General features: G+C 49.5%; 2 protein-coding genes across 2 annotated transcripts; both read right to left on the bottom strand.

The window, feature by feature from the left end:
- Positions 1–14,004: 14,004 nt before the first annotated feature.
- On the bottom strand, positions 14,005–18,380 carry SMIM12 (small integral membrane protein 12). Its single transcript, XM_065916722.1, has 2 exons — positions 18,275–18,380; positions 14,005–14,920 (listed from the first exon to the last, which is right to left on the bottom strand). The coding sequence occupies exon 2, from the start codon at positions 14,913–14,915 to the stop codon at positions 14,637–14,639; it is 279 nt and encodes a 92-aa protein (XP_065772794.1). The 5' UTR covers positions 14,916–14,920; positions 18,275–18,380; the 3' UTR covers positions 14,005–14,636.
- A 5,780-nt stretch (positions 18,381–24,160) lies between these two features.
- On the bottom strand, positions 24,161–65,268 carry DLGAP3 (DLG associated protein 3). Its single transcript, XM_065916787.1, has 11 exons — positions 65,188–65,268; positions 62,625–63,779; positions 58,111–58,316; positions 57,708–57,780; positions 45,280–45,493; positions 44,682–44,995; positions 44,179–44,264; positions 27,107–27,591; positions 26,100–26,191; positions 25,697–25,840; positions 24,161–25,006 (listed from the first exon to the last, which is right to left on the bottom strand). The coding sequence occupies exons 2-11, from the start codon at positions 63,726–63,728 to the stop codon at positions 24,788–24,790; spliced, it is 2,937 nt and encodes a 978-aa protein (XP_065772859.1). The 5' UTR covers positions 63,729–63,779; positions 65,188–65,268; the 3' UTR covers positions 24,161–24,787.
- Between the last annotated feature and the right edge of the window lie 6,002 nt (positions 65,269–71,270).

Genomic DNA, 71,270 nt, shown 5'->3' with positions numbered 1-71,270 from the left:
AGAAAAGCTGGAAGGGGGAGCGCCAGTGGGGCCGTCCCTTGGGACTTCTCCCAACAATGGCACGGGCAGCACACTGTTCTGGGTCGAGACGCGTCCCCAGATACCTCCAGCCCCTCGCTGGCAGTGAGTCAGGCAGAGGCAGAGACGGATGGTAGGGGCATCTGCCAGTATTTTTGGAAGCCTTCTGATGCCAGGGGATTACATCCCTGACCTAACTTTGCATGAGCAGGGAGACAAAGAGGAGAGGTCAGATGGGAGATAAGAGAACTTGTTCTATGCTGGGGAGGAAGGGGCTGACCCTAGGCTTGGGTGGAGAAGGGGCTGGGAGGTGTCTGGCCAATAGAAGCAAATTAGATGCTTGTTGTTGCTGTTCAGTTGCTAGGTTGTGTCTGACTCTTTGCCACCCCATGGACTGCGGCCTGCCAGGCTCCTCTGTCCATGGAATTTTCCAGGCAAGAATACTGGAGTGGGTTACCATTTCCTTCTCCAAGGGATCTTCCCGGCCCAGAGATCAAACCTGCATCTCTCAAGTCTCCTGCACTGGCGGGCAGGTTCTTTACCACTGAGCCACCGGAAGAGCCTTACTCAGAGCGGCTTGAGTCAGCCCTTTCTCTCTTCTTTCCTGCAGGGTCCCCAACTGTGAAACATGCAATGGGAACAGAACATACTCTGAGTTAGAGAACCCTGATATCTCCCGAGTCTGAGGACAACTTGGCCCCCTGTGCGATCCCAGGCCCACTCCTAACCTTAGCACCTGCCAAGCTCCTCTGAACTCTGACTGCCGTGAGTGGCACCTGCCCAAGGTTGGCAAGCACAGGGGCCCACACCACTGGCCTCCGCTGGAGGCAGGCTGGACCTCACTGTTGGTGCAAGCTACCGGGAAAGGACAGGAAGCTGGGACATGGGCAGGAAGGGTGAGCTCGTCCACAGGCAAGATCCAGCCCAACACTAATGATTTCAGCCAGTCTGATGTTCAAGGCAGACAGATTTCAGAACTGGAGTTTCAGAAGATGAGTATATTCAGAGCAGGACCCCAGTCCCGCAGCTCAGGAGTACGGAAACCCAGCCCAGCCCCTCGAGGGGTGAGGAGAGGGACACTAACAAGGCTACTTGCAGTGTCAGGAAGCAACGTGAACATGAAAGTCATTCAGTCGTGTCTGACTCTTTGCAACACCATGGACTACACAGTCCATGAAATTCTCCAGGCCAGAATACTGGAGTGGGTAGCTTTTCCCTTCTCCAGGGGATCTTCCCAACCCAGGGATGGAATCCTGGGTCTCCCATATTGCAGGTGGATTCTTTACCAACTGAGCCACAAGAAAAGCCCAAAGCAAGTCAGGAAGCAAAGCAGGTCTTAAAATGACATCAGCTGGGAAGGTAGGTGCAGCTGGGGTGAGACAACTAAGATCCTGAGGCCCCAGAGCTGATACTGGAGGCCAGCAAGGCCACGTGACCGGTTCCAGTGTCTCCATCAAGGACAGGAGAGAAAGGGGGAAGAGAGTCTAGAGCTGCAGCCTTTGGGGTAAAGAGTCTATGGCGGTAGTCGCTCCCCTGGGTCGAGGCAGTCAGGATTCGTACATGCATGGGGGCCGTGGAACACTGTCAGCCTGGAGATGACCCAACGCTCAGAAGGGCTCTCTGTTCAAGGTAGGGCTGGAGTGACAGGGACAAGAGGGGGAAGAAGAGAAAGGAAAGCATATCTACCTTATTTCATCCTCACAGAAACCCTGCAAAGTCAATACAATTATCTCCACTTTACCAATGAAGAGACTGAGACTCAACAAGTCTAGGAACCCGCCTGGAGCCACACAGTTAGTTAGGGCCGGAGTCAAGGTCGGAACCCAAGTGTCTGACTCCAATGTCCACGGTGTTCCACCTCACCAGGCGGCTGAGGAACGAGTGCCCTTCCCTGGCCCTGACGGGTCAGGGTTGGGAGGGCAAAGCCGTGGGCAGCCAGACGGTGCTCTAACGAGCCTCTTCCTGTGCGAGGTCTGTCCTGTTACAACCTCATTACTTGGTCTGAAGTGCATTTCTAGAACTCAGACACACCCAGACCCACACATAAGGCCAAAGGCACATGGCCAAAGAAAAATTATCTGCTTCTGCGCCTTCCATTAGTGCAGATAATTAACAGCTGATTTGATATTCTTGGCATAAAGGAAGGCAGAGCTCCGCTTTGTTTGGGCTGATATTAAAATACCTCTTCACCCACTCTGCACAGTGATTCGCTCACTCACCGGAGAACCAGACAGCGGGGTCAGAAGTGAACTGGAAGGGAAGGAGATGAGGGTGGAGAGGGGACTAACATTGCCCAGACATCTAAGCCTTGCCAGGTGCCAAGCTAAGAACTTCAACAAGTTACGCAATATGACTATTCGTGCTTTACAGGAGTCAAGACTGAAGCTCAGAGAGGTGAAGCAACTTGCCCAAAGTCACACCTTCAAGGGGGGCAGAGTAGGACCTCAAAACTCAGGTCTGCCTGATTCCCAGGCCATTTTTTCTCACACTGGCTCTCGGTGGAGATCTAGAAAACCCTCCTGCTAACAAAGTGCCTGATCTCCTTTCCAGCTCTCTTGGGCACCACACCTGAAGCCAGGTTCCCGCTACAGTCATCCTTTCTCCCAGAAGTTCAAGTTCCCAGGAGCGGGAGCGGACCCCAGCCCCCAAGCCCATTGTGCAAGGGATGACAATGAGAGGCAGGCAGGCGCCCACCCCCACCCCCCCGCTCTCCTCCCCGACTCGTGGGGTGCTGCCAGTCCAGCACAATGGCGCATTCTGCGTCCAGGAGCCTCTGCTGGCGGCCCCCTGGCTCCTGCAGCCCCTCCAGACAATGGCAGGGCCCAACAGGCCTGATAACCAGTGACAAATGTATGTGAATGACCAGCTCACAGGAAGTGGCCTTCAATAGTCCGATAGCTTCCTGTATCCTGACATTGTGAAGGCCCACTTCCTGTGCTGTCTCTGAAAATACAGCTAGGCAGAGCTGGGGGAAGGGGCAGAGTCCACCCCCCAGGCCCAGGCACTATTCAACCCTCTCCCCACCCCACCCCCCATGCCACCAGTCTCACCTGACTCCGGCCAAACCCCACCCCAGCCCAGGCACAAAAGGACCTATTCTCAAAGAGTCTGCAGCCTTCCTCAGTGACCAACCCCCCCCAACCCCGCCCGCCTGCGCCCAATTCCAGGATCCCAGGCTGCTGCTGGGAAAGGCTTTCCCATGCTACTCGCATACCTCGGGTACACTGTAAGCACACTTCCCCTGTCCGCAGGTCACCCGACCCGAACGATGACCTTCAATAGGCTATGAATGCTTATTAAGTCTACCCTTCCACCTTATCTCCCCAGAGGAGATGATCACAATTCCTTCAGCTTCCTCCTTGTCCAAAAAAAAAGCACAGCACAGCAATAGCCAGGGAGGCGGAGACGCCTCTGCCCCGCTGAGCTCTGGTGGGACTCAGGAAAAGGCTTTCCCAGGCTTTGCCTCCCCAAGCACCGTGCACCCTAGAAGGAGCTGGCCGAAGAGATCAAGACCGCCTGCCAACTAGCAGGGCAAGCGTCCGGAGGGTCTTCCATGGAGTCAGGTACAATGCTTAGCACTCTCCCCCTCGACCATCTGGTGACAGAGGGAGTAAATCCTCATATTAAAGACAAGCACTGAAATAAGCCAGATGGAGGAAGACAAATACTATATGTTATCGCCTATATACGGAATCTAAAAAATAAACTGGTGAAAAACAACAAAACAGACACTCCCAAACTAGTGGTTACCAGTGGGGAGAGGGAAGTGGGGAGGGGCAAGAGAGGGGTAGGAGATTAAGAGGTACCAACTACTGTGTATAAATTAATAAGCTACAAAGATATGTTGTACAGCACAGAGAACATAGCTAATATTTTATCAGTTCAGTCATGTCCGACTCTTTGCGACCCCATAGACTGCAGCACGCCAGGCTTCCCTGTCCATCGCCAACTCCCACAGTTTACTCAGAATTATGTCCATCCAGTTAGTGATGCCATCCAACCATCTCATCCTGTTGTCCCCTTCTCTTCCCGTCTTCAATCTTTCCCAGCAGCAGGGTCTTTTCCAAGGAGTCAGCTCTTCGCATCAGGCGGCCAAAGTATTGGAGTTTCAGCTTCGGCATCAGCCTTTCCAGTGAATATTCAGGACTGATTTCCTTTAGGATTGACTGGTTGGATCTCCTTGCAGTAATATTTTATAGTAACTATACATGGATATAATCTTTAAAAAGTGTGAATCAAAAAAAAAAAAATAGTGTGAATCACTCTGTTGTACACCTGCAACATAATATTGTGCATTAACTACACTCAATAAAAACAATCTTTTTAAGAAAATAAGGACAAGCCCGCAGAGAAGCTAAGTCACCGGCCCAGGGTCACTCCGAGGCAGAGCCAGACCCCCCCAGCCTTGCTTGGCACTGGGAGACAGGTTCAGATACAGGAAAGGGGAGGATACCTTTCACCCCACTCCTCTCATACCCGCTCTAGGACACCCACCCACCTTCCAGACGCTGAAATTCCCCCAACCATGGAGAGGGATGGGGGCTGCACCTCCACCCCCAGCAGCCTGCCACTGTGAGCATTGTTCTATGGCTTCAATACCAGGGCACTGAATCAGCCTCGGGCCATTGTGGTCACTGGTGGGAGGGGGGGCTGCTGTGGGGAGCAGGGAGGTCAAAAAGTGACAACCTATTCATCGCCCGCAGCCACGGGAGACCTAAGAGCCAGCAGCTCGGCCAGAAGCCCCGGGTTCCGTGAGTCCAGGAATCGGGCAGAACAAAGAGGTCTCTGGAGATGGAAGGAAGGAGGGGAGGAAGCCCTCACCAACTTTCCCACCCTCCACCCTCCACCGTCACAGGGTGAAGGGGGCGACAGCCAGCTTTCCTGGGGGTACGAAGAACCCAAAGCCACCAGCCCAGGGCATACCTCCCACCGCCTCCTCCACCTGTGACTTAGCCTCTGAGTCTGTGTCCTTACCACGAAGGAAGTAAATGAGATAACCATGAAGCACCTAGCCCCACGCTCATTCGAGCTCAGGGAGCAAGCAGCTTTTCCTTCTCAACTCTTCTGGGCTTTATCTGCTTCAGGTTCCCAAGACCAACAAGGTCGACGACATCCAGTCCTTTGCCAAGAAGCAGGGAACCTCTGCTATCCCGGGACTCGAGGAGCGGGCAGGGCAGGAGGCCGCTGGCAGCCTGGCTGAAGGCACCATCATGCCTGCCTCCAACGTTGGCTCCTGGACCCTCCGGGAACCCGCGGCCACGTGAGACCCAGGGCTGCTGACCCCAGAGGGAGGCAGCGAGGGAGGCCCTTGCAGTGGTCTCTAGTGCACCGAGTGGGGCGGCCTAACTGACAAGGATGTGGGCTCCTGGATCTGTCATCTGTGACCGACTCAGAATCCCGGCAAACCTCTGAGCCACTTTCCCCCCATGCTCAGCTTTTTATCAAAGAACACACAGCTCAAGGAGAAAGTCTTCACTAGAATATCAGCCTGAACCAAACCAATCGGGCAGGGAAATCTTCCGGGAGAAAAAGAACAGGAGTGATGCTTGGATTCTCAGTGCTGTGTCTACCCTCCCGACATGGAAGGTCCAGAGTTGCAGAGTTCAGCTAAAACCAAGACGGCTGTAGCTGTTCCCTTCAAAGCGCCCCTACGGGGAGATTCGGGGGTTACGGCTGGCCTCTAACAGCTGCCAAGAGGCAGAAGGGTGTCCCGGCTCCAATAAGAAGGGGAAGGCTAGGACCTGTGCTGTGGTCCAGCCCACTGACTGCTCCTTCACCCCAGAGATCACAGGGATCGTCGGCTCCGAGGCTTCCGTGAGGGAGCGGAGGAGCCAGCCCCAGCCTCACCCGAGGACCAGGCTGGGGGCCGGTGCACTCCCGCCTCAGGAGGTGGGGCACCTGCGTCCAAGGCTCTGGCCGCAGCCCCTCTCCCCAGCAGAGATCCCCCACTCTGCGTCGCTACTCTGTCTGTCCTTCCAGTATGGGTTGAACTGTGTCCCCCCAAATCCACACGTGGAAGGTCTGACCGCTTCCCCTGAGCACCCGAGCATGTGACTGCATCTAGAGACAAGACCTTTCACAAGTGACTAAGTAAGAGTGAGGCCATTTGTGGGCCCTAATCCGACCAATCAGGGCCTTTAGGAGAAGGGGAGATCTAGACGCAGATGCCAGCAGCTCAGGAGCCAAGAGGGACAAGCTTGTGAAGAGGCATCAAGAGCACGGCCTCTGAAGCCAAGGAGAGAAGCCACTGAAAGAAGCCCAGTGGCTAAGACCCCATGCTCTCAACGCAGGGGGCCCGGGTTCGATCCCTGGCCGGGGAACCAGATCCCACGTACTACAACTAAAGATCCCAAGTGCTACAACCAAGACCCAGCACAGCCAAATAAATACACACTTTTTTTTTTAACTACCACTAATCAAAATAACCAACTTTTCCTAAGTGCTAACTACACGTAAGTCTCTTGTGCTAAATGCCTCACGGGTGTTTTCTCTCCATCCTCACAGTAACACTGAGGTGAGTGATATGCTGGTCCCGCAGGACACTTGAGATGAACCAGAGAAGCGGCTTGGGAAAGGCAGCTGTCAGTGGCGGTGCTGGGCTGTGAACCCAAGCAGTCTAACTGCAGAGCTGAATTTCTCAGAGGGGAAAGGGACGGGCTGGGATCTGAGCCCATCAAGGTCCCGGCACAGGACGGTGAGGCAGGGGCCAGCCAAGGACAGGGGTTTAGGGAAAACAGCGGCGGAACAATCCACCTTGTCATCAACTGACCAAACAAGGAACACAGAGGCCTCCATCTGTGGGAAAGACGGTGACCTCCTACCCTCCCACACGTGGGGAAAACAGCCTGGAGAGCATCAAAGGGGCAGAGCTGCCCCAGAGGTTTATCTTTGGTCTGTGGGCCGGGAAAACCAAACAGGGAAAAGCAGGAGAAGCAGGCCGCAGAGATAAGGCACGCCAGCCGCCAGCAGAGGGGCCATGGCGGTGCCAGCACACTCTCAAGGGTGTTCCCCTTGCTCAGGTCAACCAGTGGGCAGACCAGTGGACCCTGGTTTGCTGTGATGACAAGCAGCAAATTGGGAAGGGGAGGGGCGGTGGGGTGGCAGCAAGCCCAGCACTGCCAAGAATTCCCCGAGTTATCTCGGGTGAGCCGCTTCCCGTTCTGGGCCTCGATCCCCTGAGTGAACAGAAGTGGAACCGGACCCCTCTCCTCTCTGTCTGTGCTCCTTGGGGAGGAGGCGCAAACAAAGAGGGCTTCAGATAAACATCAGACGTTCTAGGCCAGCTTCTTGATAAAATGAGGATACCCCGGGAGTTCCCTGGAGGTCCAGTGGTTAGGACTTGGCTCTTTCACTCCCGTGGTGCGGGTTCGATCCCTGGTCAGGAAACTAAGATCCTGCAAGCCGTGCCACATAGTAAAAGAATAAGAAAAAAAGAAACCTAAGATTCCTCATGGTACGCAGTGTGGCCAAAAATAAAATGATTAAGAAAGAAAAAAAATTGAGGACATTGAAGCCTGCTCCATCTCTCGTTTCCAAGGCTTCCACCTCACCTACCAGCCCACACTCCCCTTCCAGGCCACAGCCAGAGGGGAGGCACAAAGGGAAAACGGAGAGAGGGAAAGCAGAGACACTCCAGCAGCAGTGGTACCCTCAGGCTCCCGCGCGTCACCATGCCTTCCCAGCGTCTGTGTTCCTCGGAGTCAGCCCAGGGGTCCACAGAGGCCGAGAGCGAGCCCCAGCTGGTAAAGGCGTTACAGCTCCCCAGGCTCTGACACAGGGCCCCGCGGGCGCCTTGGAGGGCTCCCGTCCACCCTGCCGAGCTGCTGCATGACTTTGATCACCACGACACGAAGGGTTTCCTGAATGCTTTCCTGAGGACATTGTTCCCCTCTGCAGTGTCATCAAGGTCAAATTCATCATGGGCCAGGCTGGTCCAGGTCCTACCCAGTGGGGAAAGCCCGCCCTCTGTCCAAGCCCCACTTCCCCCGGGAAAATTCAGCCAGTGCTTTCTCTCGTTTTAGCTCATTACCAGCCTTGGAGACGGCAAAGCCGCAGGAAACACGGCTGCCGTGAGCTCAAGGCTGCCAGGCAGCGCAGAGCACACACCTGGGGGGCCTGGTGGGGGGGAATTCACAACTAGAGACAGACATCTGGGAGCCCCGCTCCGTCTTCCTAAGAGGCTCGTCTCCACACCCAGCTCCAGGACGTGCTCCATCCCAGAATCACACTCAGGGGCCTCTGAAGTCATTCAACGTTTATTGGAAATGCCTCTGTGCAAGGTTTGGTCCCTGCCCTCAAGGAACTCACAGTCTAGGGGAACACACACACAACCAGCACAACGCCTTGTGTAAATGCTGCGGGAGGAGAGCGGACCCCGGGCCAGAGAGGCAGTCTCTGCTCAACCTCCTGGGCCGTCCTGGAGTGGAACAGCGTTCACCAGGCAGCCCAGGAGGCCGGCTGCGCAGTGCACACGAGGCCTCAGGACCCGGACGGGCACCGCACAGTCAGGAGGTGGCACAAGCCGGGCTCTGTCCTGCAGACGATTCGAGGGAGGCGGGGGCAAGACGGCGAAAGGACGTGCGTGGCGCACACGGGGCTCAGGAGAGAGAAGCCATGGAGGTCTTTAAGGAGGGACCTCATCAGGGATGTGTTTGAGAGAGAAAATGCTGGGAGGAGTGGAAGGAATGTTCAGGAAGACAACAAAAGTTTAGGCCAGAGGTGATGAGGGCAGCGAAGCGAGATGGAGAAAACAGACAAAAAAAGAAACCGCCACAGGTGGGTGGGGGTGGGGACGGGGCGGGAGGGTCAGAACCCAGCTGAGCAACAGCAGAAAGGAGACGGAATCTATGCTAAACACTGCACTGGTGTTTCACAAACACTTTCCATCTTCATCCCCACTGTACAGATGCTGCTTAGGAAAGCTGAACTGACTCCCTTGGTCACGAAACTAAATCACACAGTTAAGCTTCAAACCCACGTCAACACCGTTAACCATCATCATACAAATCAAGACACAGAGATACATAGTGAGCTGTTTCAGAGAATGATCTGGAGCCTGGGGGGCAGTGGGGAATTCACAACTAGAGACAGACATCTGGGAGTCTTCAAGGTAGATCAGTAGGTGGCTGAAGGCACAGGTGACGCTGAAACTATCTGACAAGAAAACAAACATGGAAGCTGGAAGAACACTCGTAGTTAGGAGAACAGGAGGAGGCGATGGCAGAAGAGATAGCTGGAAAAGGAAACGGTGGTGCGGTGATATCAAGACAGAATTCCATGAAGCGTGCTGGATATTACGACTAAGAATGGACACCAGATTTGCAATCATAAAGGCTTTTAGCCAAACGGGCTTCACCACTGCAGCGCTGGAGGCAGAGAGCAAGAAGCAAGGGCCAAGAGGGATGCAGGGATGGGGCTGAGGAGGCTGAGGAGGCTGGCTTATTTAAAAAAAAAAAAGTGACCTTGAAGGTTGCATCTGAAACCATACGTGGAGACTGCCAGGCCACATGGTTACATACAATTCTCCGGCTGCGCTAAGCAGCTCAGGCACGGAACCGAACAGAAATGGACAGGGGAACTGGGGTTGGGAGTGCGACAGGGGCAGTGGAGAGGGGCGTAAGGACGCGAAGGCCTTGGGCTCTTCTAGGGAGAAGAACTGCCCTTCCTGGGACTCCAGGAAACATGTTTAAAAATACCAGAAATATGCGGAGGACCCATTCGGAATTTTTAAACAGAAACAAAGCCAAGGTTTGTCCCTGCACTGAGAAGGATTTGATAAACAGATAACTAATGTTAACAAACTTAATTCAAAAGGAATAAACAGTTTTTAAGTACATGCAGAGGATGAGATGGTTGGATGGCATCGCCAACTCAATAGATATGAGCTCGAGTGAACTTCGGGAGTTGGTGATGGACAGGGAGGCCTGGAGTGCTGCAGTCCATGGGGTCGCAGAGTCGGACACGACTGAGCGACTGAACTGACTTAAGTACATCAAGGTACCCATGGAACAGGAAGCAAAATGATACATACTAATTATTAATAATGCCTCTTTACTCTTAAAGCTGATTCCCCCAGTGACTTCTCCTTAGCAGTTCGAGGGACTGTTCAGGAAAAGCACAGAGGAGCATTTATGTCTATTCCATTATCAGACTGGCTGCCATCCCAATTCGATAAAAGGGGGATTTTACCGGGATACAACAGCACTCGCATGTTTCTGAAGCTCTAAGCTGGCTTCTCACTCCTTTTACACTACAACAGGGAGGACAGCGGTATCCCCAACCTTCAGAGGCCAGCAGAGGTGGAGGTCACACCGTTCTCGTGCCTCCAAGGCTCCCTGTTCCAGCCACCCTGAGGGGCGACACTCTCGGGTGCTCCCCCACACCTTGCTCCCCACTTCTCGTCTCTGATCTTGAGACAGCGCCGATGTGACTGCTACTTAGCAACACAGGTCGAAGCCTGCACTTCCCTAGCCAGCCTGGCTCTGGGACATGGCAGTCCCTCCTGTGAAACACTCCCCAGGAAGCCCCGAACCACCAGACCTATGAGGGCGGGTCCCGGGATCACTCTCCCAGCCACAGCGGCTTGCTCTCTCCTCCTGATCCCAGCTCACCAGGATCACAAGGATACACGGAACTCTTTTTCTTGCAAAGAAACTAAAGCAGCCAACACTTACTGAGCACCTACCTACTGCCATGGGCTCTGCTAAGAACTTTACATGTGATATCTTAGCTTTGCAACAACCCAGCAAAAACAGGTCTTCTTATTCCTGCTTACCAGGTAACTGACACCTGAAGCTCAGAAAGGCTACATCATTCAGCTAGCAGTTGAGGCAGCATCATACATCTGTCGACCTCTAGGATCCTCCTCATTTTCACTGTACCACATGGCCCTGGCTCACCATTCTACAAGTGCCCAGAGACCCGTGCCAGAGGGGAAAAGGAAAAGTGAGATAAGACGAGCAAGCCTCTTGGTTTTCACCGCCTGGTTCCCGAGTGACTCTGGGGAGTCTAGTCTCACGGTGTTTCACTCAGCTGACAGCCTCGCCAGCCTGGGCCCTGGCGAGCTGACAGGGGTCAGAGGGCCCCCGGCCGGCTTGTCCTGGCCACTGCCCAGCTGACTCGCGCCAACACGGCAACAGGCACAGGAAAGGCAAGAGAGGGAGTGGAAAAGCACCAGACACCAGGCCCGAGGGCAGAGACGTGAGCCCTGACGCGCTCAGACAGGGCGACGCTGCTCTAACGCCTCACCGGGCTCCCCGGCGGCTCGGCAGCGAAGAATCCGCCTGCCAGTGCAAGAGATGCAGGTTCAGTCCCTGGGTCGGGAAGATCACCTGGAGACGGAAACGGCTACCCACTCCAGGATTCTTGCCTGAAAAATCCCATGGACAAAGGAGCCTGGCGGGATACAGTCCACGGAGCCGCAGAGAGTCAGATACGACTAGTGACTAAACAACAACAAAGCCACCATTACCGGGGGTGGGGAGGCAAACCCCAAGTACATCTGCTTACGAGTGTGTTTCAGGGGATCAGAAAGTGTGGGAGAAAACCAGTCCGTGCCGTGGTTGGTCCCAACAAGTCTGGCCCACGTTTGCCAAATCCACGGAAAGCCTGCTGCTTGGGACTTCCCTAGGAGTCTAGCGGTTAAGACTTCCCCTTCCAGTGTAGGAGATGTGAGTTCAATCCCTGGTCAGGGAGCTAAGATTCCACATGCCTCATGGCCAAAAAAAACACAAAAAGCAGAAGCAATATTGTAACACATTCCCAAAAAGACTTTAAAAATGGTCCACATCAAAACAAAAAACAACACCCTGCTGCCTAACACTACCTGAGCAGAGGCAAGAAAGCAGGCGCTATCTCAGAGCCCCACGGCAGCAGTAGAGCTCAGCCTGTGGGAAAGCAAGAGCCAGCTGGGAATATTAATAGACTTGCTACAGGCAGAAATTCAGTGAGGGCAAGCCCTCCGAAATAAAATTACTTAAAGGGGACACAAAGTGAGACTAGGAAAAGGGAGCAACTTGCATTCCCAAGGACAGGGCTTCCTCCGCCAGGCACTGGAAGGAGGTACAGCAGGGCCGGCATGGTTTTTCTAAAACATCTGAAAACCCAAGAATGTCCTCATCCGTGGGAAAATGTTTTTGGTGTTATTTCTGTTATGTTTTCTAAAGTCCTCCAATGTTTTCCTTAGGCTGATATTAAACTACATATGTGCAGGATGCCCTAAAGTGTTTCAAGGGAAACCACTCCTGGGATCTCATATTTGCCACAATTGTTAGATGATCACTTGAAAATAAAGCACATCTCTCAGGTTTCATTAGAACGCGAGGGGCAGCTTGACAGGTGGCAAACCGGCAGTCACCAGGTCAAATTAACCCTATGGGTATGTGAGTATACTTAGAATTTAAAAAAAAATAAATTGTCAACATTTAAAAACAGAAGTTTCATGCCAAAAAAAAAATCCACAAAAATCTGAATTTCTAATATCTTTTAGAAAAAAAATACAGATAAAAACCTGGTATCTCTGGTCAAGCAAGCAGCACAAACTGGAAGAAGCTGCCCAGCCACTGCCCCCTTCAGGCGGGCTTGCGCTTTCTAGCCTGCCCTAGCCTCTCATTTGACATCTCACTGACCCCTACAGGCCTGAGTGCTGGTCCAGGGAAGGGATCCGAGGCTTGGTAGTACTCAGGACTGCCACAGGGGGGCAGCACTGGCCTGCTGAGGGGCCTGCGTCAGCCCCAGCCCGTAACCAAACTGACCTTTCAGAACCAGACACCTCATTTCAGTAGCAGATCCTACCACCCCACGTTCCCCACCAGATTTACTCCCTGAGAAGCAACAGCAGTTCATTTCAACATTCCCACCAGGCTCCGGGGACTGAGGGGGAAGCCACCGACTTGATTTGCCCCCTCCTCTGGCTACCATCTTCGGCCTCCCCTGCTCCCCCCACGCCACAGCCAGAACCTCTACCTGTTCAGGAGTCCTACCTTCCCCCACCTGGTAACACCATCAGGCCCCAAATCCTGAGGTGAGAAGCAGGGCAAACACCCTCCCCCTTTAGGGCAGTTCATTCTTCATCACACACCACCTGCCTTTGCTCACTCGGGGTGAAGGTCAATTGACTTCATGAGGCAACAGGTCTGCTCTCCGCTGTCACCCTTTCCAACCTCACCGACAACAGCGTTAGTGGCAGCATTCAGTATAAGCTCCAACCGCCCTTCAGGGCAGATGTTCACTTGTTACCCCTTAAGACCCTTAAATTAATCATCCCACTTCATCCAGAAGGCCACTTACTGTTCCTACCCCTCTCCTGTATTCCAAAATGCAGGAAAAGCCTCACATAAGATACTCTTGGCAGTATTTCTGAGTGAACAATCAAAAACAACCCACATGTCCAGCGATAGGGAAACAGTTAAAAAACAAACTATGCTTGTTTATGCCATCCCACTTGATGGGCAACTGGAAACAATCAGGGTTATGAAGACCGTGTGACAAGATGGGAAAGTGATTCCGATATGAAATACTATGTAAAAAGAGAATATAAAATTACATGTACAGTAATGATAAGTATCTAAAAACAACTAGGCCAAGAATTAGTGAAAAATACCAAAATGTTACCTTTTTATCTGTACTAGAGCCCACGGAGTGTGGGTAACCATTTTTCAAACCCCCTGCCAATTATTATGTATATATACTACTTTTGATGTGTGCGTATGAATATGAAGTTGGAAAATTTGATGTTAATTGTCAAGCTCCCTGGTCTACTCTAATTTAGACTTTGAAAGTCTATAAGCCTCTTGTTATCACGATAAAAATGCCCATGGGAACCTGCGCCTCCAGGACTCTTGTCTCCAGGATCCAACACAACCACACTAGTCAAACAAAGCTCCGGGGCCCTGAAGTCTTCAGTTAAAGGCCAATGTTATCCTACCTGGAGATGTCTGCCCTTACAGAACTCCTAAGGAGACCCCAAGCACCACCTGGAAGATAGGATTAGATCAAAATGGTTCTCAGACGCCACTTTAATCAAGTTTTGCACTATACATTAATGGGGGGGGGGTGTGAAAGATGGTGATTGTTTTCAAGCTAATTCACCTGCCCCAAGGCAAACAGTCTGGGCTCCCAAGAACAGAAAACAGCATTCCTTCCCAGGGGAATCCCCTCCCTGAGCTGCCAGGACAGGATTTCAGGGAGAATGAGCACAAAGGACAGGGCAAGCTAGTTAAGAGAGCCAGGTAGATCTGTGAACTCTCCCACCACCCCAATCCCAGCCACTCCCACTGGAGGCCAAACCGCCTTCCCACCGGGACTGACAGCCAGCGTTCGTTTCTAACTCTCCCCACAGTGGTGCGCCCAGCAGCGCAGAAGCCCGGGCACTTGTGGCCACCATCCAGCTGAGGCAACCTTCAGGCCAGAACCCTCCCAGGCCTTCCTCTTCACTGGCCCCTCCACTTCCAACGTGTCTGCCTCGCCACAGCAGAGGCAGTGTGTGCGCGGCTGTGGGGGGGTGGGAGGGGCCAGAAGCAGCAATAAAGCAAATCAGAGGTGGGTTCTGGGGCTGGGTCGACGTGGTGGCAGGACCAGCCATGGCCCATGGAAGGCCCCATCGGTCCCTGAGTCCTCCATTAGTTCTTCTCTGGACGGTTTCTGTTCAGGACGGCTTTAGGAGCAAATTCCAGCTTGTCCTTGAGGCTCACGACCTGGGTGTGGTCCTTGCCTAGCAGCTCATCCAGCTTGCGCTCCTCCCGGCGCTCTGAGATGCTCTTCTCCTCCTCCACAGGCTGTGGCTCCTTCCCCCGGATGAACCATTCCAGGTGGTACCCCACAGCCCCGACCACGAAGGCCACGGGAAAGGTGACGTAGGGAGCATAGGTGCGCACCGCGGTCCAAAGCACAGGCCACATGGCATCTGCAGGAGAGCACAGGGCCGTTAGGCAGAAGCCGCGCCCGCCCCACCGAGCACGGGCAGCCCGCCGGGGCGCTCCGCTGACCAGGCGGCCTGGCACGGCGGCCTGAGCATCCACCCCGTGCAGAGCAACACAAGAGGGCACCCCGCTTTATGCAATAGTGGGGTCCCTGAAACCATCCAGGCAATGTCAGAAGATTCCGTGTTAGGGAAGAGGACGAGAGTCTACTTTATGGACTACACTCTGACAGTTACACAACCACATATGGCAGTGTTCCCCACAAGAGACCCTCTGAGCCTTACCTGATAAAGCCTCAAGCCTGCTGGTGACCCCAGGCCCTCCCTGCACAGGTTGCCGACGTCTCAAGAGTCGGTAAGAGCCTTCCTCTGTTCTATACAATTCCTCCATCAGCAGAGCTAGCCACCCCTTCCCCACCACACACAATCCCACCGTGAGTCTCCTATCCTTTGCCCCGTGTAAAGAAGAAGGAACATATTTAGGCAGCCAAAACCATTACCCAACCAATCTGGATTTTAGGTAAAGAGATAATGGTTTTTTCCTATTCTGAACCCGACTTTCCTGACTAGACGAACCTCTTCAAATCAGCTGACCAAACCCCTTTCAAAATACACTCTCTTCAACCAAAGCCATATCCTCATATTTACATAATAAGCTCTTAAGAAATATCACCAACCCATTATACATTCTCTGGACACACTAGAACTTAAAAATGAAAATTCCATGTTTTTGGGAAAAAAAAAAAAAACACTGTACAGAACTTCCCTGGTGATCCAGTGGTTAAGACTCCACACTTCCAATGTAGGGGGCCTGGGTACGCTTCCTGGTCAGGGAACTAGATCCCACATGCGGCTACTAAGAGTTCAAATGCCACCAACTAGAGATTCTGCTTGCCACAATTGAGGCAGCGCACAGCCAAATAAATAGCAGCTAATAAAAAATCTGCCTGCCAATGCAGGAGATGTGGGTTCGATCCCTGGGCCAGGAAGATCCCCTGGAGAAGGAAATGGCAACCCACTCCAGTATTCTTGCCTGGAGAAGTCCATGGACAGCGGAGCCTAGCAGGCTACAGTCCATGGAGTTGCAAAGAGTCAGACACTACTGAGTGACTAATAGTTTCACTTTTTTTTTTTCCATAAAACAAAACACAACACTGTACAAGCCATGGCAGAAAAACAAAGAAGTGGAATGGCCCTAGAGCTTCCAGAAATGACGACAGCACCAAAATAATGTAAACACACACAAAGTGGGTCACTCTGATGGCCGTTCAGGCTCAAATGACTATTATTAACAATTATCAAGGACTACTCACAATCATCATGATAGTGAGAGCTCCATTTATTGTGCACTAAGTGCCAGACCTTGGGGTAAGCACTTTATATATACAATGTCCTCTAATACACGTCCACTCTGTGATAGATGGCATAACCAGAGGGTTAAGTAATGTGCCCAAAAGTCTCAACTGAAACATCATTCCCTTTGTACCCCTGTAGGTGTTTCCCCAGCTCAGCTGTCTCTGGTCTACCTCACCAAAAATCAGATGACTGTCTCCCTCTCTCTTTGGTTCCAATTCTCTTTGGAGGAATCCCAGCATTTTGTGGACCCAAGATTATAATGAACCATCACAAGGGAAAAAACTGCAGGAGCAGCTCTGAGGTTGCGCTCTGAGTCCCTGTCTTAGCACCAGGCACTATGCTGGACAATTCACACACTAGTCATCACCTGATCTTCACAGGTGAAGATCACCTCTATATGGAAGGAATTACTAGTCCAGATTTTGGTTGAAGGCCACAAAGGCTCAGGAACATAACCTTAACTGGCCCAAGATCACCAGAAATAACAAAGCCACTAACGGAACCCAGGCCTCTCCATCTTCAACACCTATGTTCCTTCAACTGGAAAGAACACAGTGCAAATAAGTGTGTGTGTGTGTGTGTGTGTGTGTGTGTGTGTGTGTGTACTGGAAAGAACACAGTGCAAATAAGTGTGTGTGTGTGTGAGCGCACAGTTCGTTTCACTCAGCCCTGTCCGCCTCTTTGTGACCCTACGGACTGGCTTCTGTCCAAATCCTGGTCTTGAAGACAGCTTCCTGCAATTCTTCCCCATCAACTTGGCACTTCACTACTTAGAAGAGCTTCTCTTTTTGAAAACGCTAAGATTTGTGATACACTCAGATTTGTGAAATGATAAGAACCCTTGAAGAATCTCAAACCTAATACTTCATTTTCCTTCCTGTTTTGTAAGCAAGTCTGTGAGTAAACACGTTCCCTGAACAGCAACTCTCCACGCAGATCACCCATTTGTCTTAACATATATGAAGAATGACTCCACCATGCTTTTCTCTCTCCTATGCAGCCCAAGTCTCCCTCTGTGGTTCACATTCTAATCATCCCCAAACAACTTAATCCATTCATTGTTCAACATTTAGAGCATTAGACACTTTGTCTGTGTCACATATTGGGTTGGCCTAACCCATTTGTGTGCATTCCTCAAAACACTCTGCGGTCCAAAAGGGCAAGGCCCATGTTTGCGCGTTCCCACTGTGGCCTATCCATCCCCCATTCTTCCGACCCCGTCTGACATTAAATGCTCAAAAAGTTTCTTGAATGAATGAGCAACTGGCTTGTGTAAAACAACCAGTCATTCAACCACCCGCCCTCAAAAGGCGGCAGGCACACAGCAGGTGCCTTTGCTGATCACAGGAAGCTAGATACTCTAACAAGTCATCCCTAAGGGGTCAAAAGGAGAGGCAAAAGTGTCTGGCAAATACCGTGAGGCCTATTTCCAGCCCCGCACGGAGGGAGTCTGAGCGGGAAAAGGTCAAACGGGTTGCAGGGAAACCTGCCTTTGTGCCGGAGGCTCTGGAGGCCCAGTGAGATGAGAAACTGCAGTCAGGAGATTTGAGAACCGCTAACAAGGGCAAAGGAGACCAGACTGGGTGGAAAAATCAATCCTGACCGTCGCTGAGACCGGTCCAGGGATGAGAGCGTTAAGGAGGTCAGGGTCCAAGGGTCTGCCCTTCGCCCTTCTCTGGGTGCCCCGGCCCCGGCCCCGGCCCCTGTCCCACCACGCTCACGACCTCGTCGGGTCCGTTCTCACCCACGTGTCTAAGGCCGAGAAGCCCTGACCGCTAAGTGTTCGCAGGGCGCTCAGACGCTCACGCCGAACCCGGGGAAGAAAAGGGGGCCATCTCTTCTCAGGCCTGGTCAGGGCCAGAGCCGACGCTAAGCATTACCCCTCCCCTAACTCAGAGGTCAAGGCCACGAGGCGTCACCACAGCTACCGGCGGCCCGGCAGCAGCTCCGGAATAGGGACCGCCTGCCGGGACGCCTGCTCACCTGCGCGAAAGTCCGCACACCACCGTCCGGACCCCGCCCTCCCGCCGAGCGCCCAGACACCGCCTCTCCCAGCGGCCCGCGGGGCCTAGCCCCGGGACCCGCCCACTGGCGCCGGCTCCCTCGGAGCGCAGGGATTGGCTGAAAGGACTGGGGAAGCTAGGCGCCCGCAACCGGCCGCGCCGAGCTGAGATGCCTACAGCGTCCCCTTCCGGCCAGGAGGTTTCTCAGTGACGTCACCACGGGCTTTCGTTTGGAGAAAGGCTTCAACTAATACTGACTAGGAGGCTCCTAAGCCTTTGGTCTGGGCACAGAAAAATAAAAAACATGACCCTTGACCTCAAGAAGGGCTCAGCAGAGTAAAATCTAGAACTCTCAAAAACTATTCCGATCTGGGCTAGCTTTCTAGCCGTGTGACGTTGGGAAATGGATGACATTCAGCCGTGTGACTGAGCCTCCTTTCTTGCTTATGCATAGACATAATAACACCTTTTTCACAGGATGTTGTGAGAGTTGATGAGGTAATGCATGCAAAGTGCTCTGCTGGCAAATCGCAAGCAGGGAAATAAATGACACTACTGTTAGCATCAATTCAGTTCAGTCGTTCAGTCGTGTCCAACGCTTCGTGAACCCATGGACCACAGAATGCCAGGCCTCCCTGTCCATCACCAACTCCCGGAGCATACTCAAACTCATGTCCATCGAGTCAGTGATGCCATCCAACCATCTCATCCTCTGTCGTTCCCTTCTCCTCCTGCACCCAATCCCTCCCAGCATCAGGGTCTTTTCAAATGAGTCAGCTCTTCGCATCAGGTAGCCAAAATATTAGAGTTTCAGCTTCAACATCAATCCTTCCAATGAACACTCAGGACTGATCTCCTTTAGGATGGACTGGTTGGATCTCCTTGCAGTCCAAGGGACTCTCAAGAGTCTTCTCCAACACCACAGTTCAAAAGCATCAATTCTTCGCTCAGCTTTTTTTATAGTCCAATTCTCACATTCATACATGACTAATGGAAAAACCATAGCCTTGACGAGAGGGACCTTTGTTGGCAAAGTAATGTCTCTGCTTTTTAACATGCTGTCTAGGTTGGTCATAACTTTCCTTCCAAGGAGTAAGCATCTTTTAATTTCATGGCTGCAGACATCATCGGCAGTGATTTTGGAGCCCCCCAAAAAATAAAGTCAGCCACTGTTTCCACTGTTTCCCCATCTATTTGCCATGAAGTGATGGGACCAGATGCCATGATCTTAGTTTTCTGAATGTTGAGCTTTAAGCCAACTTCTTCAGCCTCCTCTCATACAAATAATTAAAATACAGTAACATCTGTGTCTTACTTGGCCCCCAGGTGCAAGTATTCACTCCCTCCTCTGTGTCCCCACTGCGCCCTGTACAGATGTCTATTTTATAGCGTATAGAAAAAGAAAAAAAAAGAAACACCAGAGTGCAGGCTTCATAACACCCCAACTAGCTCTGCATCACCACCCATGTAATGCAGCAGAAACACATACTAAACCACTCCTCATCCCCCCATAGAGACCACTGTTTCACACCTCCATGCCTTTATTTACACTTTTTCATCTACCTGGAATGCCCTTCCCACTTTTCTCTACCGAAGGAGCTCTGGCTTGTTTTTCAAGCTTAAAGGACACCTTGGTGGAAGCCTCGTAGATTGCATTATCAGGTTAAATCCGCTTCCTGTATGATCTCAAAGATCTCAATGCTAAGTTCTGACAATGGAGGAGGAGAAAAAGGAACTGATAAAGAATAAAGAAAGGTGCAGGAAACCGGGGACTTCCCTGGTGGTGCTGTGGCTAAGACTCTGCGCTCCCAATGCAGGGGACCCAGATTTGATCCCCGGTCAGGGAACTAGCTCTCACATGCTGCAACTGAAAGATCCCTGAAGCCACAATGATGATCAAAGATCCCGTGCTGCAACTAAGACCCAAAACAGCCAAGTAAATAAGTTTTTGAAAAAGAAATGTATAGGAAGCCACTATTAGCAGAGTGTTCACTAATTGAATATGTAGAGAGAAGAAAGCTATGACAAACCTAGACAGCATATTAAAAAGCAGAGATATCACTTTGCCAACAAAGGTTCATCTACTCAAAGCTAAGGTTTTTTCCAGTAGTCATGTATGGATGTGAGAGTTGGACCATAAAGAAAGCTGAGTGCCAAAGAAATGATGCTTTTGATCTGTGGTGGTGGAGACGACTCCTGAGAGTCCCTTGGACAGCAAGGAGATCAAACCAGTCCATCCTAAAGGAAATCAGTCCTGATATTCATTGGAAGGACTGATGCTGAAGCTGAAACTCCCAATACTTCAGCCACCTGATGCGAAGAACTTACTCATTGGAAAAGACCTTGATGCTGGGAAAGATTGAGGGCAGAAGGAGAAGGGGACAACAGAGGATGAGATGGTTGGATGGCACTGTTGACTCAATGGACATGACTCTGAGCAAACTTTGGGAGGTAGTGGAGGACAGAGGAACCCGGCGTGCTCAGTTCAGGGGTTGCAAAGAGCCAGACTTGACTTTGCGCTGAACAACAACAGCAACAGAGAAGAGAACAGAATTGCCTACAACAGGCAATTGACATGTGCTAGGCATTGGGGATGCAAAAATAACTGGGAACTTTTCTCTCAGAGTTGTCTGACTCATGTGGAAACAGAAAGGTCTAGAAAACGAGAGTGTGCAAGATGTGATGACAGGAGTGTGCACAAGCAGCAGAAAGAAGGATCCCCAGGAAGAATCAGGGAAGACTCCCCAGAGGAACCTTGAGTCTCAAATGCTGGCGAGCAGTTCTGTTGCCTGAGAACTGAGTGGGGCTCCAGGACACAGACTTAGGAATCAGAGAGTTGTAGATTCCCATGCTGGCCCTGCTGCCTGCTAATCTCAGAAAATTTGTTCACCCATTGTTTAAAAAAAAAAAAAAAAAATGACAAAGAGAGACTTTCCTGGTAGTCTAGTGGTTAAGATTTCACCTTCAGGGGGCGGGGGCATATGCAGTTTCGATTCCTGATTGGGAGCTAAGATCCCACCTGCTGTCCGTCAAAAAACTGAAAGGAAAAAAAAAAAGAAAGAAACAACATTGTAACAAAGTCAATAAAGACTTTAAAATTGGTCCACATCAAAAAAAAAAATCTTAATAAAAAAAAAATCCCTGGGTTGGGAGGATGCCCTGGAGAAGGGAAAGGCTACCCACTCCAGTTTTCTGGCCTGGAAAATTCCATGCACTGTGTAGTCCATGGGGTCGCAAAGAGCTGGATACGACTGAGCGACTTTTTCACACACTTCACTTTCATCTCCTCCTAAGTGCTTGGTAATTGGGTTTTGCTTTCACTTTATGTTTAGTATTCCTCAAATTCAGGCCTCCTTCTGCAATGTCCTGTGTCCATTTATGGCATTATTTAGTAAGCCAAAAACTTGACTGACATTTTCAAGGCCTCTTCATCTTTGCATTAGTCCCCAGATCCAGTTTACAGCACCTAGGCCTCCTCAATGTCTCCCAACTTCAACATCATCCCTTCCCTGGACCACCCTGGCAACTCCTTCAGTGGTCTCCCTGCCTCCCATTGTCTCCTTCAGTCCACTTCTTTCAAACACTTAAGTAAAACCATGAAATCTCCAGCTTACACTCACGGGTCCCTTCCAGCCACATCTCCTTTATTTCCTCTCTACCCCTGTCCTGCCTGTCACCTCTCTCAGTGTCTGCTCTTCCCATCATCTACTACTGTACTGTACATCTAGTACTGTTCCATGACTTTCCCTAAGTGGGTCCATTTGCCTGAAATGAATGTCTTCCCTTTTCATCCCTGACTGCAAAACTCTAATTCATCCTGCAAGACCCAGTTCAAAAGCCCTCTCTTGCAGAAAGCTTTCCCAGACTTGCTGGCTCCCTCCTCTGGTCACTTCAGCCCCCTGGGTGAATAGGCCTACCTTTGTGCCATAGCTTTGTGTTTATGTGACTCGCTAAACCAGATGGGAGCAACTCAGGGACTGGATCTAATCCTTCACATGTCCATGGAGCCCAGCACAACTACCTGGGCCACTACACCCTAAGGAGACTCCCCCTATCAGCTCCTCCATCGGCCCCACACGGGGAGACTTTAGACATCACATCTGCAGCGGGATGCCTGCACCGTCTCAGATGCTGCCTGCCCTCTGCAATTCACTCCCATATACCTCTTGGTCCCAGCAAGCCTGGCCTAGTTTCTGGGAAAACATGTAGACTCATAAAAAGCTGTATAATGTAGAGGGTTAAACTTAGACTCAGCCATTTTCTGGCTTCGTGATTTGGGGTAAGTTGTTGAACCTCTCCAAGCCTCAGTTTTTTCATCTGTAAAATGGAGTTGTTAACAACACCTGCCTCATAGGATTGCTCTGAGTATTGTCTAGTTCAAAATTCACCCAGGTCCCCACTTTCAAACCTCAGGATGATTAAGTCACTCAGCCAATGTCTCTCTTGGCAAGTCTGGGGATAACAGACTTATGAGCAGTTCTAGGTGAAACTTGAGAGAGCCAAACAATTTTAGTGTTCCCAAACCTGGCCAGCATCAGAATCACCTCATTTGGTAAAAACTTATCCAAGGGCAAGGATTCTATTCACTTTGTCTTGTACCAGAGCCCTCTTCACCTCCCAGTGGATAGAGGACCTCTTGCTTTTCAGGCGGTCTTCCAAACCAGCCTGTAAAATATCTGCTCCTGTCACTCTCGTGTTCAAAACCCCTCCGGAGCTCCCCATGGCCCTCAGGACCCAGGCCCACTTTCCTCAAACTGACCCAAAAGCCCAGCATGATCAAGCCTCTGCATTCCCAATGCCCCTCTCTCCTCCAGGCTTCTTCACAGCTCTTCTCTGATCTCGTACATTCTTCACAACCCTCTTTCACGGGCTAATACCTAGTCATCTCTCCAGCATTCACCCTTATAATGTAACTGCTTGCTTACTTATCTATTTTTCCCATACAGCTGCTAGCACCATAAGAGCAGAAACTTGTTCAGGGCTATCTTCACGGTGATGGACAGGGCCAACCGTGGTTCTTGATAAATACTTGCTGAATAAATGAATGAGGAGAACTGGCTAGTCCAGAGTGACCCAGAAGAGCAGGCAACCCCGTGGGAAGGTTCTTCCTCCTGCCTCAAGGTGACATGTCAGCCTGAGGACTGGAAAGATGACATTGTGGGTAGGAGCTGCCACCTTTTTCTGGGCTCATAAGGCTGTAGAGCTAAAAGCTCAGGATTAACATTGGACAGACTTGGGTCAACGCTCTTAGCTCTGCCTGTGACTTTGGCCTGAACACTTGACCTCTCCTGAGCTTCCGCTGTCTCATCTGTTAGAAGATTGAGCTACATTCATGTAAAGCACTCACATCTTGCCTGACCCACAGCAAGCATTCAATAAACATTAGGTTTAGGATGCCACTTAGCTTCCCAGGAAAGTGCTGCTCCCTCTCTTGTTCCCCATCAATGTGCCCATGCAGTAGAGGCATCAGAAAATGTGATGGCACAGAACGGAACAGTTCCCAGAGCAGAGAGAACACTGGCTTTTTAGGGGAAAGAACACCAATATTTGTTCATATCGAAGAATAGCAGCCCTCCCCGTTTATGAAGCACACGCTTCCCTCTCGGGGGGTGGGGGGTGGGGTGGGGGGAGGGAAGCCCAGAGAACTGGAAGGCATAAAGGAAACCAGGCTGAACAATATTTTCTCCCCAAGGAAGCCCCTTTCCCCCATCTGGCCCATGAAACCCCGCTCTCCCCAGATCAAGAATGTGGGCTCAGGCCTTCCCACCCCCCCCACGCAGGCACGCGCAGAAGTGGCTTCTTCTGGAGAGAGCAGCTGGCTCAAGTGCAGTTCTGCCGTTTTATTTTTCCTGGGATACTCAAGGGGATGTGGGAACAGCCACAGGTGTGGTGAGGGGAAGCCCCCATCTCCCCTCCCCAGCAGCTGGGGAAAGGGGAGAGGCCCAGGCGCCCCGGTCCTGGGTTGGTCCAGCCACTGTGGTCCCTGGGCCCGGTGGGCTGAGGGCTCAGGGGAGCGCCCCTGGGAGGGTGGGGCGGGCTCCTAGGCGGGGTTCGGGATTCTTCATAAAAAGCCACGAAGCTTGATTTCCCCACGAAGCCCAGCCCCGCGGGGTGGGGGGTGAGGAGAGGGGGGACGCAGAGCCCAGATGGGGGACCCGGCCCGGCCTGGCCCGTGGGGGTTGGGGGGGGGGAGTAATGGCAGAGATGGTGCCCGTGGGGGGGAGGTGGGGACGAAGCGTCGGACCTCGAGGAAGAGGGGTCCCGGTGGGGGCACAGGGCGGAGAGGCACGGCCCCCAGCCCAGCCCGGGCGCCTTCGCGTGGGGTCAGGAAGGTAAAAAACCCACGAGCGCGTGACGGGCCGGAGGGGCCGGGGCGTGCGGTGCCGGCGGGGCGGGCGCACGGGGCGGCCCGCGTTCACAGTGACCTCGACGCTGGGTGTACAGTACGGGTAGAAAACCGCGGGCCCGGGCCCGGGCTGGGGGGCCGGGCCGGTCACAGCCTGGTCTGGGCCTCGGGGATGTAGATCTCGATGCTGTCGGCGCTCTCGGTGGCCGAGCTGTGGCGGAAGGAGGCGGCGCGCTTGGCCGCCAGGAGCCGCTTGCGCGCTTCCTGCCGCTGCCGGTCCACCGAGTCCAGGGAGCGCTCCTTCACCGGCACACCCCGGCCCCGCGAGGGCTTCTTTGGTATCGGCGGAGGGACCTTCTTCTCCTCCTGCCGGCAGAGGGGCGGCACTTAGCTTGGAGGCGGGGTCCCGGCCGACTCCCCACCTCGCTCCCCCGCGGCCCCGAGGGGGTTCACAGCGCACACCTCTGACTCGTGAGCCAGGCTCTCGAGAGCGCGTGCGGGCCCCCCGAAGCCCCAGGGGTGCCTGTTCTGCCAAGGTCAAACCCACATTTTTCATCTTTAAAAAAGGTGGAGTCGTGCGCCCCCTGGTGGAGCCGTTTTCCACCTCTCGCATCAGAGAGAGGGTTCGCTTCCTCGCGGGGAGTGGATGCTCTCCCTCCAGACCCAGGGGGTCTGGGCAAGACAATGGGGGTTCACATTCCAAGCTGCTGGGCCCCATCTCTATGACGGTCTAGTGAGATGAGGGCTGAAGGTCCCCTCCGTGCCTAGAGAAGCTGAGGGCAGTCTGCCAATCTGACTTCCTCAAACTACAGCTGTAGCTTTCTTTGGTAAAGAAAGGGGCTCTTGCAGCTCAGGCAGTGATGAGGTGGTTCTTGCCTTGGAACCAACCAAAGGGCAATGACCCAGAGGGTGGTCGTAGAGGGTCCCCATCGCCTGCCCAGGGCTGCCTTGGCTGGCCAGGGTCTCTTCTCCTGCTTTCCTCTCCCCCGCCCACACTCTCTGGGGAAGGGCATTTCCCAGGGTTTGGACTCTTGGCTTGAAGGGACCTCCCCCCACCTTAGGCTCCAGGAGTTTCCAGCTGTTGGCCTTGAGTTGCTGTAGCTCCAGGAACTTGAGGGTCACATCCTCGATAGAGAGCTGCAGGAGGTCCCAGAAACCCGCCAGGTCCTGGAAGGTGGGCACAGGGAACGCAGTGGGGTCCTGCAGTGGAAGGAGTCGGAGAGGAGGCAGCCAGTCAGAGGGGCCTGAGCCCCAGCCAGGAGCTGAGAAAGCCCACCCCACCCTCACTGTCCAGAAGTTCAATCTGGGTGAGCGCAGTGGGGACTGGGAGGAAGGAGACAGAGCGAGCCCAGACCTCTCCGTCATGGGCACAAATGCCTGGTCTCCCCCCCAGATACCCATGCGCTCTGGTCGTCTACCAGGTACACACGCCTGGGGCTCCATGCCCACGATCACTCACCATGCTCTGCTGACACAGCCGGAAGAACTGCTGAACCTTTTGGGACAGGAGAAGTTGTGTGCTGCCCACGGCACTGCGGATTTTCTCCAGGACTGGAGAGCAAAAGGAGATGGGGGAGGGGAATGATGTCTCTCCTTCCTCTGCCTCCAGGATGTCTGCCTGGGATGACTCTGACCCCTCTTGGTATCTGGCACCATCTATCCGTCTGTCTCCTCCGGTCCCTCCCCATCCCATACACTCAAGATCCTAACAAGCAACTCCTGCGCCACGTCACCAAGAAGACTGACTCCCCAGACACTGATGTTTCTTCCATCATACGATCTACATTTCTTGACTGGCTATCCTCCTGTGTCCTCTTCCCTCCCATGTCAGAGGAGAGATGGAAATCAGCACCAGTCCAGCTCTACAGCCTTAACCAGCCAGGCACTAGCTCAGTGACGCCTCTGACAGAACTCTGTCACCCATCAGAGTCCTTGGCTCACTGAGAATTACCAAATAATGTCATGTCCCTGACTCATCTTCTAGTCACGATCCTATCAGCTCGAGGGTTCGGCGGTAAACCGTTGTCGGCCCTCACACTGTACTTGCAGACCCCTCTGGCAGGACCATGTCTTCCTGCCTGAGTCTCCTCCCCCAGGCCGCAGACAAGAGCTGACCCGCACACTGCCTCCCCCTCTGCCTGAAGGCCTGCTCTCACACCTGGATCAGACCTGGATTCCCAGCCAGCCCAGATGGAAATAGGGGCTCCTGGAATCTCCAAGGCCTTGGGCTGGTAGCCGTCTCCTAGAAAGCCCAGCCCTTTCACTCGCTCACTCTCCCCCGTCCCAGCTCTGGCCTCTGAAGCTGCATGCGCTTCCTTCCCGGCACACTGCCCGTGGGGGTCACCAAGGCCTGGGGTCTCGCCGCCAAGTGTGAGACAGGCACGGTCACGCCCAGGGTCCTCCCGTATCCCGCCGCGGTCCGGCCACCGCCAGCCCCCAGGCCGCCGGCGCACCGAGCGCACTCACTCTCCTCCGGCAGTTCATAGTCCTCCGCCTCGCGCTCCATCTGCTGGCACCAGTGCTCCAGCTTCTCCACCTCCGCCCTCAGCATCTTGATGAACCACTCGCCATCCCGTGGACAGGGGGATGTGCGGCCTGAGTCCGGGAGGCTACGTGAGCCGCGCTCCATCCAGGAGTCGCGGCGCCCGGACCCGGGGCCGGGGGTAGGGGCAGGGGCAGGGCCGGGCGACCCATCGGTGGCCGGCGGCTCGTACGGCAGTGGGTAGCCCTCGCGGTAGGCCCACTGGCCCTGCGTGTGGACCGTGCGGAAGACTGAGTAGGTGGGGGCCCGGGGCCCGGGCTGGGGCTCAGAGGCGTGCCTCTGGAAGGAGCGTCCGAATTGCAGGGCCTTGTCTTCTGTGGCCACGGTGGCCAGGCCGGCCAGGCCCTCCAGCTCCAGGTCAGCCTGCACGCCGGCTGTCACACTGTTGGAGCGCTTGAACCTCGCCCGCCTGGTGAGAGAGGTGGCAGTCATCTCTGCCCCTGCCCAGTCTCACCCCAGCCCTCACCTGCACCCCAGGCCGAAAGGACAAGGAATGAGACAGGAAACCTACAAAGTGATGGACAGTCATCCACCACCTTTAAATGTATCGGTCCTCGCCACAGGTGAGCACATAATCTACCTACCTGTTGCACCGGTTCTGGACAGGGGTGATATTCAACACATTAAACCACTTATACTCGATGGGCAGAACAGAGGCTGGCAAATACCAATCGGACAGACATAGCCAAAGTGCTATGGCATCGCCCTGCAGAAGCTGGGCTGAGGCCCGCAGTCACCCAGCTGCGAAACAGCAGAGCCAGAATGTGGACCCAGGGCTGCCACACTCCACAGCCCAAGAACTCCTCACCACACCAGCTGCTAGAACATCAGGAAGAACTGTCTTAGAGCAGCTGGGGGAAGGGGGGTGGGCTGCAGCTGGGAGGACTTCTCCTCTAGGGACCCCAGGGCTCAGCACAGAGCCTGGCCAGACAGTCGGCTGGTGCCAAGAGAGCTGAATTAAGTTGTTGACAGGAATGATACAGGGCCTGGAAATTTCTTGTCTTTGAGTTAATAATATGCAGATGTTATGCAAAACAGAGTCAATTAGCCTTGTTATCCCCCCTGACCCCCCCACCCGACTGAGTTCAGTCAGAGTGAGGGCTCTTTTCTATGAAGAAGTCACTTCTCCCGAGGGGCATGAGGTTGGGGTCAGACAACACTTAAAGAAGGGAGAGTCAGGAGATGCGGGGGTGGCAGGGAGATGAATAGAAGTTTGCGGTCTGGAAATTCAAGGAGCAGGCATGAAAAGCCCATGTGTCCGAAGCTACCTTTATTCTCATGGTCAGAAGAAAAAGGGGGTTGGGAGCTAGGTTTAGGGGCTCCTCCAGCTTCCTGGGAGACTCCCACAACCCCCACAACTTCAGTCTTCCTCTTGCTGCCCAGGCCTTCTTTCCCTGCCTGCTTTGCCTGCCTGCTTCCCTCCAGCTGGCGGGCTGCCTGCTGGGAGCCTGTTGCCATAGAAACCAGGCCCGGAAGGATGCGGCAGGACCCAGGAAAGAGAGATGCACTCATGTGCAGTCTCCAACCAGCCCTATGTCCCAACCCCCACCCAGAGAGAGAGAAAGCAAGAACATATCCACATGGCCTCCCACATGGTCTTCACCTTGCTGCCTGCCCTGTCTTGTCCTGGTCAGGACTTGCATCATTCTTACCTTGACTACTGGATCAGCCTCCTTTTAGACACCACTGCCTCCACTCAGTATAGCAGAGACGAGCACCGGACTAGAAGGCAGACCTGAGTTCCAATGCTGGCCTTGATGCTACGTGCCTTTGGGAAGTCACTCACCCTCCACCCAGACCACCTAGTATATAATATATGTATATGTGTATATGAAATACATTATATGCCATATATGAATATATATTACATATAAACACACACACATATATGATATAAAATGATAGGAATGGACCAGTACTATTACCAAGGTACCTCCTTTCTCTAAAATTATACTTTGCAGGTGGGGGATAAGTGTAATAGGCAAGGGAGATTAAGAGGGACAAACTTCCAGCTACAAAATAGTATAAATAACTCACAGGGGTGAAATGTACAGCATGAGTAATATAGTCAATACTATTGTAGTAACTTTATATGGTGACAGATGGTAACTAGACTTATCATGGTGACCACTGAAATATATATATATAGTGTATGGATGGAAATACTGAATTTTTGCACCTGGCACTGCACAGCACTGTAGGTCAATTATACCGCAATAAAAATAATAAAATAATTTTTAGATAAAATAAAATTATACATTTTTAAAATTATATCTTATACAATTATACCAACGCATATTTTAGGATCTGGGGCCCAACTCTCCCTCACCAATCCACCCAGGACTAGAATACTCTTTCTTTCTTTCTTTAATACTTATTTACTTATTTGGTTGTGCTGGGTCTTAGTCAAGGCACAAGGGATCTTTATTCTGAAGTGCAGGATCTTTAGTTGTGGCAAGAGAACTCAGTTGCAGCATGTGGGATCTATTAATAGTTCCCTGACCAAGGATCGAACCTGGGCCCCCGGCATGGGGAGTGCAGAGTTTTAGCCACTGGACCACCAGGGAAGTCCCTGGAGTAGTCTTTCTGAAGCTGACCTCTGCCCAACTCATTCCCCTGCTCAAAACCCTTTCATTGCTCCCCACTGCCAACAAGATAGAGTCTAGGCTTCCTGTGCTGACATTTACTCTGGATGCAGTTCTCTCTGATCTCATCCCGCTTGCACCCTCTTTGCTCCCCAAGTAGATTCTCGTGGCCCTGACTTTAGCCTCTGCATTTGCTATTCCCCCACTTAAAAAGGCCTTCTTCCTCCTCACTCCCTGTTGGTTCCCTGCTCAAGTTCCCTCTTCTTCTGTGAGCCTTCCCTAGACCATCCTCAAAACCATTCCTCTCTCAGCTGTCTTCTTGCACATGGAGGCAGTCCCACACTTTAGGGCTTCCCAGGTGGCTCAGTGGGTAAAGAATCTGCCTGCAGTGCAGGAGACACAGGTTCCATCCCTGGGTCAGGAAGATCCCCTGGAGAAGGGCACAGTAACTCACTTCAGTATTCTTGCCTGGGGAATCCCATGGACAGAGCAGCCTGCCAGGCTACAATCCGTAGGGTGGCAAAGAGTCAGACATGACTGAGCACTCATGCATGCCACTGTTTGGTTACATTGTTCTGTTTCTGGTGAGAATTCTGTGTGTCTAACTGAACTGTTAGGATGCCCGTTGGCTTCCTTTGGATATTTTTGTGCTTTGAGCTCCAGTTATTCTCTGGCTCTTCAGTGCTCCAGCAATGGCAAATCCCACTGGGAAAGGTGGGGCTTGCCCCAGTAAAGACACTGGTGAAGATGCGCCTTCCTTATCTGCTTTCCTGCTGCCCCCACAAAACACGGGCGTGTCCTTTGGTAACTGTGCCTTTCACTCTCCTCTGAGAGGTCCTGAGAAGATCACTCTGTGTCTTGATGGAAATAGGCCACACAGTCTGGAACTTCAGAAGCCTGAATGCCCCAGGCTACATCGTTCTCAAGTCAGTACCTCAAGGAGCTCTCTCATCGTGTCTACTTGAAGGAAGACCAAAGAAATTGAGGAGCTTATAGGATTACTGGAAACACAATCTTTACCAACACTTCCAGCCAGGAGCCAGAGATTTGCACAGCGCAAGCAGGAATTGGTCATCCTTGAGCAAGTGGCACTTAAAACTAGCAGTGTAGGACTTCCCTGGTGGTCCAACAGTTAAGAATTTGCCTGCCAGTGCAGGTGTTTGATCCCTGGTCTGGAAAGATTCCACATGCCGTGGGGCAACTAAACCCATGCCCCATAACTGCTGAGCCCGGGTGCCTAGAACCCGTGCTCTGAAACAAGAGAAGTCACCGCGATGAGAACCACGGGCACATCAGCCAGAGAGTAGTCCCCGCTTGCTGCAACTACAGAAAACCTGCTCACAGCAGCGAAGACTCAGCGCAGCCAAAAATAAATCAACAATTTTTAAAATAAATAAAACCAGCAATGTGGGATAAGATTACCCAAGGAAAGAGCAATGGAACAAAGATGCCCTGGAAACACAGACATTTCAGGGGTTGGTGGAGACAGTGTAGCCCCAGATGTGTCTAAGCCAGAGAGGAAAAGGAAGAAAATCAAGAGAAAGTCACCTAAAAGCAGACAGGAGACCAAAAAAGTGGGGAGCCCCCCAAAAAAGGGTCTCAATAGGGAATGAGCAGCCAACTGGAAAATGCAACCAATTGAAAACGAAAGGTGTTTACTGACTTGGCAACATGGAAGCTACTTGTGATCAGTCAGTTTGGTGGAGTTTGAGCGCAAATGCAGAGGTAAGAGGCTATGAGAAAACTGGGAGTGTGTGCTTGAGCGCTCAGTCATATCTGACTCTTTGCGACCCTATGGACTGTATGCAGCCCGCCAGGCTCCTCTGTTCATGGGATTCTCCAGGCAGGGCGTAGAGAAAACTAGGCAAGGCAATGGGCTTCCCTGGTGGCTCAGTGGTAAAGAATCCGCCTGCAATTCAGGAGACACAGGTTCCATTCCCAGGTCGGGAAGATCCCCTGGAGAAGGACATGGTAACCCACTCCAGTATTCTGGCCTGGGAAATCCCATGGACAGAGGAGCCTGGCTGGCTACAATCCATGGGATCACGAAGAGTCAGACACGACTTAGCGACTAAACCACCCCTACCACCAGGCAACTCCCAGAGAGCCTGGTGGAGAAGGGAGGAAGAGAGAAGGCAATGTGCTTTTAAAGAAGGGATAATATGATTATCTGGCAATATATCTCAATAGGACTGGGAGGAGGGACATTTTGTTGAGGATGGTTCTCACATGCTATATCCCTAAGGGGCAGGCAGAATAATGGCCCCCCAAAGAAGTCCAGGTCCCAATTCCCACAACCTGTGAATATGTTACCTTTCACAGCAAAAAAGACTTTGCAGAAATGATCACATCAAGGATCTTGAGATCCTGCACTATCCAGTTGTGTACATTTTAGTCAAAAGAGTTCTTGTAAGTAAAAGAGGGGAGCAGGAAAGTCAGGATCAGAGAAGGCAATGGGGCAACAGGATCAAGGCTGGAGTGACATCATGTGAGGACTCTACCCGCCACTGCTGGCTCTGAAACCAGAAGTGGGCTACAAGCCAAGGAATGCAGACAGCCTCTCTAAACTGGAAAAGGTGATAAAATGGATGCTTTCCAGAGACTCCAGAAGGGATCAGTCCTGCCAACACCTTGATTTCAGCCCAGTGAAACCCAGTTCAGACTTCCAACCTCTAGAAATGTAAAATCATAAATACAGATTATTAGATGCTGCTAAATTTGTGACTATATATCCTATCAGCAATAGGTAACTAATGCAATTTGTAAAGAGAAGTCAACTGAAGCTAGAGAAGAGAGAGGCAGTAATCCAAGGACAAGATATGAGGGGAATAAATAAAAACGAACATCCTCTGAACAGTTCAGTTCAGTTCAGTAGCTCAGTCGTGTCCGACTCTTTGCGACCCTATGAATCGCAGCACACCAGGCCTCCCTGTCCATCTGAACAGTTAGCAAGTGCTAAAGCACTTTACATGCTTTAATCAATATGCTCAATCATCACATTAGTATCACCCCTACTTACAGGTGAGAAAACTAAGACTTAGAGAAGCTAGGTGACTTCCGAATACCTGACAGTATCAATTTAGGGCAGTCTGTCCACAGTGGCCAACTCTTAAACCATGACATTCCACTGACTCCCTAGGATTGAGGGAGGGGGCAGCCTTAACCAGAAAGGCAGATACCTCAACCCCTGAGGCCAGACTGTTGGAGGAGGCAAGGGAAGAGATGCAAGCTAGAGGCTGGTCCAGAAATGGAAAGAGATCCCACCAGATGACCTCAATTGTTACAATAAAATACACAGGGAGGGGACTTCACTGGTGGTCCAGTGATTAAAACGACACGCTTTCACTACAGGTGGCACAGGTTTGACCCCAGGTCAGGTAACTAAGATCCCACTTGCCGCAGGGCATGTATGGCCAAAAAATAAAATATAAATTTAAAAAATAATAAAGTAAGCAGGGCAGTTGTCTGCTGGAGATTAGGGGGAAAGGAGGCTGGGGGAGGAAATGAGAATGAACAGCTTTTGGGGAAGCAGGCTAGCAGAGTGGTTAAGCATGTATACTCTGGAGCCAGACTGCCTGGGTCCAAAGCCTAGCTCTATGGTTTGTGCCTCAGTTTCCTTATCTGTAAATGAGAATGTTAACAGTATCTATTCATAGGACTGTTATGATAAATCTAAAAAACTTAACAGCACCTGGTCTGCCCATTGCAAATGTTAGCTATTATATGGTAAGGCAGGAAGGCTTGTAGCTTGCATTGAAAAGAAAGGGAGGTGGACAAATAAAATAATGGGAGTGTAGCACTGAGAACCCAGCAAGACCATTGTAGTTACTGATTATCATGATTGCTTTTGATCATTTCCATCTGTTCTCCCACAGCACTCTGAATAAAACCTCTTTTATACTCCATACCACACTGCATTATAGTTATGTAGTTGTATATCTGTCTCCCTTATTAAATTGGGCAGTTCCTCAAATAAACGTTGCTTGAGTGGTAGGTTGGTTGGTTTGTTGGTTGGAAGGAAGGATGGCAGAGACTACGAATCATCTCTCGACATCCATTTCCCTCCTCCCTTAATAATAGAATCCCACAGTTTTAAGTTAGACACGTGGCCACTTCAAATAAAGATTCTTTTACCAATTCCCCTTGCAGTCAGGTGCAGCATGTGGTTAAGTTCTAGCTCATGGGATATAAGCAGAAGTAGAATGTGCAACTTTTAGAAAATGTTCCTAAAGGGAGAAGGTATGCCCTTCTTTGTTCCTTTCTCCTCCCTGCTGTCCAGAATGCAGACATGATGGCTGGACCTCAAGCAGCCATTTTGGAACATGAGATGGAAGCCAAGTACTGAGGATGGAGGAGCAATAACGTAGAAGAAGACTGGGTCCTGACACTGTGTAGCACCTACCAGCCCTCAACTGACTCTCGGGACTTCTAGGCAAGACAGAAATAAACTGTCATATTCGAGTCACTGTCATTTAGAAATTTTCTATAACTCACAGCCAAACCTAATCCTAACTCTAACAGATCCATTTTCAGGGTACTAAAGTCCAGGGCTTATGCCCCTATTTAGTTTTGGATCTGGCAGTATTTGCTGCAGTCTTCACCAATTGTTGTAAACAAAGGATAGAAATTGGCTTCAGTTATGAATCACCACTAACTCATAACAATGCCTTTCACAATATTTTCTCCCCAAGCCTTTTAACAAGGCTGAGGAGGGCTTCTCCCCTCAAGTCCTTTAGAATGACAGTGCTCACATTCCTGATGCTTCTGGAAGTTGTTATCATGGTTACTTCTGGGAGATGTTTCTACGGTGATTCTCCAAGGGATAACAAAAGGCTCTGGGAAGAAACTGGCTTATCCCAAGAGATGCATTGTCCAAGGAATGCTCAGCATTCTAGGAGTTGTCAAGAGGTTTTGCTAGGAGTATTTGGCAGCAGACTGGCAAGGGTGGGAGGGATAATGGGATTGGAGATTTCAGCAAGGCTCGGCCATTGTACCAGCTCCCTCTCTGAGAAAGCATCCAAGAGCTTAAACATATAATCAATCAGGGATCCCCGAGTCCACCATCCCTAGCCTGGGGGCTGTCTCCCTACCCCCACCCAAGCGGGGCTAGGATGGGAGACTGAGGAAGAATCATGACCATCTTGGAGTTGACAGCAGAGGAGTAGAGGTGGTGTCCACCCCCCAGTCTTGTAGCCAGTCAGCAACTCACTGCCTTTGCAGGACTGCTCTTGGAATATAACGTCATGAGGATGGATGCATACTGTTCTTTCAGCGCATTCCCTTCACAAGTCCCAGTGCCAGAAATGACCACGATACTAAGGAAGGGGTGGACTTCCTGCACAGAGTTCTCCAGGTATCCCTGACTGGGCATGTGCATCTAAGTAGAGTTGTCAGATAAAATACTACAGGACTCTCAGTTAAATTTTAATTTCAAATAAATAACAACTAATTTTTTAGTATATGTCTCAACTACTATTTGGGAAATACTTTTACTAAACATAATTCATTGCTTATCTGATAATCAGATTTAATTGGCTAGTATAGTGTTTTCTACTCATGTTTTTTGTTTTGTTTTGTTTTTGCTAAATCTGGGATTTCAGATAAGATCTTAGTGGGAGAGATCCAGAAGTGGAAGCTACAAGGGGATCCCATGATTAGGGAGAGTCAGAAGTAAAAATCACATGGTTTCAATGTTCTCAGAAGGCCCTGGGAACAGACTTCTGATATTCAGCAAGGACATTTGATGCATTCTTTCGTCAAAGCCCAGAGTGTGCTGGATCTGGAAAGACAGGTGCTGTGGGATGCTCTGAGACAGGGCTGGTAACTGTTTCTTAACTATGCTCCCTCCCACCACAGAGTCTTAGCACCTGCTGGTCCTTCTGCCGGGAACGCTCAGCTCCCACTTTCACCTTGCTGATTTTTGCCCATCCTTCAGGTCTCCACTCAAATGTCACCTTCTCCACAAGGGGGAATCCATGCCTGACCTCTCTGATGGGTCCAAGCCCCGTATTACACACTCTCGAAGTCTGTATACCTCTCCTCTGAGGCTCCTGAAGTTACACTGCTACATCACTTAAGAGGTTCTTAGATTAACACAGAGCAAGCTTCACAGCACAGGGCTGTGTCCAGCCGGGCCCACCTCTGTATCCTTGGCGCCCAGCACGAAACGTGACACAAATGCCAGGGGTACAGTTAACGCCTGTGGACAGATGAACCTAGATGGGGGCATGGTGGAGATGGAACTGAAGGGCACCAACCCCAACTCCTGTCTGTCTCTAGGCCAGGCCACCACTGCTGAACAACAGCAAAGACCCACAGGCAACTCTCAGGAGTTACAGGCAATACATCTGAATTCTTCACCCAACAGGTTAGCAGAGAACCCCTGCATGGCAGAAAAGGAGAAACTTTTCCTCCCCTGCCGTTTTTTAAACTAAGGTAGAGAGAGAGAAAGAGAGAAATACTTGGATCAGTGAGACAGGAGCAAGGACAAGAGAGTCCAAGAAAATTTGGTGGCAGCGGGTGGGGGGTGGGGCTAAGCCTGGATGCATGCCTAGAAAGGCTGCTGGTACTCATGGCTCACTTTTACGTACCAGTTGGGACATGGTGTGTGGTAAGTCAGACTTAGAGTGCCAGGGACATAAGGGACAGAAAGGACGGTGCAGGTGCATAACTAAGGATGCCTTCAGCAGACAAGCAAGGGAACCTGGCCAGAAAGATGCGCCAGATTTCTTCTCTCCCCACCTGTCACCCCCTCCAGATTCCCAGTGTGATCACCTGTCCCAAACAATTCAGTTCCTCAGACATTGATCCAACACCATCTCCCCTCCCCAACCCACCCCTCCAGACCTCCCTGAGTACCTACATGAGGACAAGGAAGACCTCAGTCTCTACCTGTCCCCACCCTTCCTGACTTCACTCCAAATGCTTCCAAAATCAGTTCACTTCTCTATCTGCTGTTCATGGCCTAGTCCAGACGACTGATCGATGTAGTGAGCTGAATCAATTTAAGAAGTTCCCACCCACCACCCCCATTCACATAGAAATGCTGGATCAAACAAAGCCCAAAAGGTGGTTTTGCTACAATGCCAAGCTTGAAAACAGGAAAGAGACAACCTCAAGTATCAGAAACAAAGAAGAAATTCAATATCTGAGTGGTGAACAGGAATCTAAGCCAAGTGAGCCACAGGAATACGGGCCAGACATATGCTAGAGGCTAGATGGTAATGCCCAGGGAGGATAAAAGGAGACACCCTGAGCCTGTGCATCCTGGGGACCTGGAAGGACACCCCATGCATAAAGCCAGCAGCCAAAAAAAAAGGTTGTTTCATTTACAAACGCAGACTAGAAAACTCATGTCATGATTCAGGTATGTGGCCTGGAAGCAGGATGCTGAAAAATCAGAATATTAAGGCTGCTCTGTGTGTGGGTGTGGGGTCTAAATAAGCAGTACCAGTGAAATACAGAAACCTCAAGCTGAGATATTAACTCTAAAACTGGTCCCAAGCTCAAGCAATACTTCAGCATAAAGGGAATTGAACCCAGGAGGAAGCAGTGGGCAGTAACAAGCAATAGTGAGCACATAAATTGTTAAAACATGTTTGTAAATCCAAACTATTAAACCATAAAAGATATAACAACAACTGATTTGGTAGGGTTTTTTAAAGAGGTATAATCAGAATACTAGAAAAACATAACATGGAAAATGGGAACTAAGAAGGAAATTAAAGTGTTTCAAGGTTCTTATTTTGTGCCTATTTCAAGATAGAAATACTAATTTCAGACTCTATTAGAGAAGTGTGAAATTAAGTATATTTGTATGAAATCTGAGGGAAATCACTACTAAAATGTAAACTTCCACACCAGTGGAGAGATGGAGGGAACAGGAGAAATTAAGTCACCTTGATCAGTTCAATAGATGGCAGAAAAGTAGGGGAGGATAAAAGCAAAGAAAAACCATGTCCGGAAGAAAATTTTCAAAGAGATGATAGTAATAAGGCCAAATAAATCAGTAATCAAAAATATATAAATGGATTAAGTAGGTCTACTAAACTCTAGCCCCATACTGCTTATGAGCAACATATCTAAACCATGAGGATAGAGAGACATGAGGACACAAAGGATGAAACAAGATGCAGTGGAAAATTCATCAAAAGAAAGCAGACATAGCAATTAAACCAGGCAAAATCAACTTCAAGGCAAAAACCAGCAATAAGGATGAAAAGCATCCTATTTAATGATAAAAGGGCCAACCCATCAAGAGGATACAATAATCATAAGCCTGAATACTATTGACTTCAAAAAATGCACAGTGTAAGAGCTGCCAGTTAAGTTTTATTTGGGGCAAAATGAGGACTGCAGCCTGGGAGATACAACCTCAGATAGCTCTGAGAAACTGCTCCAAAGAGGTAGGGGGGAAGGATAGTATACATGTGATTTTGGTAAAGGGAGAGTACGTGCAATCAAGCACATTTTTTTTTATAGAAAGTTTCGGCTGGGAAACAATCGTCACCATGAAGGATTTTAGTGCTTTTTTAGATATGATGAGATACAAGAATTGGGCTCAAAGAAACAGCTCCTGAGAATATCTGACTATCTGAAGACCTGTCCTGCCAGTTTTCCCACAGAATGCCTCATTTCTGCTCTCCATCCTGAACTCCTTCATGGGCGTCGGAGGAGCTGCTGCAGCAACAGCACGTGCTGTAACTCTTGTAGAGGGGGACGGCAAGCACCCATGGCAAGGGCCAATCTGTGATCGACAATACTAAATAGCATTCTTTCAAATTAAAGAAAATGATCAATAAAATTCCCAGGGGAAACAGCACATTCATAATCATGGTGAGACGTTTTTAACACACCTGTCTCATAACTGTTAAACATCCAAAAAAACAAAGGTAAACATTTGAAAAATATAATTTACAAGTCTGACTACATATACATATATGATGAAGAAGCCCTGACAAATTCTAAGGAATATATATCATACAGAATGCATTCTACAACCACAATGTAGCAAATCTAGAAATTGAGAGTGTCCTGCACATGCACAAAAAATACATTTGGCAATTATAAAATAATTCTTCTAAAAAAAGAATTCTTCTAAAAAAAGAAATGATGATGAAAAGTTACAAACTGGTTAGAACTGAACAATGAAAACACTGCATCCCAAAACTGATGAGATACAGATACAGCAATGTAGTTAGAAGCAAATGGATAGCCTTAAAAACACATTAGAAAATAAGAAATAGTGTTCAAGAGGCTGAAAAGAAACAAACATGGTAAAAGAAAGAAAATAATAACACAAAAGTAGTAGAAGAAAGGAAATATTAAAGGTAAAAGAGAAACAATAGAGACGCTTATCCAAACCAAAAGCTAGTTTTTTTTTCTTTAAGACTGATAAAGGACAATTTTTTAAAATATATTAAAATAATAAAATATACAAACCTTGGGCAAAATGAGTCAAGAAAGAGAGGTAGGGTATAAATATGTGGTATTAGGAATAAAAATGAGGCACAGCTTATAAATATGTTAACACTTTATAAAATTATAATACTATCAGAAAGAATATTTATACCAAAAATTGTGAAAACTGTCAATTTTTGTTAAATGGCCCATTTTTTAGAAATACATGAGTCACCAAAATTGACTCAAGAAGAAAAACAAAACCAGAATAGTCAATAACCGCTAAAGAAACAGAAGCTGCAGTTTGAAGCTTCTCCTATCCCAGAAAGGCATCAGGCCCAGATAGCTTTATAGGTAGCCTTTACCGAAACTTTAAGGACGAGATAACCCTTACTTTACACAAACTGTTTCAAAGAACAGAAACACAGAGAACACTACCAAGCTCATTTTCAGAGTTGAGCATAAGCTTAATGCCTGAGCTAAATAACAACAATCAAAACAAAATTGTGGGCCAATATCATTTATGAACATAAATATAAAAATCTTACATAAAGTAACAGCTATTCAAAAATCCAGCAATGTCTATGAAAACAATACCACAAGACTGTGACAAAACTGTTAAGAGTTCCATATACTTATTTTTCTCTTTGTCTGCAGCAATAAGAATCCTAATTTTCAGCTCTGCTCATTGCACTTTGCTTCCCAATAAAAGACTATTCCACAGCACCCCTTGCAGCCAGATGCCACCATGGGATGGAGCTTTAGCCAATGTGATGTGTGAAAGTGCTGTGTGTAACTTTTAGGAAGTCTTTTAAAAAGGAGGGACTGCATCCTCCTCCTCTCCAAGGAATTGTCCTTGGTACTGCTCAGAATGCAGACAGGATAGCTAGGGTTTAATCATCAGCTTCTTGGATATGAGTGCTGTACAAAGGGTGGAAGACCAGCAAGATAAGAGGAGTCTGGGGTCCTGACAGTGAACTTCTACATCCAGGCTTTTTATTTGTTTGTGTGCATGCTAAGTCGCTTCAGTCATGTCCAACTATTTGTGACCCCATGGACTGTAGCCCGCCAGGCTCATCGATCCATGGGATTCTCCAGGCAAGAATACTGGAGTGGGTTGCCATGCCCTTCTCCAGGGCATCTCTCCAACCCAGAGATGGAACCTGCATCTTCCTGCAGCTTTAGTCAGAGAGAAATATATTGAACACACTACTGAGTCCCTGTCTGCTGAAAGTGAAAGCCACTCAGTCGTGTCTGATTGTTTGCTCCCCCTTGGACTATACAGTCCATGGAATTCTCCAGGCCAGAATACTGGAGTGGGTAGCCTTTCCCTTTTCCAAGGGATCTTCCCAACCCAGGGATCAAACGCAGGTCTCCTGCATTGCAGGCAGATTCTTTACCAGCTGAGCCACAAAGGAAGCCCAAGAACACTGGAGTGACTCGGCCCTGTTTAGCCCTGTTTAGCCAAACTTAATCCAAACTCATAATGGGATTCATCGAGGTTTAACCCAGGAATGAAGGAATGGTCAACATGGAAAATAAATCAATATAATTCAGCACATTACAGATGAAAGGAGAAAATCTAGGATCATATCTCAGTAGATTCTGGAAAAGCACTCAATAAAATTCCACTCTCGTTTTTTATTGAAAAATAAAAACTCTTAGCCAACTAGAAATAGAAGGGAATTTCCTTAACTGACAAACAGTTTCCATCAAAATCTGCAGCCAACATCATCATACTTCTAAGTGGGACTTAGAAGATATTCACTAATATCAGGAATGACACAAGAGTGCTACACTCAACAGTGAACTAGAAGTCCTAGTTGATGCACTATTACAAGAAAAAGAGATTTTACTTTTATCTATTTATTTATTTGGCTGTGCCATGCAGCTTGTGGGATCTTAGTTCCCTGACCCTTGAACCCACACCCTCAGCAGTGGAAATGTGGAGTCCTAACCATTAGACAGTCAGGGAATTCCAAGAAATTTTTAAAATATAGATCTAAAAGAAATATTCTCATTTGCAAAACTGACGACATAAAAAAAACCCATCATGATTTTCAGACAAACTTTGGGTCTTAATAAGACAGAGCAGCAAGGTTGCTGAATACAAAATCAACATGTAAAACCTAATAGTGTTCCCACACATTGGTAGTACCCAAGTATACATTTAGCAGGGAAAAAAGATCCCCAACCTCAGACTGTCCACAATGCCTTCCTTCTGGATCATGAAAAAATCCTGCTTCCTAGCCTCCCCATGTCTGCCCTTACTTCCCTCAAATTCATTCTTCACTCAGAAGCTAGTGATCTTTTTGTAAACATTAATTAGATCATACCACACTCCTTTAACCTTTCAAAGGCCACTCATTAGTTAGAATTAAATTCCAAGGGGAGTTTAGGGAAGAATGGATACATGTATGTGTATGGCTGAGTCCCTTTGCTGTCCACCTGAAACTATCACAATACTATTAATCAGCTATCCAAGTGTCCAAGTGTTAGTCACTCAGTCTTGTCTGATTCTTTGCGACCCTGTCAGGCCCGTCTGTCCACGGAATTCTCCAGGCAAGAATACTGGAGTGGGTTGCCATTCCCTTCTCCGGGGACTCTTCCCGACCCAGGGATCAGACCTGGGTCTCCTGCGTTGCAGGCAGAGTCTTTACCATCTGAGCTACTATACTCCAATATAAAATAAAAATGTTTTTTTAAAAAGAATTAAATCCCAGTTCTTTATCATGCCCATGCTCTACATGACCTGGCCCCACCTATTGTCCAATCCACTCCCCCACAACCACCCCATCCTGTTCCACACCAGCCATACCCATACGAACCTTCTTTCAGTTCCTGAAGCGTGTCACTCTTTCCTGTCCCAGTGCTTCTACATAGTGCTACTCCCTCTTCCTGGGATGCTTCCTACATGTTCACCAGCCTCCCGCCCGCAATCACCTGAGTGTTCCCAGTCAGCCCTCAAGTCTCAGCTTAAATGTCACCTGCTTAATCTGAGTAAAGTCCCTTCTCCCTTAGCGCCTGCTTTTTTCTTTCATATGACCACTGTAATGTGTAATAATATCCCATTACCTGTATACCATAGTATGTAATCATATTTTTACTCATGTATTATTTTCTTTCTTAATTTTATTTAATATATTTATTTATTGGCTGAACCACACAGCCTGTGGGATCTTAGTTCCCTGACAGGGATCAAACCCATGCCCCCTGCATTGGAAGCACAGTTTTAACCACTGGACCTCCAAGGAAATGCTACTCATGGATTGTTTACTCATTGCCTTGATTCTCTTCTAGGCCATAACTCCTATGAGGGCAGAAGTCGTGTCTTTCATGCTTCCTGGAGCATTTAACAGAAGCTGTCATATAACAGATGCTTAACAAGTATTTTCTAAATGAATCAATACAGGAATGAATAACAGAGTTTGCTGATTTAGCTCAAGTCTCAGCAGCATGCCTGCTGGACTCTTCCCAGGATTCAGGTTTGTTTTGAGGATTGGGGGACCTCTAGGCGTCTATCTGGATGAGGGACCAAGAAGCCTCATCAAGGAGCAAATGAGGCCACATGGGCTTGGTTGATGGTCCATGGTTCAGCATTACGCTGGCGGCAGGGTTCTGAACACAGTGCTGTACCTAGCCATGACTCCTACCCCACCTCTCAAGAACTCAAGTCATGGACTTGCAGGATTCGGTTTGCCAGAACATACAACTTTTCTGAGATCTTTATGGTATATTAAGAATTTGGAGGGGACTTCCCTGACGGTCCAGCGGCTAAGACTCCACACTCCCAATGCAGGGGGCCTGGGTTCAATCCTTGATCAGGAACTAGATCCTACATGCTATAACTAAGATCGGTGAAGGTAAATAAATAAAAAGAATTTGGAGGACAGTAGCTTTCAGGAAAAATGGGGGCAACAAGGGTGTCTTTTTGCTGTCCTCGATAGAGACATTCACAGCCTTAGGAGCATATGGAGCTGCAGGGGGCTAACATGAAGAGGAGGAAAATGGTGAATCCCCACAGGAACCTCAAGAAGTCTTGATCACACACACACGATGCACCCATGGGTTCCCAGAAACAGCTGGGGGGATTTAGGGAAGGTCTAAAAGCCCAACAATGGCAACCAGAAACAGAGATGCTAAGGACTGCTATGGGCACTCTAGTTTTATTCCTTCATGGGGTATGACCTGGGCCACACAGATTACCATAAATCTCTTACACCACAGAGATCTCTTACGTTCCCAGACACCACACTTAGGGCCACTGGCCTGGGAGCAAGGCAGCCCAGAAGGCAGACGGGCCACCGTGGCACTGCTACCTGACCATTAGGGAGAGAAAGCATCTTCCACAGGAACCCAACAACAGAGGGATTCCTCCCAGTGTTCCCTCCAGAGCTCTCAGTGCTAATTTTTCAGTTGGAAATTAAGAAAACAATCTTTCTGAGGCCATCTAATGCCAGAAGAGTGGCTGTTGATTTCTTGGGTACAACACAGACTCAGGCATATAATAGGTACCCCCGACTGGTTAAATGCTTGTGTGAGCCGAATGAGGAGGAGTGTTATATCTACCAGGGGTCCCTGAGAGGCAATCTTCATGCTTATTTGTTTCTTTTTGAGCTCACATACTTGTACACCACAGGAAGTCAGCAGGGACTGGAAAAATCCTGTGATCCTCTGTAAAGCGCACCTGCTGGAGGCCTCCTCTGCACCCACCTGCTACTGCTCCCTACCACCCACTTTCCTGGGCCTCTGGATACCTCCTGTCCACCGCTCAGCACCTGGGACAGGCACTGGAACTAAGAGAATTCACTTTAGGTCTGATGACTGCGGGATGGGGCATCTCTGTGACAAACCTCTTTGGCTGTGCTGACGCCTCCCCAATAAAAGGGCTTGTTCCCCAGGACCAGGAGGAGAGCGTTTCAGGGAGACCAGGGCAGTGAAGTCCTTATGCAGCCCTCTCTCCTCTTCTCCCCACTGCCCACAAGGCCTGAGATATCCCCACTGGGACCTACCTCTTGTCTTCTTCCACCTGTACACCGATGGAATGGAACTCTCTTCGACTCCTGTTCTCCGTGTCTGAGTCCGAGATAGTCTCCACCTGGTGGCAGGGTTGGGGAGTCAGTAGGCAGGGCTAGGAGGCCAAGGCACTCAAACCCTTCCCCAGAAGCCAGAGGGCAGATCCTGCAAATATGATCTGCCTGAACAGGACGGCAGACCCAGAAGGTTAGATGCATTAAGGTTACAACTTCAGAGCACCGCTCTCCGCTTGCCAGGGGTGATGGTGCCAGGATGAGGGACAACAATGTGGGCAAGGCTGTTTGAAGCAGCAACCCCGCCCCACGCCCTGTCGATGATCAGGCTAAGAGCAAGCGAGGAGAAGGTCTGTGTATCCAGAAGGCCCCACTGACCCTCTCAACCCATCCCCAACATGGCCAAGGCCATGCAGAATCCATGGTGTTAAAAATATAAGCAACTAAGAAAAAAGCAAAGCTTTCGCTGGCGCCTCCTACCATACCTGAACCCCGATGGACGGCCGCCACTTCCGCTGCCGCGCCAGGCTCCGCAGCTCCTCCCTGCCAGGAATGGTCTTGATGATGAGTGTGGGGGGCTTGGGGCTGGCCCGGGGCGGCACCGGCGCCAACTCCAGGGTGCGCGCGCCCATGGCCGGGCCGTCCAGCCCGTCGGCGGAGCTGCAGCGCCGGGCCGGGCCCTCGGCCGCGGAGAAGCTCTCGTGGGCGGAGTCGGTGCTGCTCTGGGCGGTGATGGAGATGCGGGGCGGGGCCTGGCTTCCCGGCGGGATGGGGGGCGGGGCCTTTCTGAAGTTGAAGGCTGTGGCCCCGGAACCCAGAGAGACAGCGGGTGAGAAACGCCGACCCGGCAGGAGTCTGTGGCCGACCACCCCCCACACCCACGCGGTAGCGCAGGACCCAGCAGCCACGCCCAACCCCCCACGTGCGGCTTCGTAAAGAACCTCGGATCATTCCCGTCATCCGGCCCAGAGAGGCAAGCGATCTGCCCAAAGTCGAGCCGCAGGGCCGCGACCAGGGCTGGAGCTGGAACCCAGATCACTCTCCAGCCTAGGGCTGGGCCAGGGGCAGAGCGGGCATACTCACAGGAGCCGGGCCTCCCTGAGACAGAGGCAGGGGCAGCAAGGAGGGGCAGGCAGTCGTCGTCTTGAGAGCAGCCAGCCTGGATGGCCCGGAGGTAGCTGTGGCTCCGCATGCGGAAACAGCCGGGCAGATCCAGAGCGTCCACGGCCTGGGACTCCAGTTCCCCAAACACGGACCCGCACACGGCCTCCAGCTGCTGGTTCAGCTCCTCGCTGAGCTGGGTGCAGGGACCAGAAGGACAGTTACCTTGGTGCTGGAATGGGGGCGTGTCTGAGGCACTTTGCCTTAGGAACATCTCTAGTTCTGCAGAGACTCTCAGTGTAAGACTTACGCATTTGGACCAAAAGAAATCCTCAGACCATGCAGAGAAAGATGGAGGCACATCTGCGCTGTGCTGTTCCCCGGGCCTGCTTTGGGATCAGCCTTGGTGTCTAATCTTTCCTCTAAATACTCCTCCCTCTGCCCCAGCTTTACCTCTCCCAGATGGCCCCATCTTCCACTCCACCTGGTACCATCCCCTCACGGTTCTCTCACCCGATCCTTGGGGGAGAGGACTAGAGAGCTGACAGCCAAGTATGGGGATGGGTACTGCAGGAAAGAACAACTTTCATTATTTATGACCTGAAAAAGTGAAAGCCGCTCAGTGGTGTCTGACTCTTTGCGACTTCATGTACTATAGTCCACCAGGACTGTCCATGGAACTGTCCAGGCAAGAATACTGGAGTGGGTTGCCATTTCCTTCTCCAGGGCATCTTCCCCAACCAGGGACTGAACTCAGTTCTCCTGCATTGCAGGCAGTTCTTTACTGTCTGAGCCACAAGGGAAGCCCATTTATGACCTACTGCGTTACAAAAATGATCGAAAGCAACCTATAGAGATATAATCATGTGGAAGGAAGGAAATTAATGAGTACATAATGGAGCAAAAATTATCAACCTTGTAGTGTTTCAAGCCCTCCCCCACCTTCTGCCCACTAACTAAGGAGGGACTCAGCCTGGTTCAGCCTGCAGGTTCCTACCCTGCCCTCCTCCTCTGAGGGAACTGCAGTCATTGATGATCAAGATTCTTGTTTTTGGTTTTGATAGTTTGTGATGCAGAATCATTTTGTGATGTGTTAAAAAAGAATTTAAGCAACTAAGAAAAAGCAAAACGAGAATTTTGTTCATGGAACCATGTTGCGTAACACTGCACTAAGACTAAATACACCAGAGGCTGTTGCTTCATTTGCTTTGAATGAGAAAACTGGCACAAGGAAAATATAAAGATATGGAAGAAGGTGGGATAGTGGTAAACTCAACACTCAGGGAACAGGATGGTTGCACCTTTGACCCTGAGCTTCAGAGCAGTCAACGCTTTCAGTATAGGCTGTGGGTTGTCTGCAAGGGCTATGTTGTAAGACTCAGCTGGACTCAAATGCTGGCTCTGCTACTTCCTAGAAGTGTGGCCTGAGAAAGTTATTTAAAGTTTTTGGGCCCCAGTTTAATCACCAGTCAAATAGGAATGATAATGGTACCATACTCGTAGGGCTATTTAGGGGACTCAAAGAAAAACATGGGAGGCACTTGGTGCAGGTAAGCCCTCCATCTGTGCCATGTGATGGTCTCAGGGCCTGCCTGGCAAAAACAGGCCACCACTCATGACAACCACTCTAGTCTTGCCACTGAGTCCCAGAGAAATTCCCCCATGGGTGATTATGTAGAAGCCACTGGATGAAGTCATGGACAAGGTCCTTAGTAGCAACCAGAGGATGAATATGACAGCAAGTATCCTGCGGCTGCATCTTGTGACATCTCCCAGGAAAGAGTCATGGCATCCTATTTATGTGCAGTCGACAGAGAAAGGAGTGGCTTGATCCATGTGTAAAACGCAGCTCAACATTTCCAAACTCGGCTTCCAAAGTATATATGATATTATAACATTACAGTCTACCTCAAACTGAGCAGGAATTTCCATCCTATTCTACCTACAGGCAAACCAAGGCTCAGAGAGGGCAGATGAATTATCCAAAGATGCCCAGTATGTAAGTCAGAAAACCAAAGTGCTCAGTTTCCTGGCTCTCCTGCCAGGCTGACTGAGTATCAGAATTTCCTGGAGACCTTGTTAAACTTACATTAACGTGGGCACCACCCTAAGGATCTGAAACCAGAGTTCTCTAACTTTCAGCCCCTCTTCGTTTTGACTGCTTTGAAGTTCAGAGCCAAATTTTCTGGAGATTCAGGTTCAGTGATTCCATATTGGTCCAGTAATTAAAAAGGAAGACTGTCTTCAGCTTTTTCCTAAACGAACTTCATTACAAGTGTACAGAAATTACAAAAGAAGTGTTAGTCGCTCATTCGTGTCCAGCTCTTTGTGACCCCATGGACTGTAGCCTGTCAGGCTCCTTTGCCCACAGAATTCTCCAGATAAGCATACTGGAGTGGGTAGCCATTCCCTTCTCCAGGGGATCTTCCCAACCCAGGGATCAAGCCCAGGTCTCCTGCATTGCAGGCAGATTCTTTACCAGCTGAGGTACCAGGGAAGCCAATGGACAAATCACAACTCCTTGTGAGCCCACCTCTCAGTCTCCTACCTCTTGACCTCTGGGGTACCAAGTACCAGTGATGCCAGCCTATTTCCTAATGCTCAAGAGATAACCTAACTCCTGCTATCTCTAGGCAAGGCTCAAGATACTCCCCAACCAGAACCAGTCCAACCCAGGGGGTCCCTCTGAAGCACAAGAAAGCTGATCCAACCCCAGCAGAGAGCATTTTGAAGTCTGAACATCAAGGATGGAAGGAATCTCATTCTGTGGCTTATCTCTGTATCTCTAGCCCTCTCCTGTATGTAAAGCACTAGGCGTAATATCTGGCATATAGCAGATGTTTAATAAACATCAGCAGACTTCCCTGGTGGTCCAGTGATTAAAAATCCACCTGCCAGTGCAGGAGACACGGGTTCAATCCCTGGTCCAGGAAGATTCCACATGCCATGTGGCAACTAAGGCCACTAGCCGCACCCACTGAGCCCATGCATCTAGAACCTGTGCTCTGCAACAAGAGAAGCTACCACAGTGAAAAGCCCATGCACTGCAACTAGAGAAAGCCCGCACCAGCAGCGAAGACCCAGTGTAGCCAAAAATAAATAATAAAATAAATAAATTTTAAAATAGATGAGATCGGGTGCGTTCAGGGTGGTATGGTCGTAGACATAAATTCTAAAATAGAAAGAAACAAACTGAAGTTGCTCAGTCGTGTCCGACTCTTTGCAACCCCATGGACTGTAGCATCCCAGGCTCCTCTGTCCATGAAATTTTTCAGGCAAGAGTCCTTCTCCAAAATTTTAAAATACTTATGTATATAATAAAAATAAATAAATTTACATTGCTACTATTATTAGTAGCAAGAGGTTCTTAAATCACAGTGACAATACTTCTCAGAGGCCTCTCCTTCCCAAAGGTTCTCAAGCTCTTGAAATCCCAACCATATGTTAGTTCCATGACCAACTCTATCTAAGGCAGACAGAAGGGGGGTGAGAAACTCCCCAGGGCCACACATCTTCCATCTCTACTAGCCAAGAGGAACTTCTAGAGTTCTAACAAGGGACCAGGACCCAAGAGAAATGCAGACTTTTATAGACTCTCAGAGGAATATTGCATCTGAGCTGATCTTTACTGCATTATAAGTATGAAATTGTAACATTATGCTGTGAATTCTCCGATTTTCCCTAAACAGCCTTCCATCCTGCTCCCCCTGACACACACTTTCAGGTGAGTCAAAATCAAAAAATCCTCTTGGGTAATGGGAACCTTAGCCTATCTGCAATCCAGACTCAGAATCAGTATTTCCAAGGCTGCGGGATATTTAAAAGAAAATACTTTGTTTGGGTCTAATTGAAAATTGTCTGTACTGGTGCTGATGGGTCCAGTTGGGGGCGAGGCAACATCCTGTATACTTTACATGTAGCATTTGGGTTACATAACTTTGGAAAACCCTCTCATTTTAAAATATTCTAAAACACTGGATAAAATATAACAAATGTTTTATATGCATAGCTGAGCTCACAAGAAAGCAAGATAAGTCCCCAGGGGACAAAAACAAAGAGGAGATTGGAAAATCAGAATATTAACTGTGTAAGCCAATGCTGCAAACAGCCCAGTGGAGGTGGGAGGTAGGGGGAAGGGGGAGCTGGTCTCAGTAACTAAAGGACTTCGATTTTAACACCCACTTGGGTGTAGGAGTAAGGCTCTGGGCCCACATGAGGCATGGAACTGGAAATGGGAACCTGCATACAAGTAGAAAAGGAGAAAGCTTTGATAAAATGATAAACTAGGAAAAAAATCAGTTATCGGGACACACTGATGACAAAGGAGCTCGTCAGCAGTCCAGGCACTGAGGAGACGGGAAAGAAGAAAAGTTTCCTAAGGATTTATACTCACAAAGTGGTTTTCACACAGACACAGGATTTTGTATCTACATGGGTCAGATCCCTCCCCAGATTAAAAATTAACATAAAATGACCAAGAACAGTCTAACAGAGCAATCTAAAAATCTGGGGGACCCACTCTTAAGCCAAGCTGATGAGGATGCTCACAAATAAAGCTCCACTGAAGATGACCTCATATTAGAATGTGTGATCTGACACGGCCCCTAAATCTTCACCTCCTGGCATTCTCACTCTTGCAGAGTCCCCTCCTCTCGAGTGCAGATTAGACCTATCTGTCCACTTCTAATGAAAAGAATATGGCGGATACAATGGCATGTCCCTTCTGAGACTAGATCTCAAAAATACCAGGCCTTGCATCTTGGACACATTCTCTCAGTCTCTCGGAGCCTCTGGTCTGGGGGAAGCAAGCTGTGTGCTGTGAGTTGTGTTATATTGTGGGCCACACGGTGCGTCCCACACATTACGGATATGAAGCCTGCGGACAGCAGGTGAACACGGAAGGAGATCTTCCTCCAGTCAAACCTTGACATGACTGCAGCCTTGGCCAACACCTTGATAAAGCCTGCAAGACATCTGACCCAGGTGGCACCAGCTAAACTGTGCTCAGGTTCCTGACCTATAGAAATTGTGAAATAATACATATATTTGAAGACATGTTTTTACTGGTTTGGTTTTGGCTGCACTGGGTCTTCGCTCTGCTGTGCAGGCTTAGCTCCTGGTCAAGGGATCAAACCTGCATCTCCTGCACTGGGAGGTGGATTCTTAACCATTGGACCACCAGGAGAGTTCCAAGACACTATGTTTTGGGGTAATTTTGTATGCGGTGATAGGTAACTGGGCTCCCAAGTGATGCTAGCAGAAAAGAGCCTGCCTGCCAATGCATGAGACGTAAGAGACCCAGGTTGGATCCCTGGGTCAAGAAGATTCCCCTGGAGGAGGGCATGGCAACCCACTCTGGTATTCTTGCCTGGAGAACCCCATGGGACAGAGGACCCTGGAAGGCTACAGGCCAAAGGATAGCAAAGAGTCGGACATGACTGAAGCAACTTAGCAAAACAGGTAACTAATATAAACAGTGACATAAATAAGAACTAAACTTTTATTGAGTAAAGCCATTGAGAATTCAAGGTTTATTTGTTATAGCAGCCACTATTACCTTAGCTAAAGCAGATTAGCTTTTAAACTATCCTTAAATTTTCTAAAACTTAAAAGATAAAGCTGAAAACATAAGGATAGAATAAAAGCTTTGGGGGAAAAAAAAGCAGAAAGATTTCCAAAGAGACCAAATCAGATTTCTAGGTGGGAGGAAGGGAGAGGAAAATTAAAACACAAGTAATGAGTTAAGTAGTAAATGAAACAGAACTGAAAAGAAAAACAGAGAACCAGAAAATATATCTGAGGAACTTACTCTGAAGGCAGCAAAGAGAGATAAAGAAATGGAAAATATGAACGAGAGGTTAAGCTATATAAAGGAAACAATAAAAATACCCCAAATACAACTAACAGAAGTGCTAGAAGAGGGACTAGATAAAATATGTCTGTGTTAGTCGCTTAGTCATGTTCGACTCTATGTTACCCCATGGACTGTAGCTTGCCAGACTCCTCTTTCCACGGAATTCTCCAAGCAAGAATACTAGAGTGGGTAGCCAGTCCCTTCTCCAGGGGTCTTCCCGACCCATGGATCGAACCTGGGTTTCCTGCATTGCAGGTGGACTCTCCAGGGAAGCCCAGATAAAACGCAGAAGAAGCAATATTTTAAGAGATAATAACGGTTGTTTAGTTGTGCAGTCATGTCCAACTCTTGCGACCCCATGGACTGTAGCCTGTCAGGTTCCTCTGTCCATGGGATTCTCCAGACAAGAATACTGGAGTGAGTTGATAATAACAGTCATTAAGAATTTTCCAGACTTATGACTTCAGACACAACAGAGTGAGGATACCAAACCCTATGCCCTAACACAACTATAAAGCTGCACAAAGCTCTCCAAAACAACCATTTTATCACTCTGAAAATCAATCAAAGTTATACAACAAGGAAGCACATTCATGAACATTGCTGAACTTTGGGTAAGAACAATGAGTCTGTAGTGTCCACACCTGCAGTTGATCCCATAACACAAGTTCCCAGCTCTAAAAGTTGCAATAGTTCAACTAGGGTGGACCAGGCTATGAAAACCAGCTGCTTAACTGCCACTAACAAAGGGGCTCACTTTATTTTGAGCACTGTCCATTATGGCGTCAAGAATAAGAATAACCAGCTGCACTAACAGGTTGAGGTTTCAGCACTGTTTGGGGGCAAGCAATGGGACTGGCAGACGAGACAGGAACTTGATGGGAAATTCTAGGGGGAAAAGGTAGCCACAGAGAGTTTGATAAGCACTTCACATAATCTGGGTTAACTAGAGGCTGGGTGCATATACCACAAAAATCAGAAACACCTTAAACCCACCCACATATCCCTGGCCAATGGAGCCTATGCATATGTACAGAAGAAATGTAGGAGAGCCTGTGAAAAATAAAAGCCAGAGCAGGCTTGAAAGTGACAATTCCTCAGCTCACAGAGAACCATAAAAGGAGAGAAAGAAAACCTTACTGGCTTGAAGTTTTTGAGCACAACCTCTGATCAGTCTCTGGCTGGACACTAAGCTACGCAGAGACAGGGTCAACCCCTAGGAAAGCAGGCTTTAAAATAAAAACAAGAAAGAAAAAAATTAGTGGAGACATCAGAGGCTACACCTGGCAAGGTAGATAGATTTCACAGATTTAGACCAGGAATTAACAAATAAACAAAGCAATAGCAATCTTCAAGAGGTAAAATAAGAATCCAGAGTTGCTGCAATATATTAGATAAAATGTTCAGTATTCAACCAAAAATTTTATGACACATGCAAATAAACAAGAAAATGTGGATGTCCCCGAAAGTTTGATTTATTATACAAAGACTACAAAGTACTTATTATAAGAATGTTCAAAGAACTAAAGGAAATCATATTTAAATATTTAAAGGAAAGTATGACAATAGTGAGGAGAAGGCACTGGCAACCCACTCCAGTACTCTTGCCTGGAAAATCCCATGGGCAGAGGAGCCTGGTGGGCTGCAGTCCATGGGGTCGCGAAGAGTTGGACACGACTGAGCGACTTCACTTTCACTTTTCACTTTCATGCATTGGAGAAGGAAATGGCAACCCACTCCAGTATTCTTGCCTGGAGAAGCCCAGGGATGGGGGAGCCTGGTGGGCTGCCGTCTAAGGGTTCGCACAGAGTCAGACACGACTGAAGCAACTTAGTAGCAGCAGCAGCAGCAGCATGACAATAGTGATGGCATTAATAGAAAATCACAGTAAAGAGAAAATTTTTTTAAAAGAAGAAAAGAATCAAATGGAAAGTCTAGACCTGAAAAGTACAATAACTGAAATTTAAAATTGGCTGGAAAGGCTCAGCATAAAAAGTGATCAGTAAAACTTAATATAATCAGAATAGATTATCCAATATAAAGAATACAGCAGGGTGAAAGATTGAATAGAAATGAGCAGTGTCTCAGAGACCTATGGGCAACATCAAGTATACCAGTATGCATGTAATGGGAGTCCCAGAAAAAAGATGAGAGAGAGGAAGAAAACATATCTAAAGAAATAATGACCCCAAACTTCCCAAATTTGCCAAAAACCATTAATCCACAGGTCAAAGAAACTCAGTGAATCCAAAGTAGGCTAAATACGAAGCAATCCATACTCAGACACATTACAGTCAAATTTCTAAAGATAAAGAGAACATATTTTTAAGAAAATCTTAATAACAACAAGAGAAAAACAATTCATTGCATACCCCCCAAAAATTATTAATTGAGTTTTCATCAGAAACCATGAACACCAAAATCAGTGGTGTTCAAAGTGTGTAGCACTCAGTGTATAGTCAAAGTGCTAAAACAAAAAAACTATCAACCAGGAATCTATATTCAGCAAAACTATCCTTAAAAAAATGAAGGAAAAATAAAGATGTTTCCAAATAAATACAGACTGAAGAAAGTATTGCCAGCAGAGCAATCTTATAAGAAATACTAATGGAAGTTCTTCAGGTTAAAAGGAAGTGACACCCAATGGTAACTCAAACCCACAGGAAGAAATGAAGAACACAGAAACGGTAAACATGTGAGCAAATATAAATATGTTTCACACTTTTTTCCTCAAATTCTTTAAAAGACATAAGCTTTTTAAAAGGTTAAAAAATACATAAGATTGTGCAAAGTAATTATTCCATTACTATTATCAGTTTATAATAAGTTTTAGGCTTACAACATATATATAGGAAATATATATGACAATAATAGCACAAAGAAGGGAGAGGCAAAGGAAATATATTAGAGCAATGCTTCTATATTTTACTAGAATAAACTAGGTTTCAATAAATTACACATGTAATTCTTAGTGTAATCACTGATGCACTAAATAATGTAGTAAAAGGAATTAACAAAAATAAATAAAACAATACACAAAATATTTAATGCAAAAGAAGGCATAAAGGAAGAAGAGAGGAACAAAAATGACATGAGACAATCCAACCAAATCAATAATCACATTAAACGTGAATAGACAAAACGCTCATTCAAAAGGCAGAGATTGTCAGACTGGATCAAAAAGCAAGTGGATTGAAAGTAAAAGGATGTACCAGCAAACAGGAACATGAGAGAAAGTTCCAGATTTGATGAAAGACATGAATTCTCAGACTCTGGAAACACACGTGTGTGTGTGTGTGTGTGTGACCATGCACACACACATACACATCATTGCGAAACTGCAGGACACCAAAATCAAAGGCAAGATCTTGAAAGCAATCAGAGAGAAGTGAAAATCACCAACAAAGACAATTGGGTTAATAGCAGACTTCTCAACAGCAACAACAGAACAGATGACAGAGGAATATCTTCAAAACACACAGAGAAAATAAATGTTGATCTAGGATTCTATAATAAGCTAAATTATGTTCAACAGTGACGGTAAACTATATTTTTGGTTAAAGGCAGAATTTGCCACTGACATGCACTGAAAAAAATTAGTAAAGAATTTACTTTAAAAGGAAGGAGTGAGGGAATTCCCTGATGGTCCAGTGGTTAGGATGTAGTACTCTCACTGCCTGGAGCCCAGATTCAACCCCTGATCGGGGAACTAAGATCCCACAAGCCACATGGCACAGACAAAAACAAAATAAAAGGAAGGAATGAAATGTAAGAAGATACAGTGAGAGGGATCTAAAATACTGTACATGCTAAAGTACTAAAGTACAAACTAAAATACTCCAACAAGTACATGTGAGAAAGGTAGAGGTGATCAAAAGTAAATGGAGAAGACAGTGGATGGAGCAGGTAACTTGGAGAGAAAGAAAAAGGGTACCAGCAGTTTGGTTTTGGACATTTTAACTTTAAGATGTCTACTCATTATCCAAGCAAGATTTCAATACACAGTTAGAGATTCATGCCCGGTATTTATGGGAGAATGTGGGCTGATGATAAACATTTGGAAGTCATCAGGCTCTCAATAAGATTCAAAGCCACAAGCCTAGATGAGCTCGCCCAATGAGTGAGTGTAAGGAGAAGTCCGTGAACTTCCAGATGTTCAAGCTGGTTTTAGAAAAGCAGAGAAACCAGAGATCAAATTGCCAATATCCACTGGATCATCAAAAAAGCAAGAGAATACCAGAAAAACATCTATTTCTGCTTTATTGACTATGCCAAAGCCTTTGACTGTTTGGATCTCAATAAACTGTGGAAAATTCTGAAGGAGATGGGAATACAAGACCACCTGACCCACCTCTTGAGAAACCTGTATGCAGGTCAGGAAGCAACAGTTAGAACTGGACATGGAACACAGACTGGTTCCAAATAGGAAAAGGAGTATGTCAAGGCTGTATATTGCCACTCTGCTTATTTAACTTATTTGCAGAGTACATCATGAGAAATGCTGGGCTGGAAGAAGCACAAGCTGGAATCAAGATTGCCGGGAGAAATATCAATAACCTCAGATATGCAGATGACACCACCCTTATGGCAGAAAGTGAAGAGGAACTAAAATGCCTCTTGATGAAAGTGAAAGAGGAGAGTGAAAAAGTTGGCTTAAAGCTCAACATTCAGAAAAATAAGATCATGGCATCTGGTCCCATCACTTCATGGGAAATAGATGGGGAAACAGTGAAAGCAGTGTCAGACTTTATTTTTGGGGGCTCCAAAATCACTGCAGATGGTAACTGCAGCCATGAAATTAAAAGACGCTTACTCCTTGGAAAGAAAGTTATGATCAACCTAAATAGCATATTAAAAAGCAGAGACATTACTTTGCCAACAAAGGTCTGTCTAGTCAAGGCTATGGTTTTTCCAGTGGTCATGTATGGATGTGAAAGTTGGACTGTGAAGAAAGCTGAGTGCTGAAGAATTGACGCTTTTGAACTGTTGTGTTGGAGAAGACTCTTGAGAGTCCCTTGGACTGCAAGGAGATCCAACCAGTCCATCCTAAAGGAGTTCAGTCCTGGGTGTTCATTGGAAGGACTGATGTTGAAGCTGAAACTCCAATACTTTGGCCACCTCATGTGATGAATTGACTCTTTGGAAAAGACCCTGGTGCTGGGAGGGATTGGGAGCAGGAGGAGAAGGGGACGACAGAGGATGAGATGGCTGGATGGCATCACCAACTCGATGGGCATGAGTTTGAGTAAACTCCGGGAGTTGGTGATGGACAGGGAGGCCTGGCGTGCTGCAATTCATGGGGTCGCGAAGAGTCGGACACGACTGAGCAACTGAACTGAACTGAACTGAAGAAGAAGTCTAGGAACTAAGCCCTGGAAAGCTCCAGTGTTTAGATCCTGGACGAGTTCGTGGGCCCCAGTGAGACTGGGCAGATATGCAGATGGGCCCAGTCTGTGGGCCCACAGACTGAGAACAGGCAGCCAGAGAGAGAATCTAGAAGAATCTAAAAGATGTGGCATCCTCAAGGCCAACTGAGAAACGTGTTTCAGGAAGGAGAGAATCATCAGCTGTGTTAGACATTGCTGATGGCTCAAGTGAAACAAATACGGAGCATTAACAAGTAAGTTTAGCAACATAGGCTGGTCTTATGTGAAAAGATGACTGTGCCAGTCAAGATTCCCTGATTCAGGAAATGTAACAAAGAAATGCTGAGAGACAGCAGCAGCAACAAACAATGAGAGCCAAGGAGGATAGACTTTTGCATTGCTTTTTTTCCCCAGCAAACAGTAAAAATAGCTAACCTTTATCAAGTGCTGGCTCTGTGCCAAGAACACTATTATGATGCCTATTTTTAAATAGGGAGAGTGGGGCTCAAGAAAGTCAAGTAACTTGCCCCAGGTCACTCAGCTGGTAAGGAGTGGAGCTGGAATTCAAACCCACCTAAAGCATTTAATTACTAAACTGCACTGCCTTCTTTAGTTAAGGGGAAAGTCTATACTTAGGTATAGAACTCACACTTATAAAATACCAGTTTGGGGCCAGCTTCCTTGTGTTTGCATGTATTTGTCACTGAATTCCCCAACCCCCTCTAAGACAAGCATCACTACGATTGTCATTTCAACAATGAGAAAACAGAGGCGCTGAGAGGAAAGTATCTTGTCAGTGGTCCCAGGGTGGAGTGGAGGGGAGAGAGCTCAAGCCCTGATCATCTCTGAGACTGAGGCTCTGCCCCTCTCCAGTCTGTGCAGTCAGTCCTGCCTTCTACACGGGGTGGGGGGCGGTGGGGCGGGACCAGGACAGGGCTAGGGAAGCTCAGAGAATTGACATTGCCCTTCCAAGTTCATCACTTGGAGGATGCTTGGTTTTTAACGATGTGACTCTCTGAGATCCTCAGCCTGATTCAGCTCGGAGAATCCCAAGGCAGGCTTCCCAGCTCCCCAGAACCAGACCTGTGCTCTCTTCAGCGGCAGATTCCTGATTTGTAAGGCCTAGGCTGAGCATGGGAGCGCATCCTCCTCCCCACCCCTTCCCCCTGGCATGCTGGGCTGCTTCCTACCTGTCCGGTGGTGAGGGAACGGCTGTAGCCAGGAATGGAGCTCCGCGGGTGGATCCGGGGTGGGACACAGCAGCTAGGAAAGGTCAAAATTCCAGATTCAGAATGGGGATCTGCTAGGAGGTGGGAGAGGGGAATGAGAGCACTGGGGTCCCTGAGTGGGTTCTATTCCTCAGAGACCCCCAGAATCTCCAGGAGGAGACTCCTGAGTAAAAGGACTGTGCTAAAGAGGGATTGAGATAGAGGCTTTCACAGGCACCCCCTCTTTACATGGGGCAGAGCGAGACTGCCCAGGTGAGCCCCAAGCCGGGAACCTGCGCGGTACCCACGCGATGCACATCCCCTGCAGGCACCCAGGATCAGCTTCCTGCCCCCCCCCCGCCCCCCAGCTCTCCCCTGTCCTTACTTGATCCGGGCCTGGTCCACACTGGAGGAGCGGCGAGCGGTGAAGCGCCGGGCGGCCGCTTTGGGAGACGCCTTGGGGCTGCCATCTGAGTCTCCGCTCTCCTCGTCCCCCATGGCTTTGATGTAGCTGCCGCTCCGCATTCTGCGGCAAGGAATCTCCCCGTCCTTGCCCCCCGTGGGGTAGCCCCCCCAGTCCTCCTGCGGCACCTGCGGGGACAAGGGGCCGTAAGCACCTGCTAGACCTGGGAGCCGGGCCCTCTTTCTCCACGCCAGTGGGAGATGCACAGCCCGGGCTCAAGCAAACCACGTTCAGGAGCATGTCACGGCAGGTCAGGACATGCCTCTTCATCCTCCACGGGCCTTCTGCTACTTAACTGAGGGCCATCTAGAGAGTCTAGGGGCTCCCATGATAGGCGCAAGAGGTTGAAGCTCAGAGGCCAAAGTGACCTATGTCAATCTCACCCCTAGCAGTAAGGCATCCCCAACTTCAGTCACCTTTCACCCCTCCTTCTCCTTCATCCTCTTAATGTGCTTACATCCCAAATCCTCTGGCGTCCCCCTCCCTTCTGTGAGGAGTCACAGAAGGAGTGGCATCAGTGTGTGTTCCAGAAAGAGCACTTCAACAGTCCAAACAGAGGTTGGATTGTGCAGAGCCAGGAGCAGGGCAGGGGCTCAAGTGGTGAGAGGAAGACCAATTAAGAGACTGATGCTGTTATCCAGGCAAGAGATGATGAGGCCTAAATTAAGACAATGACAATGAGGGGGAAGAGAAGATGGAAATGAGAGGTGTTCAGGAGCATCAGTGAGCCTGATTAGACGTAGGGGGTGAGGGGGCGGGGAGGAGTCGTGGAGGACCGGGAGGCTGCCGGATGTGGGAGGACCTGGGGGGACCGGGAGGACCTGGGGGATGCTGGTGTTGCTCACCGACCACAGAATCCCAGAGAAACAGATGTGGGGGAAAGGTGATAGGTTCAGGGTTGAGCATCTTGAGCTGGCAAAGAACTGTGGAGCAGGTGGTTGAGTGTGTGGTTCTGGAGTTCAGTGGAGAGATCTGAGCTGGAGGCAGACATGGGGGAGTCTTGGGTGGCAGCTGAATCCATAGGAGTGAATGAAACAGCCCAGAGGAGAGAAAAAAGAGAGGTGGGCAGGGATCCACTGACATTTAAAAGGGGGACTGCGAAGAAAGGGAGAGAAGCCTATGAAGTCACCTGTGAAGGAGTGGGCAGATGGGTGGGAGGGAAGTCAGGAGAACGCCCTGTCACGGAAGCAGGAGACATTTCCAGAATAGAAGGAGTTGATAATGTCAAATGCCACAGTGCATGCTAAGGTTAGCGGTTTGGGCTGCGGAGTTAGAACCATATTCAAATTCTGGCCCCATCACTTGCTAGCTGTGTAAATGTGAGCAAAGTTGTGTTAAAGTCTGCCACAGTTTCCTCATCTGTGAACTGGTAATGCTAATTACGCCTGCATCACAGCACTGGCGGAAACAGTAAATGTACCAACAGAGAGTAAGCGTTCAATGTTAACTATCATAACGGTAAGCACTGAAAGATACCTTTCAAGGAGGGCTCTCAAGAGACCATTGGTGACCACTGCCAGGACATTTTAGAGGCCAGGAGTGTGGAAGTCAGACTCTAGTAAAGCGGAGAATGAAAGGAAACGATGGAGTCTATGCTCTAAGAACTTGGAAAAAAGGGGACACAGAAAGGAGACGGAAGGGGGTATGGGGCTAAGGAAAGTTTTCTTTTTTTTAGGACAAGAGCCATCTGGGCATGTTTGTGGGATGTGGGAAAGAGTCAGTAAAGAGAAAGAAAGTCTTTAAATGTGGGGAGGAAGTGGGGATAGTTCATGGATGAAAGGGATCCCAGGGAGATGGGCGCAAGCCCTGTGGAGGGGTCACCCTGGGATGCACGGTCCTGGCTTCATCTCTGGGCCAAGAAGGAAGGGGATGATGAGGGCTGGGGATCTTGATGAGTTTGCAGGTGGGTGAGGGAGTCCATAATGGTTGGCCTATGCCCATTGAAAAGAACAGGCTAAATGAGGGTCAGGGTCAGGGTTCGGGGAGAGCATAGGGCTCAGGAGAAGAACAGAGACTCTAGGGTGAGGCTAGATGAAAGGCCAGAGATCAGTGTGAGAACAGGGACGCAGGGATGGGTGAGGGCCCATGAAGGAGCCCTTGGTGGGAGGACAGGGCTGAGTGGGGGGCTGGGCTCAATCAAATGGGAACACAGGGAGGAGACAAGGCTCCATAAAGGAACAAGGGCTCTGAGTGAGAAGCGGGGTTCTGGAAGAAGGTTGCGGGAGACCTGAATCCACTGGGAGAATAGAGTCTCCCACTGGAGACTCAACAAAAGGGCTGGGGATCCAACCAAGACACCTGGGCTGATGCGGCCAGCTTGCCCTGCTTTTGTGCCAGGGGAGTACAGGTTGTCTGGAGAGCTTCCATAGCCCTTTGTTCTCTGCCAAACAGGCTCAGGCTTTCCAGTCCTCAGATGCCCTGGAACCCCAGCCCCTGATAGAGCCTCCCCTTCTCCATAGTCTACAGAGAGGAGCCACAGGCAGGCAGAGGGAGGTGACAGGCCAGCCAGGGCATGCTCTGCCACACTGCAGGGTTCCCACTCCATAGCCACTGCAGAGCTGCCGGCTCCTCCGCAGGACACTGTGAGGCGCATGTTAAAAAGGGGGCCCCCAGGGAGGTCAGGGCAGCCCTGGAGAAGCAGCAGGGAGCAGTGGGGTGGAGGCAAGGCTCCAGGGGTGGGAGAGGAAGGGCTGGTGTTCTCTCCTGAGCCCTTCCTTCTGGACCCTTCAGTTCCCAATTTAGAGAACCTTCCTACCCAGGGAGAGGGCAGTGCAAGACTAATCCTGAATCCTACAAGTCTCCAACCTCCCCTTCTGTGTCTCACCCCTTTCTGCTTCCACCATGGCCCTTGAGCTGTTGTGAGTTCCCCACCCAGGAGAGCCCTAACATGTGAACAACTTACCAAAAAGGCCAGTGATACCCAAAGGACATGTGCAAGCCCAGTTCTCCATGCCTCTGAACATGCTGCAGCCTCTTCCCGGAACACTCAGGCTTGGAAACACTGCACGCGACTAACACCAACTTGTCCACTGCGACTCTGTTCGGGGACATCCTGCCCAGAAGCTGCCCTGAGCAGCCCCTGGCCACCACCACCCAAGCGGGTGAGGTGTCTCCTCTGGGCTTCCGAGGTTCCCAAGGCTCCCTCCTCTCGCCGTCTCACTCTATTCTGTGTGTGCTGTGCGCTTGGTCGTTCAGTCATGCCTGGCTCTTTGCCACCCCATGGACTGTATGTAGCCTCTAGGCTGCTCTGTCCATGGGGATTCTCCAGGCAAGAATACTGGAGTGGGTTGCCATGCCCTCCTCCAAGGGATCTTCCTGACCCAGGGATTGAACCCAGGTCTCCTGCATTGCAGGAAGATTCTTTACCATCTGAGGCACCAGGGAAGCTGTCTTGTCTAATCCACTGTGAGCTCCTCCAGGCAGCATCTGTGTCTGCCTCTGCATTCACAGCACTCAGGGAACACTCACTGAATGAATGGATGTGGATTAACTATGTGAAATCTGAGTTTGGGGGATAACCCTAAGTCTACTGGACTTCTAGGACTTGTCTAGACTCTTTCTCCTCCAACTATAGGAGGGCTCAAGAAGACACGTCAGGGGATGTGGGAGAGGAGCGTGAGACAGAGAAGAGGAAGGTGGATGGCAGGAAGAGCCCCTAACCCCATCTCTATAGGATGATGGAGAGGGGACAGTGAGGGATGGGCCAAGGCTCCATAAGAAGAAGGGGTCAGAACTCCTAGCCTCACCTGCAGACACCACAGAGGTGGTAAAAGAGGACAGGGACAGTGCGCCAGTTATCACCTGCACCATCCCCTCCCAGGAAGCCCTAGCCCACCACGGGGTCTGGGGCTCAGACTTCAGTGTGCACCCCAGCCCAAGAAAACCCACAGGACAGATTCCATGGATCTTCCACAGCCTCGTAGGTGTCCCAGCTGCAGGTTCCCCAGAATGACAACACCAGCAGAGGCACTTTCTGGAAATAACTGACCTTCATATCCGAACGCTATCTGGACCACCCAGATTTGGGCAGAAAAGAGGTCTGGAGAAGGCCCGGGGGCGAGACAACTGCTTTCCAACTGCTGACCTCCAATCTCAGGGAAGCACAGGCAGGCAGCAGCACTCTGTCCTGTTCACTGCTCACCCTCAACCTCATTCTGCCTCCAGCCTCACAAGACAGAGGCCAGCACAGCTTGTCCTAAACAGCAGGTAAAAGAAAAGTCTTCCTGGCACTGACATACGACATCAAAATAGAAGGGCACCCTCGTTGCACAAATGGGGAAACTGAGGTCCCCAAAGGGGTTCAAGGTGTTATAGTACAGTGAGGTGGCTCCAGACCCGTCATCATGGGAAGAGCCGGCTCCCATCCAACCCTTTCCATGGCCCCCAGGGTAACAACACTGGTGAGGGGCCTGTCCCCCACCCCACCAAAGCCTCACCTGCAGATAGTGATAAGTCCTGGCTTTGGCCTTAGCCTCCGGCCCCAGGAGCCCCTTGCTGGGCCCGGCCCCCGGGTATCCATCCCGGCCCTGGCTGACCATCATGGTATGCCAGGCACTTCGCTTGACCGATTGTCCATCCAGTGACATGGACATGCCAGTGCAGGCAAGACAGCGGCCTTCCGACCCTCCTGAGCGCCCCTTGAAGCTCAAGTCCCGGTAGGACCCATCCGGAGCCTCCAGGCAGAAGGGACCCCCGGGCTCCCCAGGGGGCCGCCCGCCGGCCAGGAAGCCGCTGTCACTGTCCAAGTTGTCGTCGGAGCTCCACCAGCCCGCGGCCTTGGCCTGGTGCCGGCCGTCCCCCTTGCGGTCCTTGCTCTTACTCCTCTTGCCATGCCGGGCCTGGTGGTGGTGGTGATGGTGGTGGTGGTGGTGGTGGGAGGCGTGGGGGCCGCCAGAGCTCGGGCCTGGGTAGCCGTCCCCCCCGGAGCCACCTCTGCCCTCGGCCTTGGGCCCATTGTAGTCCCGCTTCCCTGGAGCCTCCAGAGAGTGGGACTTGGCAAACAGCTTCTGCACAGAGTGAACCAGGTGCCGGATGCGGCTGGGGCTCTCGCTGCGGGCCTCCGGGGCGGTGCCAGAGCCCGGCCCTGGCCCGGGCCCGGCCCCTGCCGGACCCCGCTGGTATGGCAGCGTGTGGAAGCCATCCTGTTGAACCGGCAGCTGCTTTTCAAACTGGTCCAGCAGTGTGGGAGGCAGGCGGGGGGCACCCTTGCCCTGCGGGTGGCCCACACAGTCTTCACAGGTGTCGAAGGGGCCCTGGCCGGGGTACATCCTGGGGAAGGTGCTGCTACCCCCCCCAGCCCCGGCCCCTCCTGGCCCTCCCTCGGGGCCTATGGATGGCCCCTCGCTCAGGCTCAGGGGCCCTTCAGGAGAAAGGTGTCCCAGGCCAGCTCTTGGGGCACAGAAGCGGGGCTCGGTGGAGAAGGCCTCCCCGGAGCCCACCAGGTACGCGGCCCTGGCAGCAGGGCCCACGTCCATATGCTGCTGGTCGGCAAAGCGGGCTGGGCGGGGATGGCTGCCTCGGTCGCCATGGTAACCCCTCATGGCCTCAGCAAGGGCTCTTCATAGCGCTGGGGGCCAGGCCCCAGGAACCTCCTGGGAAAATAGGGAGCAATGGGATTAGGATCGAACAACTGGCCACTTGACCTGAAACTTTTATCAGGTATTCTTAGCACCGTTTAGGTAATGCATACCAGTCTGTTGTGGTTAATTGTACTGTCCACAAACAGGCTTAAAAGTCATACTAGACAAAGACACTCACAAGGGCACAAAATAATATCACCATTCATCAAATGCTGCAAAGATGATAAATACTTATTCACAAGAGGAAATGTCCTCAACCAAACGGGTTTTTTAAAGAATTTTAGGTAACCAAGAGTAAAAAGATACCAATACAGACATAAAAACAATAGTCAAACATACGAGCCATTCTGTGAACTAGCTTCTAACAAGCTGGTGTGAGGCAAATTGAGCCAGAGCCACACCTGTGTCCCATCCCTTCCCAATTCCCCTGCTATGAAGAGCCAGGGCTCTGGGTCACAGCTCCCAGAAGCAATAACCAAAGAGAACATTGGACCCAAATCTACACATCCATCACGAGACTGTAGAATAATCCCTCCCCTTCCTTCCACACCCAGTTCCTTCCATCTGGCTGGAGGCTCATTCTCCCTCCCCTCCAGGGCTGAGACTGGAAGGGATAACCTGAGATGACTCCTCCCTCCTCTTCTGGGTTCTGAATATTCCCTGATGAAATATCTCCCTGTGCCTTTTACCGCCACCCCCATTCCAGGAGAGGAGAGGTCATGAAGTGGGGAGAAACATAAAAGAGGCATGCTGGCTATTCAAGCAGCATCTGAATCCTAAACTGGGGTTAGAACCCAGGAGTTCCTCCTCCCAGGAACAGTGGGCTGGCAGGGCAAGGAGGTGATGGAGGAAAAGCGTTGGAACCAGTGCCCCTGGCCCCCACCCCAGGCTGGCCAAGGCTGCAGGACAGAGAGGTCAGCTCTCAGCAAGAACTGCCTCCAATCAGGGCTCCAGAGCTGCCAGGACAGGAGCTACAGCAGGAGGGAGTGCCAGCAGGAGGGACAGGGACCACGGAGCTGGCAGACGGCGCCCTCCCTCATCCCAGACCAGGCTCCTGGGCCATCTGCTGACTGTGAGGAGATGACAGCCTCAAAGACTCCAGACAGCAGCACCTCCAAGGTTCTGCCTCCCCTCCTCCTCACCACGGCCTCCCCATGCCCACCACGGTTCGAGCTTCTTCCAGATCCCGCTCACAGTTCATCTCTGAGCACTTGCCGTGTACCGGTTACTGTGCACACCCAGTGTTCTCTAATCCCCCTGAAATCCTATGTGCAGATGTTATCCACATCTACTCATGAGAAAATAGCCCAAAATGGTAAGGTCACAAAGCCGGTAAGTGGGTGAGTCACTTTGCATCAAGATTCAAACCCAGCTTATTTTGATTTGAGAACCCTATCCCCCAGACTCTCCTAGCACTCACCATCTGGGGTGTCCCATCCTTGGTGTCAGGATCTCCACCGCCAGGCAGAATCCTAACTTCAGAAGGCGCAGGGCCACTGGCTCCTAACCAGAAAGAAAAGGGTGGTAAGCAAAGAGGAAAAGAGATTCTCCCAGAGTCCTTAGAGGACCAGTCACTGGCCTTGACAGTTTCCCTGCCCAACCCCCCAGGCCAGGACTGATTGGATCCCCCATGATGCAGAGCCTCTGGACCCCCAGGGAAATGAAGTTGGCTTCATTATGCAAATGCATGCAAATAAGCTTACAGGTTGGACTACCTCCAACTGCAGGTGTCTGTGTGATCTGTCCGTGGTGCTGAGCCACTGCATTTTCATTGCCCTCAAATATGATTCCATTCCACAAATATTTGTTGAGCAGCTACCATACCAAGACTCAGAGTGAGACATGAACAGAGGTGATTTAAGTGTGGTCCCTGTCCTTAAGAGGCTTATAGTCTAACAGGGGGACCAACCTTTCACATGAGATGGTTATTTTAGGTCCCTGTATTTTTGCATAAGCTGCTCCCTCCTCCTAGAATCTACTTTCATCCACCACCACCCCCCAACACATTCCCCTGGCTAACACTTATTCAGATTAGGCTCCACCTTCCCTTGAAGACTTTTCTGGGTTATGCCTCTCTATCACATTTTTAGAATACCCTGGGTTCCCCTATGAAAGCAACTATCACATTGCACTGAAATTGTCTGTTTCAGATTCTGTCTCCCCAAGTAGAATCTGGTCTTCTGCAGAGTAGGAACCAAATTCTATTTATCACTGGATCTCCAACACTCAGCTCGGGCCTTTGCCCAGAGATGGTACTTAACAAATGTTCACTAAATAGATGAATAAATGACTGTGCTGTAAAGAGGTTCCAAAATGTTAGGCCAGTTAAGATGAAAGCAAGAAGAGATCCAATAGAGGGAAACTGAGGAAGACTTCCCAGAGAAGAGTGTGTCTGAGATGGAGAACAAGATGACTGTGTGTAAGGGAGATGGAATTCCCAGTGAAGGCAAGAGCATGCACAAAGGCAAAAGAGGTGGGCAAATAAGGAATTTTAAGGGGTGGGATGAGAGAGTTCCAGCAGACATTGGGGGTTTGGAAAACACTGGGAAGACATGGGAGAGAGAGAGAGTCAGAAAGGAAGACGACTCTGAAGTTTGCAGCAGCCGTGACTGGAAGACTAATGATGCCATTATTAGACACAGGGATGTCAGGAAGAAGAGCTAGCTTTGCGGGCATGATTAATAGTAGTGGAAGAGACACAGTCAGACAACAAGAAGAACTTCCTGACCCTGAGGGATGTGAGACAATGAGGAAGATTGTGAAGTCTCCTGGAAATCTTCCATGGTGGGGAGGGTAGGACCTGTCCAGCCTCTGGTCCACCCTATGGCCTGAGCTGGAGAGGTTGTTGGTTATCCTGCCTGGAGGGGAACTGGGGTGACCTTACAGATATCAACTGCCTATCTCCAGATGACAATTCTTTTCCACCGTTACCTCTCTCTGGAGAAGCAGAGGGGACTTCAGACCAAAATGGCCTCTCAAATAGTTATTGGAAAAGCACCTAGAAGCATCTCTCCACCTTGGAAAGAAGCTTTGATAGCTTGGTCTTTTATCCATGGCACAGTCCTCCTCTTCCTACCTACCCCAAGCAGGACCCATGTCCGAGATTCACAGCACAAAAGGCCAGTTTGGCAGAAATCCAGACCACCCATTTGCTTTGTCTGTGGCCACAGCAAGCCTGGGAATGTCCACACCAATGGTCTGGACACTCCCAGGTTTTCCCATGTCCCCCACCACTACACAGGTGCTGCTGCCAGTCGCTGAGCCTTCATCAAGATCTTATCAAACTCAGTCTCTTTAGCATCGATCCATGTTCTCCCCCACACCCAGAGAAGGGCATGGCAACCCACTCCAGTGTTTTTGCCTTGAGGATCGCATGGACAGAGCAGTCTGGCAGGCTCTAGTCCACGGGGTTGCAAAGAGTCGAACACAACTGAAGCGACTTAGTACACACGCATGCACCATGTTCTCCCAGCTCTAGCCTCAGAGGAGATGGGCCCCTGTATTTATTCCTCTCCAGACAAAGCACTCCCAACTCCCCTTCCCATGTCCTACAGGGTAGTACTTGCTAGTGGAAAAAAAGCACAAACCCTGACACCACAAACCCTCAGACCACCCTGAGACCAGGTGACCCACCCTCTCGAAGCCTAATGATACCTGCTCACCTGTCTCCAAGGATTTTAGTATCAAGTGATACAACGTACATGAAACCACACTATAAACTCTAAAAGATTACACAATATAGTCCCCCATGTGAAGCCCTCATTCTGGATTTCCAAAATCCCCAATGTCCAAATACTACACAATACAATCAAATTCAAATTACTGGGAGAAAAGGAAGCTATCCGATTTCTGGATTTCTTAAAGAGAAGATTTAATTGATACAGATTTAATTATATAAGCTTCATCCTATATCTCACGATTATAATCACATTCCTCCCCATTACTAAACATAATCAATAGGAAGGAAAAACAAGTGAGGAGGGGACTAATAATTCAATCCATCACCATGTCCTATGGATTTTGTTTCCTAAAAATAGATCTACCCACTTATTTCCAAATCTACCAAATCACTGTCAGCCGACTAGCCAAAACTCATTCTCAACCTCCTTTGCCCAGGCTCTCTTGTACCTAGAAGCCACATGATTCACATTTAGATAATAACACATACATAAAAAAATCTGATGAGAGTCTCTGGGGAAGATCGTGCCTTTATAATAAAAGGGGCAGGACTTGCCAGTATCATCCTCCCTTTCTTTTCAGCTTGAACACAATCACAATGCCTGGAGCCAGGGCAGCTGTCTTGCCACCATGAGAGCAAGGCATAGAGAATCACAGAAATGCCAGCCCTGGAGTCATCAAGCCAGGGAACCAACAGAGGCAGTTGCCTTCCTCCAGGCCTAAATGCAGGAAGGAATAAAGTCCTTTTTATTTAAACCACTGTTGGCCAGATTTTCTGTATTTGCAGCAGAAAGCGCTGCTAACTAATCCAACTACCTCAGAACATCATCTCCTGCCTGGATGTCTGCATAAGCCTCCTAAATGGTCTCCCTGCCTCCATTCTTACCCAGTTCCCCTCCAAATGGTCATTTGGAAACACAAATCTGATCATGTCACTTCTCCGCTTAAAACTCTTCACTGGCTTATTGATGTTCTTAGGATAAAATGCCTTAACCCATCCAACAAGGCCTGCAGGCTCTGGCCCTTCCTGGGCTTCCAAAATCCTCTCACAACACGCTCCCCTCTTGCTTCCTCTGCTCCAGCCAGGCTGGTCTTTTGCAGTCCCACAATCACTCCCATCACGGGGCCTACTTCCCTCCCATCTGGAAAGCTTTTCCCACCCACCTCTGCCTTGCTAACTCCTACACACCCTTCAGATCTCAGCCCAGTTGTTGCTTCCTCAGGGAAGCTTTCTCTGGCCTCCCTGACTAGGTCAGATCTCCCTGCTGTTTGCTCTCAAGGCACTGTGTACCTCTATAGCTCTTCTATCATTACCATTTTCAATTTGTGTGATTCAGAAATTGTCTGTCTCTCCCATTAGAAGGTAAGCTCCATGGAAGGGCAGGAATTCCATCCATCTTATTCACTGCATTATCTCCCCCATTCCTAGAACAATGTTTGGCAGATGGCACGTGTTGGAAAAGTGGATGCAGACCTACAAAGAACAAGACCCATTCACGTATGACATTTTAACTGCCTCCTTGGAAAAGCCCCTGATGCTGGGAAAGATTGCAGGCAAAAGGAGAAGGGGGCGGCAGAGGATGAGATGGGTTAGATGGCATCACCAATTCAAGGGGCGTGAATCTGAACAAACTCCAGGAGATGGAGGAGGACAGGGGAGCCTGGCATGCTGCAGTCCGTGGGGTCACAAAGAGTTGGACATGACTGAGTGACTGAACGACAGCAGAAATGCCAAGGGACAGATACTACCCCACCCCTCAATTCACAGGAGAAGAAACTGAGGCTGGGAGGGCCTAGCGGACAGTCCCAAGGCTGCACAGTTGGTGGCAAACCCAGAAGTGAAACCCAGCGTAGCTTCACTCCAACGCCTTAGCTTTTCTCCTTCCCATGCTGCTGCCCAGGGAAGCCAAACTGATTAAACACCATTCTGAAGGAATGCAGTAATGGATTTGGTTTTTTAAAAAAAGCAAACACAAAACTAAGAACCTCACACATACCACACACTCCAGAGGTAACCAGAGTGTGGTTTAGCCCTTTCCCCTGTGTGGTGAGTACTGAATTTGTTCCAAGCCCAAGGTGAGAAGAGTGAAGAATAAAGGAGGCTCCCTGAAGCCCTCGGACAACTCTGGGTGCTGGTCTTACTTTCCCCCGTTCTGTGGCACCGAGGCATCTGCCTATTTCCCCAGGACACAGCGATCTGCCCAGGGGGTGAACCTCTGGGCCCAGGGAAGCAGCCACTTTTGCGATCGCCTGTGGCTGGCTGGGAAGTAGGGGGGTGAAGGAGGTTAGAAGGGTGCCACATGTGACACATTCTCTGATGCAGCTCACATCTTTCTGGGGTTGGAAGAAGGACCACACATGCCGTCACCAAGAAATAACCCAATTTAGCACCAACTACACAATCCAGCAATTAGCTTCTTAAACCGGAACTTGCTGGGGCTGCCAGGCTGGCAGGGTTGTTGTTACAAATTTCACTGGGAAACCAGCTGTGTAATTCGCCAGGAGGTTGTCACTGCCCTAAGCAATTACCTTCCAGAAAAAGAATGGAAAATGGAGGAAGGAAAAGGGCTGCAGAGGACAAGAGTCAGGGTGCTTTCTTTTCCTCTCCCCCAGGGCCCTGCTTGGTCAAGCCAGCTGATTTTCCTTTCTTGAGACCTAGGTGACTCCCGAATTCCCTGCATCAAAGTAGTTCCTGGTATAGCCTCTGCCGTCAGACTCTCAGGGTTCAAATCCCTTTCCATTCACTCGCTCACTGTATGTACTTGGGCAGGTGGTTCGCCTCTCTCAGCCTATTTTCTCTTCTGTACAATTAGAGTTCTCAGAAAGCTACGAAGGCCATGAGGGTCGACTAGGTAAAGCATATAATACTGTGCCTGGCACATGGTGAATTCTCAATAAAGGAGCGATAGGTATTTGTATTTTCATTTTTATGACTTCCTCCAGGGGTTTACATGTGACCTTGAGTAGGTCACTTAACCTCTCTGGGACAACTGTGTAAGACCAAAGGTATTCTACAGGAAAAAAAAAAGAAAAAGAAAGCAGTTCTGAGACTTCCCTGGTGGTTCAGTGACTAAGATTCCTCGCTTCCAATGCAGGTGGCCCAGGTTCAATCCCTGGTCAGGGAACTAGATCCCACATGCCACAAGTAAGAGTTCGCATGCTGCAACTAAAAAAGCTCCGCATGCCGCAAGTAAGACCTCGTACAGTCAAATAAATAAATACATATTTAAAAAAGAAAGAAAGAAAAAGGCAGTTCCTACACAAAATCATTCACACCTGCACACTCAAGGATCAAGGAGCCTGTGACAAAGGCCAGTGTCTCAGAGGTTAACACAAAGTGATGATCTGGGCAAAGATGAAGATTTCAAAAAGCAAGTATTAACTGCTTCATGCCTTCCCCCAAGAAGCTGTCTGGAAGAGGTACACACTGGACATGATGGTCCAGATGGCAGCAAAGGGGTACAGTTGCTCTCTGGCTGGGGATCAGCCTTCTCTAGTCCCCTCACACTGAACCTCTGAGGTCATCCCCATACCAGTTCCAATACAGCAGAACTTATAGAAGCTTAGGCCTAGAACTCATCTTGCTGATCTAGGCCTGGGCTCCTCCATGGCTGTGGGTGGAGGACCTCAGAGCTTCAGGCTTTACCTTCCCAGTCCCCTTCCCTGGGTCAGTCTAACCAGAGTGGCCAGGATTCTGCCTCAGTTTCCCTTTCCAGTCCTCCTCTACCCCTATCCTGACAGCAGCTTGGAGGCTGAGGCTGTCTTGTCCACTGTGAATTGGCCAGCTACTGGGGAGCCCTGACACAGAGCCTCTGACCTGTATCC

Source organism: Muntiacus reevesi, chromosome 1 (genome assembly GCF_963930625.1).
Source record: "Muntiacus reevesi chromosome 1, mMunRee1.1, whole genome shotgun sequence".
In the NCBI taxonomy this organism is placed as follows: domain Eukaryota; kingdom Metazoa; phylum Chordata; class Mammalia; order Artiodactyla; family Cervidae; genus Muntiacus; species Muntiacus reevesi.
This window is presented reverse-complemented; position numbering and strand designations above follow the sequence as displayed.

Coding starts and splice junctions, on each gene's coding strand:
- SMIM12 (XM_065916722.1), bottom strand. CDS start 14,915: ATGTGGCCTGTGCTTTGGACCGCGGTGCGCACCTATGCTCCCTACGTC.
- DLGAP3 (XM_065916787.1), bottom strand. CDS start 63,728: ATGAGGGGTTACCATGGCGACCGAGGCAGCCATCCCCGCCCAGCCCGC. Junction 25,841..26,099: donor GGCTGTGTCAGCAGAGCATG/GTGAGTGATCGT, acceptor CTTCCACTGCAG/GACCCCACTGCGTTCCCTGT. Junction 25,007..25,696: donor GGAAACTCCTGGAGCCTAAG/GTGGGGGGAGGT, acceptor CTCTGCCGGCAG/GAGGAGAAGAAGGTCCCTCC.